The 72,089-nt window shown below is 36.7% G+C and overlaps 1 protein-coding gene across 1 annotated transcript; it reads left to right on the forward strand.

The window, feature by feature from the left end:
- The first annotated feature begins 12,934 nt into the window (after positions 1–12,934).
- Positions 12,935–44,603, forward strand: LOC130216270 (histamine H3 receptor). The gene is made up of 3 exons (XM_056448169.1): positions 12,935–13,295; positions 19,703–19,869; positions 43,665–44,603. Exons 1-3 carry the CDS (start codon positions 12,974–12,976, stop codon positions 44,541–44,543), a joined length of 1,368 nt encoding a protein of 455 aa, XP_056304144.1. The 5' UTR covers positions 12,935–12,973; the 3' UTR covers positions 44,544–44,603.
- Positions 44,604–72,089: the final 27,486 nt, after the last annotated feature.

Consider the following 72,089-nt stretch of genomic DNA (forward strand, 5'->3'; position numbering starts at 1 on the left):
ATCCGCACTAAATCAGACAATCCCACGCTGTTCTTCGCCATTTTTTTTAAATTGCCAAAACTCAGTTTGTGACTTGCTAATTGCCAATTTAATGGAGGAAAGTTTTGTTGTGACATGCAGGGATTACAAAGACTTTGTACTAAGAAATTCATCAAATCTCTGGTACATATACTTGGATGTATGTTTTTAAATGCCGTGCTGTTTTTTATCTCCAATGTGCTAAACTTTGGCTTAATCGCGATTCTGTTTTACACCTCTACACCCACATCATCCCCTTGACCCTTGAAAAAAGTGTGATGAAATGACATGCCATCACTATATCTGTATCATCACATGTCATCACAAGCTCATATGTCACAAGCGATGTCATCTGTCGTCTTCCTTTCTAACTCACCAGTAACGCTGTGGCAAAAAAAAAAAAACAGCACCATCTGCTGTTAAAAACTAACCTAGAGCTCCATCGGCTGTTAAAAACTAACCTAGAGCTCCATCTGCTGTTAAAAACTAACCTAGAGCTCCATCTGCTGTTAAAAGCTAGCCTAGAGCACCATCTGCTGTTAAAAACTAGCCTAGAGCACCATCAGCTGTTAAACACTAGCCTAGAGCGCCATCTGCTGTTAAACACTACCCTAGAGCGCAATCTGCTGTTAAACACTAGCCTAAAGTGCCATCTGCTGTAAAAAACTAACCTAGAGCACCATCTGCTGTTAAATACTAGCCTAGAGCGCCATCTGCTTTTAAAAACTAACCTAGAGATGCCATCTGCTTTTAAAAACTAACCTAGAGCTCCATCTGCTGTTAAACACTAGCCTAGAGCGCCATCTGCTGTTAAAAACTAACCTAGAGATGCCATCTGCTTTTAAAAACTAACCTAGAGCTCCATCTGCTGTTAAACACTAGCCTAGAGCGCCATCTGCTGTTAAAAACTAGCCTAGAGCGCCATCTGCTGTTAAACACTAGCCTAGAGTACCATCTGCGGTTAAACACTAGCCTAGAGTGCTGTCTGCTGCTAAAAACTAGCCTAGAACGCCATCTGCTGCTAAAAACTAGCCTAGAACACCATCTGCTTTTTGAAAACTAGCCTAGAGCGCCATCTGCTTTTAAAAACTAGCCTAGAGCGCCATCTGCTGTTAAATACTAGCCTAGAGCCCCGTCTGATATTAACAACTAGCCTTGAGTGCCATCTGCTGTTAAAAATAAACGTTAGCACAACATCTGCTGGTAGAAATTAGCCTAGAGTGCCATCTGCTGTTAAACACTAGCCTAAGAGCACCATTTGCTGTTAAAAACTAGCCTAGAGCATCGTCTGTTGTTAAAAACTAGCCTAGAGCATCGCCTAAGATTAAAAACTAGCCTAGAACTAGTACTAATTTCAAGAATCCAAGCTAATCTGGACTACCAAAGACCTTTAAAATACAAAAGTACCATGCTTTTATTTTGGTACTTAACAAGTAGCCTAAGCCAGATGCTAATAATCACATTTATTGCACCCGTCTGTGAGAACAAATACAATATTGAACTTTCTCAACTCGACTTGACCACATAATATCCCCCCAAACACGGCCGCCAAGAGAGAGCGAGCGCCATTAGCATAGCATGAAAGTGGCTAATTTACATGGCGGATAAGAAACACTTCCCCTCTTGTACATTGGCCGACAACAGTTTCAATGAATAATATTAATCGCGGGAGAAATCAAATCAGCACATTAGCCGTCCTCCGTGGAGGCCTTGAGGAACAAGACGACCAGAGCGGAATGGTAATTCATGTTGTTTTATGGTCTGAAGTGGCTTTGGGAGACGGCCGCTGTTGTTGTTTGCTCAAATAAGGGTCAGAGCTCTTCATCTCTGGAGATCAAACATCAGAAGGGTGCAGCCCGAAAGCTTGTTTCGTAAGAGTCTCTGCTACTTCTGTGCAAGGTGAGAGAGAGAGAGAGAGACAGCAGATCCCCGTGGAAAGGAGTTGTAGCTTTTGCTCTGGGCCTTTTTGCGCAATAGCTCTTCCGCAGCAAGAATAATACAACAAAAGAAGTTGACTGCTAAAAAAGCCACTTAGCTGCTTTCCTGCGTTATCTTCTTCTGGCACCTGCCTCCACTCTGTAAATCCAAACGCTTTAATGTTTGAAATCCTTGCTCATTAGTGACATCAAACTGAAACAAGACCATCAAGGCTTTAACGCTTTCAATACAGCAACACACACTGACACAAGAGAAAGCTTGTGGGTTAATCAATGATATCTGGACCAAAAAAAACTGCTTTTTTATACACAGTTGAAGTCCGAATTAGTAGCCTACGTGTATATTTTTCCACTATTTCTGAGAAAAGAACATTTCTAAACATAATAGATTTGATAACTCATACTAGATATTCTTCAACTAGGCAAGTATATCTAGGCAAGGTATAACAACTAACACCTCAGACACTTCACAACATCCTGACAGAAAGACAAGCATGCTTAGTAGTATGGCAAGCAGTTTGACATTTAATCTATAACCCAAAGTAGTATCTATTTTCATGCTACAACTGCCTATTCTTTAGATAAATATACTAGTGGTTACTTATTAGACACTGTGCCTATTAAATAGATACTAGCACGTAAGTAGATACTGGTACCAATTTATTAGATACTAGTATCTTTTATAATTTATTACTATGAATAAGCCCTAGTATCTAATGAATAAGCGCTAATATCTAACAATTAAGCGCTAGTATCTAACAAATACGCGCTAGTCTCTAACAAATAAGCGCTAGTCTCTAACAAATAAGCGCTAGTCTCTAACGAATAAGGGCTAGTCTCTAACGAATAAGCGCTAGTATCTAACAAATACGCGCTAGTCTCTAACGAATAAGCGCTAGTCTCTAACGAATAAGGGCTAGTCTCTAACGAATAAGCGCTAGTAGCTAACAAATACGCGCTAGCATCTAACGAATAAGTGCTGGCATCTAACGAAGAAGCGCTAGTCTCTAACGAATAAGGGCTAGTCTCTAACGAATAAGCGCTAGTATCTAACAAATACGCGCTAGTCTCTAACGAATAAGCGCTAGTCTCTAACGAATAAGGGCTAGTCTCTAACGAATAAGCGCTAGTAGCTAACAAATACGCGCTAGCATCTAACGAATAAGTGCTGGCATCTAACGAAGAAGCGCTAGTCTCTAACGAATAAGGGCTAGTCTCTAACGAATAAGCGCTAGTAGCTAACAAATACGCGCTAGCATCTAACGAATAAGTGCTGGCATCTAACGAATAAGTGCTGGCATCTAACGAAGAAGCGCTAGTCTCTAACGAATAAGCGCTAGTCTCTAACGTATAAGCGCTAGTCTCTAACGAATAAGCGCAAGTATCTAATAAATAAGCGATAGTTTCGACCGAATACACTTTAGTATCTAACGAATACACGCTAGCATCAAACGAATAAGCGCTAGTACCTAAAGAATAAGCGCTAGCATCTAACGAATAAGCGTAAGTCTCTAATGACTAAGCGATAGTATCGACCGAATACACGCTACTATCTAATGAATACTCCCTAGTATCTAACGAATAAGCGTAAGTCTCTAATGAATAACCGATAGTATCGACTGAATACATGCTAGTATCTAACGAATACGCGCTAGCATTAAACAAATAAGCGCTAGTACCTAACAAATAAGCGCTAGCATCTAACGAATAAGCACTAGTACCTAGCGATTAAACGCTAGCATCTAACGAATAAGCGCTAGCATCTAACGAATAAGCGCTAGCATCTAACGAATAAGCTTTAGCATCTAACAAGTAAGCACTAGCATCTAACGAAAAAACACTAGCATCTAACAAATAAGCGCTAGCATCTAACGAATAAGCAATAGCATCTAACGAATATGCGTTAGTATCTAACGAATAAGCGCTAGTACCTAACAATTAAACGCTAGCATCTAACGAATAAGCGCTAGCATCTAACGAATAAGCACTAGCATCTAACGAATAAGCACTAGCATCTAACGAATAAGCAATAGCATCTAACGAATAAGCACTAGCATCTAACGAATAAGCGCTAGCATCCAACAAATAAGTGCTAGTATCTAATAAGTACTTGTACCTTAAGAATAAGCGCTAGTAACATAAAAATAGATACTAGTATGGATTATATAATAAATGTCAAAATGGTTTGTCATATGTTTATTTCATTTGTTGACCAATAAACACACAAATAGCCCTTCCACACATGGTGAAACGAGAAAAATACCAATGCTATAGGTGGTATTTTGCAATGGAGGGAAGGTTTGTGGAGCTATGGCAACAATACTTGTGTTTGTTTCCTCGCTGTTGTTTGTTTCTGGAAGTGTCATCATGCATGTCATGAAGTGATGTGTACATGTTCTTTGGCGTGTTTCTAGACCACAGCATGACAAGAATTTATCAATCACTATCTGACACAGTCACTTCTTACTGTCATTACAGACAACAAATATTGTGTGGTGTAAGCCGTCTGTAAGTCAGACGTCCCTTTAATGAGGTTAGTAGTGTTTAATAGCACAAACAAGTGGTTGTCTCCATCAGATTTGGCATTGAGTTCTTGCAGGCATGACATTGATTTGTATGACTTGCACATTTGGTTCACATTTTAACTGTTGTTTATTTGTGATTCTTGAACATTTTGTGATGAACCTTGAGTTGTTTTGTTAAAAGCTTAAAAACTTTCTTAAAACATTTTGAAATGACACAAATTATATGATTTTATCTGTAAAAATAATGTTTGTATGTGCACTTTTGTGCATTTTGTCTTGTAAATATGACTTAAAACTCCCACTATCCCTATTTCTGACTCTCTTCACATCCTGAATCATACATTCATCTTCAGTTATCATAAAAAAATTACGTTTAATTTTCCTCTTTTTGTGTGTTTACTAAATTAAATGAAATAAACATTTGTTTGAAACATCTATTTTCTGAATTATCTGTAATTTCTGATATGAACAGTCAAATCATTTCTGTGTCTGTTTCTACATCCTTGTCAACTGTTACATCCTTTATAAAAGATACGACAATCAGTAAAAAACTGATAGAAAAAGCATGTGACTTGCTCTAATTGATGTCACATCCTGTGGCCGGTGGGAGGCTTGTCTTTATTCTTCTCGCATTAATTCGTTAAAAATCTTTATGATACACCAATATTAGGTTAGTTATGTGTCAACTTTGTTACTGTGATATTTCAATCAATTTCTTATTTACTTTTAAAACAATAATATGATGCAAATGCATAAATTTGTGTTATAGATGTGCCATTTGGTGTCTGGTTTGAGGTTAGCATCTTAAGCTAAACTATAACTGTCAAATCTGTTACTGTCAGCTGTTACCAACAACTCTGTTACCATCAGATCTGTTACCGTCGAATCTGTTACCATCAACTCTGTTACCTTCAACTGTTATCGTCAACTCTGTTACCTTTAACTGTTATCGTCAACTGTTACTTTCAACTGTTATCGTCAACTCTGGTACTGTCAACTATTATCGTCAACTCTGTTACCTTCAACTGTTATCGTCAACTCTGTTACTGTCAACTGTTATCGCCAACTCTGTTACCGTCAACTGTTATCGTCAACTCTGTTACTGTCAACTGTTATCGTCAACTCTGGTACTGTCAACTGTTATCATCAACTCTGTTACCTTCAACTGTTATCGTCAACTCTGTTACCTTCAACTGTTATCGTCAACTCTGATACCTTCAACTGTTATCGTCAACTCTGTTACCTTCAACTGTTATCGTCAACTCTGTTACCTTCAATTGTTATCGTCAACTCTGATACCTTCAACTGTTATCGTCAACTCTGTTACCTTCAACTGTATTGTCAACTCTGGTACTGTCAACTGTTATCGTCAACTCTGTTACTTTCAACTGTTATCGTCAACTCTGTTACTTTCAACTGTTATCGTCAACTCTGTTACCTTCAACTGTTATTGTCAACTCTGGTACTGTCAACTGTTATCGTCAACTCTGTTACCTTCAACTGTTATCGTCAACTCTGTTACCTTCAACTGTTATTGTCAACTCTGGTACTGTCAACTGTTATCGTCAACTCTGTTACCTTCAACTGTTATCATCAACTCTGTTACCTTCAACTGTTATCGTCAACTCTGTTACCTTCAACTGTTATTGTCAACTCTGTTACCTTCAACTGTTATCGTCAACTCTGATACCTTCAACTGTTATTGTCAACTCTGTTACCTTCAACTGTATTGTCAACTCTGGTACTGTCAACTGTTATCGTCAACTCTGTTACTTTCAACTGTTATCGTCAACTCTGTTACTTTCAACTGTTATCGTCAACTCTGTTACCTTCAACTGTTATTGTCAACTCTGGTACTGTCAACTGTTATCGTCAACTCTGGTACTGTCAACTCTGGTACTGTCAACTGTTATCGTCAACTCTGTTACCTTCAACTGTTATCGTCAACTCTGGTACTGTCAACTCTGGTACTGGCAACTGTTATCGTCAACTCTGTTACCTTCAACTGTTATCGTCAACTCTGTTACTTTCAACTGTTATCGCCAACTCTGTTACCGACAACTATTATCATCAACTCTGGTACTGTCAACTGTTATCGTCAACTCTGTTACCTTCAACTGTTTATCGTCAACTCTGTTACCTTCAACTGTTATCGTCAACTCTGTTACCGTCAACTGTTATCGTCAACTCTGTTACCGTCAACTGTTATCGTCATCTCTGTTACCTTCAATTGTTATCGTCAACTCTGTTACCGTCAACTGTTATCGCCAACTCTGTTACCGACAACTATTATCATCAACTCTGTTACTGTCAACTGTTATCGTCAACTCTGTTACCTTCAACTGTTATCGTCAACTCTGTTACCTTCAATTGTTATCGTCAACTCTGTTACCTCAATTGTTATCGCCAACTCTGTTACCGACAACTATTATCATCAACTCTGTTACTGTCAACTGTTATCGTCAACTCTGTTACCTTCAATTGTTATCGTCAACTCGGTTACCTTCAACTGTTATCGTCAACTCTTACTTTCAACTGTTATCGTCAACTCTTACCTTCAACTGTCATTGTCAACTCTGGTACTGTCAACTGTTATCGTAAACTCTGGTACTGTCAACTGTTATCATCAACTCTGTTACCGTCAGCTCCGGTACTGTCAACTGTTATCGTCAACTCTGTTACCTTCAACTGTTATTGTCAACTCTGGTACTGTCAACAGTTATCGTCAACTCTGTTACCTTCAACTGTTATTGTCAACTCTGGTAGTCAACAGTTATCGTCAACTCTGTTACCTTCAACTGTTATTGTCAACTCTGGTACTGTCAACAGTTATCGTCAACTCTGTTACCTTCAACTGTTACTGTCAACTCCGTTACTGTCAACTCTGTTATCGTCAAGTCTGGTACTGTCAACTGTTATCGTCAACTCTGTTACTGTCAACTGTTATCGTCAAGTCTGGCACTGTCAACTGTTAGTCAACTCTGGTACTGTCAACTGTTATCGTCAACTCTGGTACTGTCAACAGTTATCATCAACTCTGTTACTGTCAACTGTAATTGTGAACTACGTTACCGTCAAGTCTCTTACTGTCAGCTGTTATCATCAACTCTGATACTGCCAACTCTGTTACGGTCAACTCTGTCAAAGTCAGATCTTTTACTGTTAACTCTGTTACCGTCAACTGTTACTGTCAACTCTGTTAGTCAACTATCATCAACTCTTTTACTCTAAACTCTAATATCGTCAACGCAGTTACTGTTAACTCTGTTATTGTCAACTATCGTCAACTCTTTTACTGTCAACTGTTACCATCAACTCTGTTACTGTCAACTCTTTTATGTGTTTTTTTTAAAAATCAACAATTAAAATGGCTATTAGCAGCCGAATCAAATGTTACCGCTTAAGCATTTTGCATTAATTTAAATTGCATTCAGTTTACTGCCAATAACACAATTGTTGCACGTCATTCCAGTTAGTTAGAAAAAGTGCATAAGAAATGTTAGAAATGAGTTCTGCAGTGAGTATTATGCTAATCTAATTGCTCCACAGCTCCTCGTGTCACCCTCTCTGGAAGTGATTGGTATCGCCGCTGGGGCCCATACAAGAAATCCTGGGTTAAGATCCCAGGGGTTAATTAGCACTCCACAATTAAAGAAGAATGACACATTTAAGAAGGTTTTCGCTGGAAATTTAACCGCACAACTGCTGGAACTAATGGAAGCTAAAGGAGCCGCGACATGCAGCGCCGCTAAATTGGATTTCACAGATGCACCATTATTTCGGTGTCAATGTCACGCACGTGTGTGAAATGCCGGGGTAAAAAAAAAAAAAAAAAAGTGAGTGCTATCGTCTTGCTCTGGTGCGCAGCTGAGGATCGGCTGAAGTTGGTCTTTTGTGTCAGTAGGGAAATGAGTCACGCTGGAGAAGAAGACCACATCTCTCTGACAGCCAGTGTAATTAAGAATCATTTTAAGCCCAGAAACACAGAGTTTTGGTGTTTAGGAAGAGGAGGCGTACTGTAGATGGTGTGCAATTTAAAAAAAAAAAAACTTTAAAAAGTGCAATTAGGATGTTTATTTGTCATGCCTCATCATGCACGTCATTATGACAGATGCATTAGCACCATTTCTTCTCTAAATGCTTGGATTTAAAGCACTTCTGCAGCAGGAAAATGGAGGCTTAAGAAGAGCCATATAGAATGTATAAAAGTGAGACACAGCCACTGGGAAAAGGAGGAACGCTTTGAAGAAAATAACCCGAGCTTTGCCTGGAGTGGCTGCTGTCCGTGGTGCTGAAACCACTGAAGAGTGCAGGAGCACAAACACACTGGTCAAAAATATGTCAACGCTGGAAATTCGGACATTGTTCAAAGCATAGGGGAATAATTTACTCGTATGATTCTAGTTTAAATCTGATATCTTCAAGAACACACACACAGGATGGACTTTAAAGGGATAGATCACACAATAATGGACATTTATGAGACCTGTTTGAGAAAAAAAATGATCCTAAACTTTAGGTAGCCCTGGACACTGTTGACTTCCGTGGTTTTTCAATGGTGAATAATTCGATCAAAATATCTTCTTTTGTGTTTAACAGAACAAAGAAACTCATACATGTTTAGAATAATAAATAATAATTCCTTACATTTAAATAGCACTTTTCTACACAGTCAAAGCACTTTACACAATGAAGGAGGATCTCCTCATCCACCACCAGTGTGCAGCATCCACCTGGATGATGCGACGGCAGCCATATTGCGCCAGACCGCACACCACACACCAGCTGATTGGTGGAAAGGAGACAGAGTGATGAAGCCAATTATGGTTTGGAGGCCATGATGGACAGAGGCCAGTGGGCAAATTTAGCCAGGATTCCGGAGTTAAACCCCTACTCTTTTTCAAAGGACATCCTGGGATTTTTAACGACCACAGAGAGTCAGGACCTCGGTTTAACGTCTCATCCGAAAGACTGCGCTCTTTGAGCAGTATTGAGTCCCCTTCACTATACAGGGGCATTAGGACCCACACAGACCCCTTCTGGTCTCACGAACACCACTTCCGGCAGCAGCTAGAAACCTAGCTTTCCCATGTGGTCTCCCATCCAAGTACTGACCGGGTGCAGCCCAGTGGGCAACCATGTGAGAGTTGCAGAGAGCTAGCTGCCTGCAATAAATGGAGGATGAGTAAATGATGACAGAAGTTTAATTTAGGGTGATACTATAGCTGATTCTATTTTAAACGTGTAACACCTGGTTTTATTGGATTTTTTGTTTTTGCTGTTATATACTATAATTTGTTTCTGTTTGGTACAATATTATTTACAGTAAATAACTGAACAATTCTGCCTCATATGATTCATTGACAGTTTTAGTGATCACTAAGACATACCTGTCAACACCCCCCCCCCCCCCCCCCCCCCCCCAAAAAAAAAAAACAAAAAAAACTAAATATTGTAAATAAACGGCTGAAACGGTCAGTAATAAGTTTTATTCTTATTTACAAAGGACATAATACTTAGTATATTAGAAAAAGCTGCAAATAAATTAGCAAAAAGTTCAGCTCATTTAAATTATTAGCCATTATAAAGAAATTGAATCAAGTAATCACATCTGATTAATCTTTTCTTCACTGTATAATTTAAACAATCTGTATACATTAAATAACAGAGGTGTCCCTTTAAAAATGCACAGATCTATAATGAAAGCATTTGATTGATTTCTTCACTGTTTATGCTCATTTAGGACAAAATTTGTTGTGTTTAAAAGAAAACCCAACAAGATCGACATGTCTAGATGTTGGTATTATTATTATTATTATTATTATTATTATTATTATTATTATTATTATTATTATTCATTCATTCATTTTCTTTTCGGCTTAGTCCCTTTATTGATCTGGGGTCGCCACAGCGGAATGAACCGCCATTATTATTATTATTATTATTATCATTATGATGATGACATGTATATGTCTGTTCAAACACGCACCCAAAACCCAGTGTCCACTTGAGCTCCTCACCAAATCGCATACGAACAGAATCCGCTGGGAAAACAGCATCTATTCATCACTATGGAGCGCGTCAGCTGACATGCATCGTTACATGAACTGACTGTTTTGAGGATTGCATTGGGGCAGCGCCTGTAATGAAAAGGAAATGAATTGCGCCGTTTTTGTTTATTTCAAAGTGTTTTCATGTCTTAATAAAATAAAAGCACAGAACAGACTCACATTTAAGAGCAAGGGGCGGCCCCTGGTGGTTCGGCGGTATGGGTTGCATATAGGGAGGATCGACTCTTCACAGAAAGATAAAAAATACCTTTACGGGATGACAGCGGGATAGAACTGTAAAATACGGGAGAATCTTGGGAAAAACAGGAGGGTTGACAAGTATGCACTAAGATATGAATGATAATTTAAGTTGCTTCGATTTAAAAACGAAAATTGCAAAAATAGCTTAAATGTAGCTAAGATTCTTGTGCAAAGTAGCTTTTAGCTTAGCTTGCTACATTTCCCAGGGTGTAGCTTTTATTGTAGTTAATCTACATTTAAATAGAGTAGCTAATAGCTTAGCTCACTACATTTTTCAAGTAGCTTGTCCAACACTGCAATTGAAATACTGGATAAAAAGCCTCGAAGACATCATAATTGTACCATTTTACAAAAACATAAACTGTTAAGCTGGGAAAATGTCATTAAGTATTCAAACATTTGTCTGATATATAAAATCACTCATGGTCTGTCATCTCAGTCAGTTTGTAAACATCAGGAACACCACACACAGAGTAACACGAGGGGCAGCCCGAGGAGACTGTATTGTCCCACTCCGGACACTCCTTTGGTCAGGGTGCCTTTTCAGTTACAGCTACACAGAAGTGGAACTCTGTCCCCGGAAGCATCAGAGAAATAACCTCTTGTAATATGTTCAAAAAACATTTAAAAGTGTGGTTATAGAGTCTGGTTTAAATGTGTTTTAACTATTTTATCTCTGTTACATAATGTTGGCGTTTTTAGTTTAATTTGTACATATACATTTTTACATTTTAAATAAAATCTACATAGCCATGTCTATTTTAGTGCTTCTTAACTATGCTTGATTGATTGTATCATTTTTGTCCAGGGACAACTGATGAAAAATAGCTAATTTTGGTGCATTTGCAGAAATGCTAATTAATTTACACTGTCCCTGCCAAATAAACAAATCAAATAAATAAGTAGGAAAAACTAATTCTAGGCGACACTGTGGCGCAGTAGGTAGTGCTGTCGGCTCACGGCAAGAAGATCGCTAGTTCGAGCCTCAGCTCGGTCAGTTGGTGTTTCTGTGTGGAGTTAGCATGTTCTCCCTGCTTTCGCGTGTGGGTTTCCTCCGCGTGCTCCTGTTTCCCCCACAGTCCAAAGACATGTGGTATAGGGGAACTGGGTAGGCTAAATTGTCCATAGTGTATGTGTGTGAATGAGTGTGTGTGGATGTTTCCCAGAGATGGGTTGCGGCTGGAAGGGCATCCGCTGCGTAAAAACGTGCTGGATAAGTTGGCAGTTCATTCTGCCGTGGCGACCCTGGATTAATAAAGGGACTAATTCTATAATAACTAATTCTATTGAAGGTAATTGTTGCTGGTTCTCAGTCTTATGTGCTGTTAGGGATGTTTTCATCCACTCAAGGGTTATTTGAGTCTTAATTTGGCCACAACTTTCTCTGTGTTCAGCTAGCAGAATGATTTTTAGTGACAAATCTTATTTCAAGAGTTCACACTTAGATAATGCTCGACTATGATAGCAGGTTTGGCATGCAGTCCCGGGAGAGAACCCTAAGCTCAATGAGCATTCGGAGGGATATGAGATGAGGTATTTCTATATTTTCGTTTTTTTACCTATACTTTGTTTAATATAGTGGTTCTAATTCATTCGATATAAGTGCGTGTTATTACAATTCGCTTATGTACGTGTTTTTAGACTGGAGTAGGGGAGAGCGGGGCACAAAGTAACACTTTTTGGTTTTTGGCCAAAAGAAATGTTAAAAATTTAATTCAGTGAATGTTTTCATCTCGAACATAACAAAAGGGTAGTAAATGTGAACAGTGCACAAGGGTTAAAACATCTTAAATTGTTATCAACAGAACGAACAAAAGTCATCCCAGTTTTGGAGTATATATATATTGAGAACAAATGATGACAGAATTGTAATTCTGGGAATAAAAAACTAAATAATTCACCCAGATCTTCACAAAAGGAGTGGACCGCGTATGTTAACGGAGGCGGGAGCGCGCAACAGTTGACGCGCGCGCGCCACACGGGAGCGCGCTATTCAGCCTGAAAGTCTCAGAACTGTTCAGTCTCACTGAACACTGACTTGTCATCTTCATGGAGTTTCCCTCAGGAAGAAGAAGAAGTAGTCATTGTGTTTTTCGGCTTCAAAGATGCGCGGTGTTTGGAGACTCCGGCGGGGAGGTTTTTTTTCCCCGCCGCGCGCTGAAGTTAACGCTCCCCTGAAGGGATGAAAACTCTCCTGTCATCTTCGGCAGCGGGAAAAGCTTCACACGATGACTTCAGACCTGTTGCTGCTTCGCCAAATGTCCTCGATCTGACCATGGTTACCTGCTTCAACACCTCCGGCTCCAACGGCACGACCGTCAGCCCGGCGGAGGCTCCGTTTCCCGGATACACGATGGTCATTCTGGCGATACTGATGGCAACTCTGGTGGTCGTGGTGGTGGTGGGAAACGCGCTGGTTATTCTCGCTTTTGTCGTGGATAAGAGCCTCAGAAACCAGTGCAATTACTTCTTCCTTAATTTGGCCATCTCAGACTTCCTTGTTGGTATGTAGATTGATATAATAAACATATCATATCGCTTTATTAAGTGCGCGCATGCCATTGAATGAGCGTCTCTTTGTTCCACAGGATCAAACCTTACTGTAAAGTTTACTGTACATCTGTGGGAAATTTGGTCTCCGGGAGAGAAGTTTGATTGATTAGGTGATTAGATAGTAAGCAGATCGATCAAACTGGATATGCTCGATATATAGAGAGTACAATATTGCAATGAAACAGCGAAATTAAGTGTTGGTTTTGCATAATATTGACTCGGAATTTCTTATAGAATATTTTTATTGTTCATATATTCATTTTAAAATATATAATTATCAATAAATATAATCAAACATTTCCCGTATACATTAGAATGTGTGTTTTATCATACATTTTACCATGATTTACTTTAAGGACCAATAATTTGGGCCCCAAAATACTCATTAATTGTCATTTGAATAATATACACTTACTGTAATATTCTTTCTCCATTAGCCTTCACCCATTTTCCTGCAACAAGTTTTTAATTATCTATAATATAATAAAATTTAGTGTACTTGTTCTTTAATATGTTTTATGAAGTGCTGGACAAGATAAGCATGTTGTTCCAAGTTTAAATAAACATGTTAAACTCAATAACTAATAATCTGACATTATAATTTCTCAAAAATCTATTTGAAATATTTGACGTAGACACTTTATCTGCATTGAATATGCGTTCTATTTTCTGCTCATTTAATTTAATGTGATTCAGTCTCATCTTATCAGCCAAAGCGGACAGACTTCAAACAAAAAAAATCCAACATATTGGTTTGTGTGACTGTACATTTCGTTCTCGCCCCGTTTTGCAATTCAATATTCATTAGCATGGGCCGTTGTCAATTACTGAACACAAATTATTATAGCCGTGCTTACTTTTAGAGCTTATCTCCATCTGTAATGCCGATTACCAAATGGCTCAGAGTCTCACTTTATTATTTTGCAGGAAATGGATTCAGAGTGAATTATTAATTAAGCCACATTTCTCCAGTTTTGACTTCATCCCGGAAGCAAAAACACTGATTAGATCACTCTTAACACACTCAAAAAAAAAAGACAATATCCGACAAGCTGTACAAAACTAGTCGCTCAGATTTCTTAAATTCATACGAGATGCTCACTTGTTTGCATTAGTCTGATCATTGGTGTGAAGCTTTCATTCATAAATACACTAAAAAATGCTTGATTATTTGGGAAATTTGAGTGTGTTGTAGATAATTTGGCATTGAAAATCCAACTTTGGTTAACCTAAAGTAAATTAGGTTTCACAATTTACCATCTGACCATCTATTTTGACCATTTACATGAGATCTTGGACTATAAGACCACTTTTGTAGTAAATGGTCATAATTACACTGAAAAATGCTAGGTTATTTGGGAATTTTGATTGTTTTTTTACAAAATTAGGCACTTAAAACCCAACTTTCATTGATTTAAAGCAAACTTGATCACAATTGCCAATCGAACTACACATGTTTGCCATTTATATTAGACCCTGGACTAAAAGTCCTACTATCAAGGTACACGATCACAAATACACATAAAAATGTTTAATTATTTGGGATTTTTAGTTGACCTAAAGCTAACTAGATTGCAAATCCCTGTACATTGTTAGATATTTATATCTAAAATAGTGATGTATAAATGGAAAGCTTATTTATTCAGCAGATAATGTGTAAAATATTGAATCTTATAACTTGTATTGTGATCCTTGGTCACAAATACACTTAAAAATGTTTGGTTATTTGTTATTTTACACCATTTGACACTGAAAACCCAACTTTGGTTGACCTAAAGCAAACTAGGTATCACAATTTACCATCAGACCATATATTTGCCCTTTTATATGAGACCCTGGACTACAAGACCACTTTTGTGGTGCATGGTCACAAATACGCTAAAAATGCTAGGTTATTTGTGAGTTTTGATTGTATTTTACACAATTTTGCACTAAAAACCCAACTTTCGTTGATTTAAAGCAAACTTTATCACAATTGCCAATTATTTATAAAATTTTTATTATATTTTGCATCATTTGGCACTGAAAGCCCAACTTTGGTTGACCTAAAGCAAACTAAGCTTCACAATTTACCATGAGACCACATATTTTGCCCTTTTATATGAGGCCCTCTACTATAAGACCACTTTTGTAGTAAATGGTCATAAATACACTGAAAAATGCTAGGTTATTTGTGAGTTTTGATTGTATTTTACAAAATTTTGCACTAAAAACCCAACTTTCGTTGATTTAAAGCAAACTTTATCACAATTGCCAATCGAACTACACATGTTTGCTATTTATATTAGACCCTGGACTAAAAGTCCTACTTTCGAGGTACACGATCACAAATACACATAAAAATGTTTAATTATTTGGGATTTTTGGTTGACCTAAAGCTAACTAGATTGCAAATCCCTGTACATTGTTAGATATTTATATCTAAAATAGTGATGTATAAATGGAAAGCTTGTTTATTCAGCAGATAATGTGTAAAATATTGAATCGTACAACTTGTTTTGTGATCCTTGGTCACAAATACACTTAAAAATGTTTGGTTATTTGTTATTTTACACAGAAAACCCAACTTTGGTTAACCTAAAGCAAACTAGGTTTTACCATCAGACCATATATTTGCCCTTTTATATGAGACCCTGGACTACAAGACATCTTTTGTGGTGCATGGTCACAAATACGCTTAAAATGCTTGGTTATTTGGGAATTTTTATTATATTTTGCATCATTTGGCACTGAAAGCCCAACTTTGGTTGACCTAAAGCAAATTAGGCTTCACAATTTACCATCAGACCACATATTTTGCCCTTTTATATGAGGCCCTGGACTACAAGACCACTTTTGTTACACATGGTCACAAATACACATAGAAAATGCTTGGTTATTTGGGAATTTTGATTGTATTTTCATCATTTGACACTGAAAACCCAACTTTGATAGACCAAAAGCAAACTAGATCACAATTTACCATCAAACCATATATTTTGGCCATTTAAATGAGGCCCTGGACTACAAGACCACTTTTGTGGTGCATGGTCACAAATACACTCAAAAGTGCTTGGTTATTTGGAAATTTTGGTTGACCTAAAGCTAACTAGACTGCAATTTCCTATACATTTTAGACATTTCTATTTAAAAAAGCCATTTATCAATGGGAAAGCTAATTTATGTAGCAGATAATGTGTAAAAAATAGACTCTTATTACTTGTTTTGTGGTCCATAGTCACAAAAACACTCAAAAATGTTTAGTTATTTGGAAATTTTATTGTATTTTACATCATTTCGCTCTGAAAGCCCAACTTTGGTTAACCTAAAGAAAACTAAGTCACAGTTTACTATCAGACCATATATTTTAGCCATTTAAATGAGACCTGGGACTACAAGGACACCTTTATTGTACATGGTCACAAATACACTCAAAAATGTTTAGGTATTTGGGAATTTTGGTTGTATTTTACATCATCTGGCACTAAAAACCCAACTTTGGTTGACCTAAAGCTACAAGACTGCAATTTCCATACAATTTCCAAAATACATTTTGACCATTTATATGTAACCTTGGACTACAAATCAGTGTTATATTGCATTGGATATATGTTTTCAATAGAATTAAGTAAAGATCATGATCCATAAAGACATTTAGTAAATATCCTTCCATACAAATATGAAAAGTTAATGTTTGATTAGTAATGTGCATCACTGAGACTTCATTTGGACAGCTCTAAAGGCGATTTTCTCAATGTTTAGATTTTTTTGAACCCTCAGAATCCAGATATTCAAATAGTTGCATCTTGACCAAATATTGTTCAATCCCAACAAACCACACATCAATGGAAAGCTTATTTATTCAGCCGATCATGTGTTCAATTGACCCATTTGGGAGTGAAAACACAACTATGCTTGACCAAACTATAGTCCTACATTTTAGCCATTTGTACCTAAAAACCACCGTGTTTTCTTAGCATAGCAGGTTGTGAGGTTGAATAAATGGACGACCTTTCGTTTTCTGCACTGGCACCATAAATTATTGGCTTGGATTAAGAGTGCATTAAGAGACCAGATCCTATCTGCGCTTCATTTCAAGATCCGCACGGCGTCTCGGTCTATTCAGCAAACCCTCCTCTGTCTGCTTGAGTGTTTATTTGCGGCTCACAGGCATTAGCGCTCGTGGCTTTCGCTCTTTGAGAAGAAAAAAAAACTTGGTTATATCTCTATTGGCGAGAGAGGAGGGTGGCGCTCCACCTGAAAACATGCCCACGTAGTTCAGATAAAGAGCCCAAACCGAGCGCCTTTTTTCTTCTCAAATGCCAAGCAGCTCAGAAGCTCTAAATAACAGAGCCACGGCTGCGTATTTGACAGTGTGATAGATGTGAAATCTCGCCGTCCTTCAAAGACTCGCCGGTGATGAGATTGCTGTTTTGTGTGCTTTTGTGCAAAAAGCTTCCAGGAACAGAACGGCAAGAGAAAGAGGTGTGGAGCGCAGAGAGGAGTCAGCGTTCCCTTTGCTCTCGATGGCTTTTTGATAATGGCTCTGGGTTTGGAGGTCATATTGTGAAGCGACTCCTCCGTGACATGATCCCCTATTGTATGCAGGCCTTGTGAAGCGCATGGCCATTGATTCAACACACGATCATTGGAGATACATGCTTCGGGCTACATTTTTTTTCACCAAAATATACTTCAATGTATGTTTGACTTCAGTTGAACACTAGGGGGCAGTATGACGACATCACTTTTCATTAATTTTTCTTCAGCTTAGTCCCTTATTTATCAGGGGTCACCACAGCGGAATGAACCGCCAACTATTCCGGAATATTTTTTCCCAGCGGATACCCTTCCAGCTGCAACCCAGTAATGGGAAACACCCATACACACTCACATTCACACGCACTCATGCACTACGGCCAATGTAGTTCATCCAATTGACCTATAACGCATGTGTTCGTACTAGTGTTGTCACGATACTAAAATTTGGTACCATTCGATATTGAGATTTTAAAAATGTCCATTTCCCGTGAATATCTGAGCGCTGTTGAGCGAGTTCTTAAACAGCGCTGATTTGATATTGCTATACAGGGACACTGGAGCATTTTAAAGTCACGTCAATTAGCTGATGAATCCTGACTTTAGAACGCTCCAGTGGGCCTGTATCTGTGGTTAGACTCAGTAAAAAGTGGTGAGTTCGGTGAACTGATGACCTTCACAGCCAATCACTGTTGAGCTTGTAAACACAATGGCAAATCAGCGCTTTTTAAGAATGCTGTCAACAGCGCTCAAATGTTTGCGGGAAATTGACGCCACCTCATTTGCATCTATTGCGTCTTTGCATTGACTTAACATGTAAATCACCCAACCTTGATGTGTTTCCTTTTGACATAAGATTATTTTGCTTACTCCATTGGCAGATTATTTTGCTTGTCTAGAAAAGTCTTCTTGATTTAGGAATTTTTAGATATTTGGACTAGAAAAAAGACAAAAAAAAATCTAAGAAAAGCATTTTTTGCAGTGTAGACAGCGGAAACCCTTACCCTTACAACCCAACACTGGGAAACACCCATACACTCCTATTCATACTCATACACTATGGACTATTTAGTTAACCAAGTTCACCTATAGTGCATGTGTTTGGACTGTGGGGGAAATCGGAGCACCTGGAGGAACCCACACCAACACGAGGAGAACATGCAAACTCCACATAGAAATGTCAACTGGCCCAGCTGGGACTCAAATCAGCTATCTTCTTGCCGTGAGGTGACAGTGACAGCGCTACCCACTGCGCCACAGCGCTGCAGAGAATTGCACAGTATTTTCTAAAAAGTCAAGAGTGCATATAAGTAGCCATAACATATTTTGAAATGTGCAAATATGTAGACAGTGTCTGGTGCATACGGAGAGGAGCGAGCGAGGCTCCTATTATTGATTTGTCAAGCCCACTCATCTATGTGGAGCACACTTAAAATTGCACAATTTTTCCCAAAATGTATAGAGTGCTTATAAGTAGCAATAACGTATTTTGAGATTCGCAAAAACGTAGATAGTGAAGGTGTCCGGTGCATACGGAGAGAGTGAGTCTCCTGTAATTGATTTGTTAAACCCACTGATCAATGTAGAGCACACTAAGAATTGCACAATATTTTCCAAGAAGTATAGAGTGCAGTAACGTATTTTGAGATTCGCAAAACTGTAGACATCGCCCTCTAGTGGATTTGTCATCAGAAGCTGCACGGCAACATAACCTAAGCATCGTATTTGACGTTTTTACGAAAATAGAGCCCACAGTATGCATTTCTACTGTTTCTGGGTTGCATTGATTATTATGTCCATCATCCATTCGCTTAACGCAGTGAAATGTGTCTCTTTCCAGGAGCTTTCTGCATCCCGCTCTATATGCCCTACATTTTGACGGGCAGATGGATGCTGGGTCGGGGACTCTGCAAGCTGTGGCTGGTGATGGACTACTTGTTGTGCACGGCGTCTGTCTTCAATATTGTCTTAATCAGCTATGATCGATTCCTGTCTGTAACCAGAGCTGTAAGTATCAACACCCAACCAGCCGACTATATTTATACTTATATATTTAGCAGCTTCGTTTGACTAAAAAAGCACATCAAATCATCGGAGAACAGCAGTATTTAGATGTGACAAGTGTTAGTTCAATTTCTCTCTATCCCACGATTCCCTACATTAGTCCACTAATATAGGCCACTTAAAAGAGTGAATGAAACAAGTCAGTGAATTGGAGCACTGAAGGGACGCCATTTTGTTTGTCTCAGACGCACTACGTTTTAATCATTTGGTGAGACTCGATGGTAGTTATTTAACACTTAGCAAGCTTTCTATTAGTAACGAAACAAAGTATTTTGACTTCTATCATGTATATAAACGTAACTTTAGGTAATATTTTATTTCGAAACGATAGGATACCGATGTGGACGCCATCTTGTGGTCAGATATGGAAATTCACTTGCCGCACAAACTGTCACAGTGCATTATGTATTATGAGTGTACATAGGTTGTTCAGTTGTTAATGTGGTGCATTATGGGATTGATTGAGTTGACTTCAGAACATCCACTAAGGTTTCAGTCACCACTACAAATAGCTGCTCCCTCAAATAGTGCACTATTTTAGGGTAAAGGGGAGGATTTTGGATACATACAATGTTTTCCAAGAAGTATAGGGTTCTTATAAGGTGTCTGGTGCATACGGAGAGGAGAAAGTGTGTCTACTATAGATGGTTTATTGATCCCACTCATCCGTGTGAAGCACATTCAGAATTGCACAATATTTTCCAGTACATTTCAGGTGCTTATAAGGTGTCTGGTGCATATGGAGAGGAAAAAAGTGTTTCCTAGAGGAAATTAACTTGACTAACACCCGTAAAAAAAACATTCATAGAAGTCTAAATCTGTAGTATGCACTATAATATATGCAATATAACAGTGTGTTCAATTCAGAAGTGGTCTTTCCTAATCCCTTCTAAGGAGTGACATCTCTGAAGGGATTCTGTCAGTCTTTGTTAATTGTATTCTTGTAATCTTCGTGCACTTGTTGCAGTTATTAAAAACATAATAACTCCTTTATTGAATTCTTGTCTGCTAGGGGTTTTGGGGTGCTGGAGTCTTGAATGTTAAAATTTGGGCTAATAGGTGTCATGAAAGTGCATGCAATGTTTTGGGAACTTTTGAGTTTAAGATTATAAATACACCAAGACTGTTCACTAATATTACTCTGTTTGTCATAACACTGCAACATTGTGGAATAGTCCTACCTTAATTATAAATGAGCCAATCGCCAGCTGCAGCTGCCATCAGAAGCTCCAGTTCCCGATGAAACCATAGGAATGCACTGGCAGGAGCGACCTGAAATATAAGCTTATTTTAGAAACCATTTCAGTTTAAGGACATATATCAGTATATCGGGCTATTTGCGAGTTTGTCAAAGCTTCAGCTTACATTTTCTTTAAATGTTTTGCTCTGGGTACAATTTTGGCTGTCTACACTTCTCCTGTCTACATTTCTCCAAATTTAAAATATGTTACATACATTTCAAATGACACATCTATTAAAAGGTGCTGTCTAAATTTTTGAGAATGTAAATTACATTACTTGCATACGTTTCAGATGACGAATGCACTAGAAAGCGCTGTCTACGTTTTTTTAACAAATTATAAATACGTTACATACATTTCAGATGACAAATTGACTAGAGGAGGCTGTCTACATTTTTGTGAATCTATAATAAGCTATGTACATTTCAGATGACAAATCCCCTAGAGAGCGCTCTCTACATTATTGCAAATTAAAATTTATTACTTGTGTATGTTTCAGATGAAAAATCCACTAGAGGGCGCTGTCTACATTTTTGCGAATCTAAAATAAGAAGTTGCGTACATTTCAGATGACAAATCCACTAGAGAGCCCTGTCTACATTTTCGCGAATCTAAAATATGTAGTGTATGTTTTAGATGACAAAATAACTAGAGGGTGCTGTCTACATTTTTGCGAATCTAAAATATGTTCCATACGCTTACCATGACAAATGTTTTGCAAATCTACAATATGGTACATACATTTCAGATGACACATCCATTAGAGGGGAATGTCTAAATTTTTGAAAATATAAATTACATTACTTGCGTACGTTTCAGATGACGAATCCACTAGAGGGCGCTGTATACATTTTTGCAAATCTAAAATACGTTATATACGTTTCAAATGAAAAATCCACTAAACAGCACCGTCTACACTTTTGTGAATCTAAAATGTATTACATACGTTTCAGATAACATCCACTAGAGAGCACTGTCTTCCTTTTTGCGAATCTACATATGTTACATACATTTCAAATGACAAATCCACTAGAGAGCGCTGCCTACACTTTTGTGAATCTAAATTACATTACTTGCGTATGTTTCAGATGATGAATCCACTAGAGGGCGTTGTCTACATTTTTGCGAATGTAAATTACTTGCGTATGTTTCAGATGATGAATCCACTAGAGGGCGATGTCTACATTTTTGCGAAAATAAATTACTTGCGTATGTTTCAGATGATGAATCCACTAGAGGGCGATGTCTACATTTTTGCGAATATAAATTACTTGCGTATGTTTCAGATGATGAATCCACTAGAGGGCGATGTCTACATTTTTGCGAATATAAATTACTTGCGTATGTTTCAGATGATGAATCCACTAGAGGGCGTTGTCTACATTTTTGCGAATATAAATTACTTGCGTATGTTTCAGATGATGAATCCACTAGAGGGCGTTGTCTACATTTTTGCGATTATAAATTACTTGCGTATGTTTCAGATGATGAATCCACTAGAGGGCGTTGTCTACATTTTTGCGAATATAAATTACTTGCGTATGTTTCAGATGATGAATCCACTAGAGGGCGTTGTCTACATTTTTGCGAATATAAATTACTTGTGTATGTTTCAGATGATGAATCCACTAGAGGGTGATGCTTACATTTTTTATTTTGCGAATTTGAAATGCATCACTTAGGGAACGTTTTGTTGTTCGTTTCAGGCAGAAGCTATTTACACCACGTATTGTACTATTGTAACTATAAGCACAAGTAATGTTCAATAATAGACGTGATTTGTAGCACGAGCACGAGAAATATATTTAAATTGTGTGTTCAACTAGTTTTGAACATCAGAACTTTTATTGTCATCATACAAAGTATAACGGAAGTGTAAGCAGACCCAATTTTGTGCAAAAACATACTACTAAATACGAACAATAAAAAGAAGACTCATAAATAGATAAATAAAAAATCTAATATAGATATAAACGTGTAGAACAATCATGTTGTGACCTGTCTTTTTAAAAAAAAGTCCTTTCACGAGTTTTATAAACAACTTAAATGTCTCAAAGAGAAATTTGCCGTGCATTTTCCGAAACATCAAGCAAAACTCATATGAGTAATCTCAATATTAGACATATTTACATCTCATCTGTTCCCATTTAGATGTTTTGTGTTCGTCATTCAACACACAAATCACACGCTATTTTTGCCGCCGCCTCAGATGATGCACCGCAACTTTGCTTTTTGTCTGAAACAAATGAGTTGTTCAGCAAAACCCACAAGAAGACGCTGAAGACGGTATTATTGCCATCAGATGAATAATAAGCCGATGAGCTGGATAAAAGCTGATGAAGCTGCGGATCCAGCCATCAGTCCTTCTGGGCTCATGAATTTTTCAGTGCAATTTACTGCAAATATCCACTATGTTAGTCATCAATTTATATTCAGAACTCATAGAGACTCAACCCTAAGACCAGCAGGTTACCTAAAATAAAATAAAAAAAACTTGCTGTTTGCTGTTTACATATCATATAAATCATGCTAATGATCCATTAGGAGTGTTTTACCATATTTACCGGCATTTCCGTGACAGTTTTCATAGTGGAATATAATTACGCAGCTCTGCAAATCCGCTAAAAGTCTGGTCAAAAGTTTGAGGAGTTTGATTTTTAATGTATGTTTTTATTTCTGTCCTGCTCCCCAAGCAATCCTGCGCTTTTTTCATTTAAAGTACAGCAAAAACAGCTTTTTATCTCATTTAATGTAGATGTTTCTATTTTAATATATTTAAAAAATATACAAGTATGCAATGTTTTATAACTTACTTTAAGGGCCCTATCATACACCCGGCGCAATAAGGCACAAGACACGTTTGGCGTGATTTGTTGCTATTTTGAGCCCAGCGCAACCGTAATTTTCACATTTTGCATAACGTTTGAATAGCAAATGCATTTTCACCACTTTGTGTAGTCGTGTGTGTGCTGGCATGAAAAGGAGGTGTGTTAAGTCGCATTGTTTGGCACGTTGCTTTTTTGAGTAACTGAAATAGACCGCATCATTGACCAACTAAAAGCTGCTCTAAAGTCCAGCACAGAGCACGTTAGTTATGCACCTATGCATGTCCAAAAACTTACACATTGATTAATACACACAGGATGTAGAGCAATACACAAATATCTTTATAGAAGAAAACAATTAAAGGATTAAAATGTTAAATAAAGATTATTTTCTACATAAATATAAACACCACTGCCTCCATGCCTCATCTCAGGGGCTTTTTCAGTTTATTCATGACAATGTGCATTAGCATAATGTTATTATTGTTAGCAGTATTATTTATTATCTGCATATTTATATTTGTTTTAATAAAAACCAGTTTAGATTTGTCCACCTGTGGAGATATCTGCATCACCATATGGGGCATAAAAACAGGACGTGTGTTTGAATATAACTCAGTTTTGACCACACTTGTTATTATTGTTCATTTATTCCTTTGCTAAATATTAGAACTGAATTTAGAAATAGTTTTGAGACAAATCTTTTTGCTTAAGAAAAGAAATTAAATATGTAGGCTAATGGATTGTTTTCTTACTCCACCAAAGTAAAGGAGTAAAGAGTAAAAGTAAGGTAAATAGAAAGGAAAGAGGCTGAACGAAGGACGCTCGTTCTTTATCCTTGTGCTGCAGATGCTCTTTAACTGTTTTCTCGCTAGTGAAGTGTTCGGTTTTTACACTTACAAAGTCCGTCATGTAAATAGCAAATGCGCCATGGTGCGACACAACTGACTCTTAAAGGCAATGTGAGATGAGACACACCCAGAACTCATTAGGAGAATAAGCACAACCCTGTTAGACCATGCGCCGGGGCGCAGAGCGTATTTGTCCATCCTTAAAATAGCAAAAGTGGATGCGGACACGCTCTTAATGCTTAATTGCTCCATGTGCTTTAGACTTTGTGCTTAGATCATTAAAATAGAGCCCTAGTGTGTGTTTGATTTATTTATTTAGGCATCCATTTTTGACTGATTTATGATTGGAAAATCAATGAAGGATCATGTTATTTCTGTATAGGGGAAATTAAAACCTTACCTTTGGACCTAATTTAGCAAGAGCTTCAGGGATTTTGACTGTGTTGATATAAACAAATTGGCTGAAGGTAATCTTAAAGACGTTGGGAGGTACTGAATCGTATCTACAAATGTGAGATTGGTCTCAGTCGGATAACCTGGTTAAATCCGTAAGGAACTGAATTATTTAGTCTTGATAGGATTGGAAAATGTGATTTTTGACTCCTGCATGATGAAAAACAGACATAAAGAGAAAAGAGTGTGTTTGTGTTGCTTTTATAATGATGTTCAATAGAAAATGAAAGAAAAACACATTAAATTATTGTACAGTCCTTTCAACACATCTCCATTTCAGGAATTTTAAAGGAATAGTACTCGCTCTGTTAAACACAGGGTTTCACACAATTCCTCCATGTTGTCCCAGCACAAATCAATTGAGTTAACTCAATTGTTTTGTCAATTTGAAGTAGATTAAATATAAAGCAATTGAGTTGTTCCTCAAAATCTCTGGAATAATTATTGAATCTACTATAGAAAAATAATTTAAAAGGAATAATCGTCCCCAAAAAATAGCAAAAGTGGATTCAGACATGCCTCTGATGCTTTTGTGCCATTTTATTTGATTTAACTATTATTATCTTGTAATTTTTAATTGTAAATATTTACTTTCACCCTCAACAATATATCAGAAGATTTGATTGTGATTGTTGAATGACTAGTTGATTGTAATTTTATGTACTCTTATTACTGTTGTTTTCATTTTTATTTTTCTTTACTATTTTTTTATTATTTTTTTCCTTTTTCGTTTTATTACTTTTTTCTTCTCTTTTGCAAAAAAAACAAAAAACAAACAAAAAACAACAACAACAAAGATAACGATATGTAACAATTTGTATGGTAATGGTGTTTGGGTTTTTTGCAATCACTAATCATAATAGTTTTAATAACTCATTTCTAATAACTGATTTCTTTTATCTTCGCCATGATCACAGCACATAATATTTGACTAGATATTTTTTTTTTGTAATTCAGTTTTTATTTCCAAAAATGAAAATATAAATTTTTACAATCAGATAGAACAATACTTTTAACAGCTATTAACCCATATATATCCCCCATCCCCCACCCCATTATATGCACATCAGGAAACACAGAATAACTGTAGTTCAGACCAAGCTATTACATAAATGACATTTAAATTTGACATCCGTAGTGTCATATGAGGATAAAGTGTCCAAGATTTCTTTTACGTCGCATATATAGATTTTCCACACCGTCAGAATGTCCAGTTTAGCATGGTTGAGCCGTGCTGATGACAGTTCCAGATACAGTATTTCCAACAGGGAATGTAACTAGTGCTTAACAATTAGATCATGAGCGGGGTTCCACCTCTGTACCAACATTTTCTTCGTAGCAGTTGAAGCAGCAAACCAAAATTTACAGACCTTTGCATTTAGGGGAAATTGAGAGTTATCATTCAATAATAACAATACAGGATCTTTGGGGAAACAAATTTATGTAATTGATTAGACATTCTTCAAGATACTATTCAGCTTAAAGTGACATTTAAAGGCTTCACTAGGTTAACTAGGGTAAAGTTAGGGTAATTAGGCAAGTCATTGTGTAAAAGTGGTTTGTTCTTGAGACAATCCAAAACAAATATAGCTTAAGGGGGCTAATAATATTGACCTTAAAATGGGTTTGAAACAATTAAAAACTGCTTTTATTCTAGCTGAAATAAAACAAATAAGACTTTCTCCAGAAGAAAAAATATCATAGGAAATACTGTGAAAAATTCCTGAATGTGTTAAACATCATTTGGGAAATAGACAAAAAAACAAATATTCACAGGAGGGTGAATAATTCTGACTGTATATAGCCCATGATGAATTCCATTATAATGTTAGTATTCAGTAAATAATGTCTTTTCTATTCGGGCCACTTGAATTTATTTCAGGCTAAGAGTGCCTGCCTGAGCCTACAAGGGATTTTGTAATTCGTGCGAGCCCTAAATTTCTTGTGTTTATTTTTTTCTGGATGATACAACACATTTACACTCTCCAAATGTGTGTTTTTGTTGGGAATGTGAGCAAAAACAGGCTCTTTCTGACACCTGTTTTTGGCATCTGCACCTCAAAAATGAGCATGAAGCAACTTCTGGTCTTCATTCAGCACACATGACGCGGGCGGCGTTACGCAATGCAGCTTTTGTGTCAAAAATGGCCCATAAAATGCTTCCTCACTCGAAGATGGCTGTGTTTTTTGTGAGGAGTATAAAAAGTGCAGGAAGCACTCGTCAGTCTTGTGTTGTAATTGTTGCGTGAGTGTTTTTAGCTCTTTTTGTTTATTCTTCAAATGCAAAATTGCTCTTTTTTGTATACAAGATGTGTTTTTTAATGCTTTTTGTAGTGCACAAAGTATTGTAGATATGTGTGCTAGTAATAAGAGGTACAGAAGTTAAAAAGTATAAACATTTTACATTCATTACAGATTGCCCAATTTAAAATTTACATGCATATAATATTATAATATCATCATGCAATAATATTATTATTGTTATCATTATAATATTAACAATATTAATATCATTGCATGATAATATTAAACAATAACAATAATAATATTTTATTATTGGAATATCATCATGCAATAATATTATTATCGTTATTATTATCATGCAATAATATCATTATTATTATAATAATATCATCATGCAATGATATTAATATCGCTATTATTATAATATCATGCAATTATAGTATTATCATGATTATTATTATTATATCATCATGTAATATTATTATTATTATATATTATCATGCAATAATATTATTATCAATATTATTAGAATATTATCATGCAATAATATTAATATCATTATTATTATAAAATTATCATGCAAAAATATTATTATTATCATTATAATATCATCATGCAATAATATTATTATTGTTATTATTAGAGTACTGTCATGCAACAATATTAATATCGCTATTATTATAATGTCATTCCATAATATTATTATCGTTATTATATCATCATGCAATAATATTATTATTGTTATAATTAGAATACTGTCATGCAATAATATTAATATCGCTATTATTATAATGTCATTCTATAATATTATTATCGTTGTTATTATATCATCATGCAATAATATTAATATCGTTATTATTAGAATATCGTCATGCAATAATATTAATATCGCTATTATTATAATGTCTTTCTATAATATTATTATCGTTATTATTATATCATCATGCAATAATATTAATATCGTTATTATTAGAATATCGTCATGCAATAATATTAATATCGCTATTATTATAATGTCATTCTATAATATTATTATCGTTATTATTATATCATCATGCAATAATATTAATATCGTTATTATTACAATATTGTCCTGTAATAATATTATTATCGTTATTATTAGAATACGTCATGAAATAATATTATTATCGTTATTATTAGAATACGTCATGAAATAATATTATTATCGTTATTATTAGAATACGTCATGAAATAATATTATTATCGTTATTATTAGAATACGTCATGAAATAATATTATTATCGTTATTATAATATCATCATGCAATAATATTAATATCGTTATTATTAGAATATCGTCATGAAATAATATTATCGTTATTATTAGAAAACGTCATGAAATAATAATATTATCGTCATTATTATAATATTATCATGCAATCATATCATTGTTATTATTATATCATCATGCAATAATATTAATATCGTTATTATAAGAATATCGTCATGTAAAAAAAATATTATCGTTATTATTAGAATACTGTCATGCAATAATATTATCGTCATTATTATAATATTATCATGCAATCATATCATTGTTGTTATTATATCATCATGCAATATTATTATTACTGATATTATTATAATATCATCATGCAATAATATTATTATCATTATTATTATTATATATTGTCATGCAATAATATTATTATCGTTATTAGTATAATATCATCATGCAATAATATTAGTATCGGTATTATTATACTATTATTATGCAATAAAATAATCATCGTTATTATTATAATATTGTCATGGAAATGCAGAGTTTCTATTGCACAGTATTTATAGTTAGTGTGCTAGTTTAGAAGTAGTACACTAGTATATATATTTTTTTAACAAATTTTTTTGCAGATCTGTAGTGGATGGACTGAATCGGGGTCTACGACTGCTGTTTTTCTATAATGATTCACAGCGAGTGACGGTAATAACACTGGCCCCACTGCTGAACTTTAACACCCTGAGAGAGGTGATGGAAAACACACCGATAAAAAGTCACGACTAAAAACATCTGCCTGCTGTAAGAAAACAGAATGCATGCGGCTTTGTGTTTACATGGTGATCATCTTAAAAGGACAATTCAGCAAGGAATCATCATTTATTCTCCCCCATGTGGTTTCTTTCTAAACATAAAACACGCAACAAATAAAATCTTTCCAGGAAGCCCTTGGAGTTTGGTCCGTAAATTTATACCTTTTAATAAACCTATTTATTTATTCTTTTACCACAAAGTAATGTGCAGGCAATATCCCGGACGAGCCCCCACTTTATGTTTCGACCCTAGTCTAGGGCTTCCTAAAGTGAAGTTTATTTATAAACTAATTTCGAGATGGTCACGTGCTTATGATTAATCACGGCTGGTCCCACATTAGCCAATTCAGGACTCACCAATCAGACGATTCCTACGTCACCATAAATAACCAAATAAGTTTCATACCACAATCATCTTCATTTTGAAGAATCCCGCCTTCCACCCCTACTCCTCCTCCTTTCTTAGATGTGCGTAACTGGTTCTTAGTCTTTACCAGGTCAGTCAACATTTCTGTTTACACGTTCTCCCCGTGCTTATGTAGGTTTCCCCAGGGTCCTCCAGTTTCCTCCTACCATCCAAAAACATGCAACCTAAGTTAATTGACTAATCCAAATCGGCACCATAGACATGCTCCAAGTAAGTTATCTCTTCATAACAATCCCTAATTGATTATTAGCTACAAACAGCAGGGGAGTTCTTGAGATTTACCCTCTCGCCCTGCAAACAGTTGGGAGCCCCGGGAGGGAGCTTCTCAACTCAGGGCTCTCTCCTGGGACAGCATGCCAAACATGCTTTATAATCAATCATCAGCTAAGTGTGAACTCTGTGTGAGCTGAGTTGCTGGTCATTGGCTTCAATATTTGGAAAAATATTAATATGATAGTCAGTAGTAGGGCTGACATAAATCGATATAAAAATCGCAGGACAACCTGTGATTGTCTTGCACATCATGTGAGGAAAGTATGATGATGTGATTAGGAGTAAATCTCCTCCTGAAGGCCAGAGGGCACTCTTGAGTCACACAAAACAATCCAACACAGGCTCATTGTGAAAATGTACCCCGTATACATTTCTGGAGAGTGTAAATTATGTAGCCAGTTGGCGTCTTTTAAACGAATGCTACGTGGCGGTATTATGACGCCGACGGCTTCTGTTCCTTTTAGCGCTACCAGCTGACCACGTACCTCCATACGATGGCTTTTCCGCTATTACCAGTTTGCTGGTAGCTCACCATGTACGTCAGCGGACTTGACATGCAGAGAGGAATTGATCGCAATCATAGGGTTCGAGTCCGTCGAAGAACGGTTCCAGAAAGCAGGTAAAACGAAAACAAAAGGCAGAAAATAATATAAAGACGTTAATTACAGGGGGACAACATCTAATATCTGAAAACGTGGTTAAAATTAGGCAGCCACTTTTCTTTTTCTGTTAGTCGGGTTTAAGGAAGGGGGTGGGGCATCGGTTGGTTGGTCAGTCAGTCAGTCAGAGGCCTCTGGTGGATTTAAATGAGAACAGCAGGCACGAAGGGCACTCGTGAGAGAAATTTGAGATCTGACAAAGCATGTACCTCTGGTGGATTTACGAAAACAAAAACTGCAACAAAAAAAAAAAACGTACCTCCTGGGACATATTTCGTGCTCTCCAGAAATGTATATAGGGGTACGTATCAATAATGAGCCTGGGTTATAACAATCAAATGTAGCCTGAAGAAATGCAAGAAATACCAGTCTATGGGAAATCCTTATAGTGCTTGTAGGATAAACAGAAGATTAAACTGCTTTCATTTGAGTCGACATGAATAAATAATATATGAGCACAATAATAATGGCATTTCTGATTTATCGTTCAGCCCTAGACAGAAGCTGTGTTTCCATCCAAAGTTGTGAATTAGATTTAGGTGCAAAACTGGAATATGGCATTAAATATTTGCAAATAAAGCAGCGTTTCCAATCCAATGAGTCTAAGGGAACAAAATAGTCACTTCCTGATAAACGTCGACCCAACATCTTAAGCCAACATTATATTGACGTCAAATACTGTTATTTTTTGTCAGGTATGGCAACCCAAATCCAATGTGTGAAAGACATCATAGTGGTAGCGTCCACACAACATCAAGCTGCAACATCATTAGATATTAATATTTGGTTGTTTTTAGGTTGCATTGGTAACTGACCAAAATCCAACGTCGAGCCAACATCATATTGACGTCAAATTTTGTTATTTGTTGTCAGGTATGGCAACCAAAATCCAATGTCTGATTGACATAATATTGGTAACGTCCACACAACGTCAAGCTGTAACATCATTAGATGTTGATATTTGGTTGTTTTTAGGTTGTGTTGGTAAGTGACCAAAATCCAACGTTAAGCCAACATCTTAAGCCAACATCATATTGACATCAAATATTGTTATTTTTTTGTCTGGTATGGCAACCAAAATCCAATGTCTGATAGACATCATATGGGTAACGCCCACACAACGTCAAGCTGTAACATCATTAAATGTTGATATTTGGTTGTTTTTAGGTTGTGTTGGTAAGTGACCAAAATCCAACGTCAAGCCAACTTCATATTGACGTCAAATATTGTTATTTTTTGTCAGGTATGGCAACCAAAATCCAATGTCTGATAGACATCATATTGGTAACGTCCACACAACGTCAAGCTGTAACATCATTAGATGTTGATATTTGGTTGTTTTTAGGTTGTGTTGGAAAGTGACCAAATCCAACGTCAAGCCAACATCATATTGACGTCAAATTTTGATATTTTTTGTCAGGTATGGCAACCAAAATCCACTGTCTGATTGACATCATATTGGTAACGTCCACACAACGTCAAGCTGTAACATCATTAGATGTTGATATTTGGTTGTTTTTAGGTTGCATTTGGAAGTAACCAAAATGCAACATTTCTCTGAGGTCTGACTGATTTCCATTTCTACCCAAAATGCAATGTCTCACAACGTTGAAGTACCACATCAATCTGACATCATGTTGATGCCCTGTGCCTGCTGGGTCATGCCAGTTACTGTAAGGAGCTGGTTTGAGGGTTGTAGTGGATGTAGACATTAATACAACACAACAGGTTGCTATAAGGGGTAGGGGTAGGTTTAGGATTATGAATTGAAAACCACTGTCTTGCAAAAGCCAGCCTTTTTAGAGTGGATGTGCCCATCGATGAACTATTTTAGCTCCACCGCTAGTAGTTTTAAAGCAGCTGTAAGAGGCTTTGATACATGTGGCTGAACAGCAGCTCATGAAAAGAAGCAAGAGGAAGTATATAATTTTTTTTTTCCATTCAGTGCGTGCGTTTATCTCCATCGCACACAGCAAAGCCATGTTGAGATCCTTAAATAACCTCCATTCACACTTACAGAAAACACTGTGCCCTACTTTGAAAGCAGATAAAAAATAAGTAAATGTGGTTATTAAAGCCTACTAAAGCTCATTTACATTCCCGAGCAGCATTATGAAAAGCAAATATTGATTTCCTGCACTGAATATAGCATCGGGATTGTTAAGAAACATTAAAAGCGCAGATACGAGCTACAATAACAAATTTGCGAGGTAATTTGGCGGCTTGTGACTGAATGAACAGTCAACTTTTAATATATCAACGCCGTCTCTGGAGTTTATTCATGAATAATGCATTGGAATCTGAATGTTTAGCACATAAATTTGTTGTGAAGTAACAGTCATGTCACTACTTCCTGTTGACTCCAGGGGTTTATATGTAAAGGCTTTTTCTGTCATGTAAATATAGTGCTTTTCAGATCGCACATGACATTTCTAAAGGATCTGTCAGGAGCTGAATGCAGAGGGTGATGCGATCCTATCAGGTTGGCATTTGACAGGCATGTCTGACTTCATTTGCCTTTAATTATTATCCCATCCTTTCCTGAAAGTGTTTTTTTTCTTTAATTAGCGTGGCTGTGGTATGGTTTTTAATGTGGATGTTATGGGGATGAATGTAACATCAGTTGTTTGTTGTGTTTTTAGAGTGTAATGTAGCTTTAAATGTAGTTGTACAATAGAATATGTCCTGATTGTGTTTTATTTCTGAGCAAATATATTCTTACCTTGATTTATATATATATATATATATACACACCATCAGAATTAGTCATTATACTTGTCATGGTCACCAGTGATCCAGCCTATGCAGATCTCTGAAGAACTACAAATCTGCCACTTTAAAGAACTACATATCTAATCATGCGCTGTTCACACGCACCTGTTCCTCATTCAGTTGATTAGACACACAGTTGCTCATGAACTGATCAGATGGACTTTATAAACAGCACACACAAAACAGTGTAGAGTCTTGTTTAAAGTGACATTAAAACCCATTTCCTTTGCCTTGCCTTTCCGTGTTGACCCTTGCCTTGTTTTGTTGGTTTATTTATGTTGTCTGCTGCCTGCCTTTTGACCATTCACCTGTTTCATGACCATGACTCTGGATTTGCCTGTATACATCTGTTTGCCCCTGTGTTGACCGTTGCTTGCCTGACCATTCTATGTTGAATAAACCCTGCATTTGGATCTGCACTTCCTTTTTCAGCGTCCCCGTCACATTACAATACTACTCACATTTCTCATTCTATGAATTTTTAATGACTTTTGTATATTTTTATTTTGTTATTACTAACATTTGACCTAAACATGCCATATATTATTCGACTGACATATTTTACATTTGACCCAAAAATGTCTTCAGTTTGACCCACGTATCTTACATTTGACACCTGGTCAAGTGTTATTATAAAACAAACTATTTATATGCTTTTTTTCAACTCAGCAATAAAAAAAAATCATAAGATCAGCTGTAGGGAATGTGTTCAAATGAACAAAGTCACACACACACAAAGATTATAATGTAATGTTCAACTAGCATCATTTCTTATATGTGACACTGAACCACAAAACCACTCTTAAGCATCCACTTGATGGAAATTGAGTTTCGTATATCACCTAAATAAAGATAAACAGGATAAATAATTGGACAATATTTGAAAATATGGATTTTGAGCGTTCAGAAACATCTAAATATCTAAAAATCTCCTTTATAGTAAATTCTCAGCATTGCAAATCACTAATAAAAAAATTACGTTTTTAATATTTACACTGAAACTGACATGAAAAATAGATCACTTTGACTCATACGATGTATAATTGGTTATTTCCATGCAGTGTAATGACTTATTATTTTAAAGTAAAATATAACGTGGAAAAATTTAATCCTTTAAAGGGCACCTATGGTAAAAAATATGTGCATGTATGGTGTATAGAGCGTCATATTGGGGTGATATAAACACACCCAGTGCTTTTTTTTCAAATTAACAACATAAAAAACGGTGGACCAATAGGAGCGGTTTTCAAACCGACCGCAACTTGACGTAGGAGAGCGGTCCCCCCGCCCACCAATATTGATTGACAGGCGCGTCATCATATCCTCAGTTTGTTAATTCATGTCCGCCATTTTCAGCGGGAGTCGAAGCGTTATCACTAAAGGAACACGCTAGCTCTATTTTTAGATGCAAGGCTCATTGGGCTCAACACAAGATCAATATTCTCCACATTATCGCTCTAATCAGAATTATCGGTTGTATCTTTAGGTAGGTTTGCAAACATGTGTACTTTTCATTGCATTTCTCGCGATCCCAGAAGCTCCCTGTGATCTTAACTAGCATGCATTTTAGAATTCTAAACATCGGTTTCTATCAGGGTACACTCAAGTCGACGGCTGGGCGCTGCGGACCGCTGCAGAAACCTATGTTTAGAATTCAAAAATGCGTGGCGCGACGATTCGGGACACTTCATGTTTCTGCCGCACCACAGAGAGTGTCTGGTGTGCCGTGTCGCGGCTTCGAGCGGCGCATCCCGTGCCTCAGTCAAAGTTAATTCAGTCTGCGTAGTTATTAGTTTCTGTGTACAAGCTCGGCACTTGAAACTAGCACACAGTTGGCTGTAAAACTGTACAAAGACACAAATGATTTTGTACTGTCTGCTTGGTCTGTGTCAGAGTAGTACATGTACGACTGAATGCTGATCCTCTCACTCCTGCTCCTTCTCCGTCTGCCTGTCAGACTCTGTTGCAAACACAGAGCGGGTGAGCTCATGGCCCCGCCCCCTTGTTACGTTGGCGGGAAGCCGAAACTAATCTACATGTGAAGCAACACACCCATAAATCAGCAAACTGTGGACACGCCCCCAACATGACACTTTTTAACACATTATAATAAAACAATCTAATTGTGTTTTAAACTGAACCTAAACTGGCACACTCAGAAGAGCCATAATATTAATATTAAATCAGAAAAAAAGAGGTAAACTATGTGCCCTTTAAAGTAGAGCTGCACAATATATTGTTTCAGCATTGATATCGCGATTTCTTGTCATGTTCTCTGTAAAAAGGAAATTGTTTTGTACTGTCTTAGAATTAGATGTAAAAAAGCAGTGATAAGTAGACCCACACAGAATCTGAGTGCGCAGAATTCAGCAGATTTTTAGCCCATCATTAATTCTGTTTATTCACTTGAGTAAATGTGTGTAAATCTATATTTATTCAGTTTTTAAATTATTTACAGTAATATTATTGACTAATATGAAAACGTTTACCAGAGATGGGTTGCGGCTGGAAGGGCATCCGCTGCGTAAAACAAATGCTGGATAAGTTAGCGGTTCATTCCGCTGTGGTGACCCCAGATTAATAAAGGGACTACGCCGACAAGAAAATTAATGAATGAATGATTATGAAAATGTTCATCTGATTTATGTAGAATGCAGTTTGTACAGTCATATTTTCTGTCTTTTAGTAGAGATATTATATGAGAGACTTGCTTTGTTTACCAAATAAAGTGAATCTAATTGGATTTGCATTTTAAACATTAAATACAAGTTAAAAAGAGATTATTATTTATTTCATATATTAAGGTTTTATACTCCCAAAATAATTCAGCAGATTTTTAGCAAAATTCTCCTCAGAAATAGCTAAAAACGTCTGCAGATTCCATCTGGCCCTAGTAATAAGGTATAGCAAAGAGTGGTCCAGACCAACTGTACTAAAGTATAATACCTAACTAAGAAAGCTTCAGTGAAAACATGCTAAGGTACAGCTTAAGGTATGCGTAAGAGTGACGTAGCCTTAGGAAGGTTTTGAGAAACGCAGCCCTGAACATTACATATAAAAAACTCATTTATAGCAGCGCCGGTGGCCCAGAATCCAGTTCAGGATGTCAGAAGGTGTGAAATGCTGTGATGTCTTGCCATGTGTTTTTGTTTCCGACACGTTCCCTAAAGACAACTATTATTTGCAGTAATTTCAGAGGCGAGACGGCATTAGTTTCTAACAAGAGGACACCCTCGAGGGCTCCTGTCTTTTACGACTAGATGATTCCCTTTCTCTGCTTGTCATCTTTTTTTCCAGTTGTCATTTTTAAGTGACTGAAATGAAAAGTGTTTTGGCGCCGGACTCTGGAGATGGAGGTATGGAGACAGACGTATTGTCACACCGTCTCAAATTAATGCTTGTCAATTATACATCGTCAAAAAGATTAGAAAGACTGCTGAATCCGATTTGGCATGCAATTGATATGCGCATTTTAAAAAACGCACAGTCACTGTGTTTGACTGAGTGAGTTTTATGGCATTAAAATATCTTTGTGTAATTGCATTCACATTTTTATTTGTGTGTGAAATGTGTACAACTTTTATGTAGTAAACTAAGCTCTGGATTTACATGACTGAATTAACATTTATTTATTTATTTATTTTAAATCATAAACAATAAATTGGAATGCATTGATAGGATTTTTATGTATTTTTCTGGCTGATGTCCATTTCAGCAAAATAAATTTTCAGCCGATATTGATACCGATATTGGTTGATTTCAGCGAAAAAGAAAATGTTACAATTATTTTTCCAATATCAATTTCAGCAAGAAAAAAAATCTTTCAGCCAATATTGATACCAATATTTGGTCAATTTCAACTTTTTTTGGGTCAATATCGATTTCAGAAAAAAAAAAAAAAACTTTCAGCCGATATTGATTCTGATGTTGGTTGATTTCAGTGAAAAATCTTTTTCCAATTTTTTTTTTGCCGGTTTCAATTTCAATTAAAAACCTTTTCAATTTCAGCAAAAATAAACCCTTTTAAAAATCTTTTTGCCCGATATCGATTTCAGCAAAACCTTTTCAGCCGAAATCGATACCAATATTGGTCGATTTCAGTGAAAAACCTTTTTGAAATGTTTTTTTGGCCGATATTGAATTTAGCAAAAAAAATCCCTTTCAGCCGATATTGATACTGATATTGGTCAATTTCAGCTGAAATTATTTTTGGCCATAGCAATTTCAGCAAAAAAAACTTTTAGCTGATTTTGATACTGATATTGGTCAATATAACCAAAAAAAAAAAAAAACATAATTTTTTTGGCCGATATCGATTTCAGCAAAATAAAACCTTTCAGCCGATATCAATACTGATATTAATCAATTTCAGCAAAAAACTTTTTAAAATTTTTTTGGCCAATATCAATTTCAGCAAAAAAAAACGTTCAGCCAATATCGATACCGATATTGGTCAATTTCAGCAAAAAAGTCTTTTTGGGCTGATAATTGATTTCAAAATAAAATTAATGCAAAATAATTTTTCAGCTGATATCAATACCAACATTTGTCGATTTCAGCAAAAAACTTGTAGACAACACTAATACAGATATTTTTACAAAAACCTTTGGCTTATATTGATTTCAGCAACAAGTTTGGGCCGATATTGATTTCAGCTAATTAAACTTTCAGCTGATATCGACGCCGATGTTGGTCGATTTTAGTGAAAAACCTTTTTTACATTGTTTTTGGCCGATATCAATTTCAGAAAAAAACCTTTCAGCCAATATCAATAGCATTATTGGTCATTTGCATACAATGATGTGTGTAAATTTGCAGTTTTTTTCTGTTTATTTGTGCTTTTGAATTGCATTATGGGATCATGATCCTCCAACAACCTTTCATGTTGAAATGTTTGAAAAGTCATATTTATTGATTTTTTTTTTTATATGTAAAATAAATAATCGAATGCTAAAATGAAATGTTTTAAGATTTAAAGGTCGCTAGAGAATTTTCACAGCTTTTGGTGCACATTAGAGGAAAATCACTAAATAATTGTAATACTTCACAAATCAGTCAAAATTGAAAATTTAATTCCTCATAAAATATTTTCCATTTTCTGTTAAATGGAGATAAGATTTTCAACACATTACTAAACAAAATAGTTTTAATAACTAATGACAGTATTTGACAATATTTGACTATATATTTTTAAGATACTAGTGTTCAGATTAAAGTGACATTTATGTGACAGTGGTATGTGGTATAATCAAAAAAAGACATTTTAAGCTAATAATATTGGGGGCTAATAACATTTTATTAACTTAAAATGGTATTTAAAAAATGTAAAATGCTTTTATTCTAGCCGAAATAAAACAAATAAGACTTTCTCCAGAAGAAAAAAATATTATTGGAAATGAGGTGAAAAAATTGCTTGCTCTGTTAAACATCATTTGGGAAATATAAAAAAAGAATAAAAAATTCACAGGAGGGCGAATAATTATACTAACTGTACTCTCTCTCACAAAAAAATAAATAAATAAATTAAATAAAATAAAATTTACTAATGCTTTGCTTCTTAGACTTTACACACCTGAAACTGGTCTATAGCACTTGTTCACTGCTGCTCTTATAGTTGTGTAAATTGCTTCCTTGTCCTCATTTGTAAGTCGCTTTGGATAAAAGCGTCTGCTAAATGACTAAATGTAAATATAAATGTAAATGTAGTTTTGACCTCAACTGTATATGCAGGTTCAATAAATTTGTATTTATTTGTAAAACTGAACATTTCAGACTATATGTCAGGCTTTACAGAGTTAAAAAAAAAAACGTCTGAGACAACACATTTTGCAAATGAATCTATTTTGCATTCTCTTTCAGGGCTTTGAAAAAAACAAGCCATTGATATATTTTTCAAATCATATTTGGGTCAAAGCTGAAGCTGATCCAGTTTTAGTAGTGCACTTATTTATACTTCAAATTATTAAAAGCTCATCTTGAGGACAAAAGGGTATAAATCCAGCGTTTTGAAGGATGGAGAAAAGTATAAATATCACAAAGGATGATATTCACTCCAAAATCTACATTTTCTCATTAGTTTGTAAACCTTCTGCCGAACACAAAATAAGATGCCAGTTAAAACTGCACTGTGCCAAAAGGAAGCCCTATGTTAACAATGTCCAGAAGCGCCATCGACTTCTCAGGTCTCAGAGGCATCTGGGATGAACCATCACACAGTGGAAACGTGTACTGTGGTCAGATGAGGAGGGCTTTGAAAAAAAACAAGCCTTTGATATATTTGTCAAATTATATTTAGGTCAAAGCTGATCCTGTTTTAGTACTGTTCTAATTGATATTTTAAATAGTTAAATCTCGTCTCAAAGACAAAAGGGTATAAATCCAGCGTTTTGAAGAATGGAGAAAAGTATAAATAACCCAAATGATGACTATGAGGTGTCTTTAAAGAGATAGTTCACTCAAAAATCAGCATTTTCTCATTAGTTTGTAAACCTTCTGCTGAACACAAACTAAGATGCCAGTTAAAACTGCACTGTGCCGAAAGGAAGCCCTATGTTAACAATATCCAGAAGCGCGGTTGACATCTCAGGGCCCAGAGGCATCTGGGATGAACCATCACACAGTGGAACAAGTACTGTGGTCAGATGAGCAGGGCTTTGAAAAAAAAATAAGCCATTGATGTATTTGTCAAATCAAATTTGGGTCAAAGTTGAAGCTGATCTCGTTTAAGTACTGAACTCATTTATATTTCAAATAATTAAAAGCTTGTCTTGAAGACAAAAGACTAGAAATATCCAGCATTTTGAAGAATGGAGAAAAGTATAAATATCACAAATGATGACTATGAGGTGTCTTTTAAAGAGATAGTTCACTCCAAAATCTACATTTTTGCCGAACACAAAATAAGATGCCAGTTAAAACTGCACTGTGCCAAAAGGAAGCCCTATGTTAACAATGTCCAGAAGCGCCATCGACTTCTATGGTCTCAGAGGCATCTGGGATGAACGTCACACAGTGGAAACTTGTACTGTGGTCAGATGAGGAGGGCTTTGAAAAAAATAAGCCATTGATATATGTCAAATCATATTAGGGTCAAAGCTGAAGAATGTTCCGCCATTGACCTCCATATAGTCCTATAATACTAATATTTTTTCCAGCATTCGTCAGCATATTTACATTTGTGTTTAAAATAAGAAACCGAGTTTTTGTATACATTTTTGTGTGAACTATCCCTTTAATATGTCGTCAAATGACTCTTAATTTAAATATGCCTAACAAGACTTTTCCACTTTTTGTTTTGTTTTTTGCTCAAAACGAATGAAGATTAAACAAGGCACATTGTATTATATGATCTAATACAGTAACACATAACAATAAGATCATATTAGTTAAAATTAGATAATGTATTTATTAACACAAACAAATAATGAACAATACATTTATTCATCTTTGGTAATGTTAGATAATGGAAATAAAGTAATTCGTTGTTAGTTTTTGTTCATACCAATGTTAACAAGCGTGAATTTGAATGTTTAAAAGCGCATTAGTAAATGTTCAACTATGATAAATTAATATTAATTTGTATTATTGTTCATTATTAGTTCATGTTAGCAAATTCAGGAGCTAATGAAAATGTAAACTGCGACCCAAAAAAAAAACCCTGGTATTGTCGCTTGAAAAGCCCTTTGTGTATGCAGCAATGTAAAGTGATTCAGCCGCTCGCAAAACGATCTTTCATGGGCTGTAAATTGTCATTTGACTTGATCAGATTAATCGGACGCGCTGATTATCTTCTAACAGCTACATTAGTTGAATTGGTTCAGATAATTAGCTCTCAGTGTAAAAGCGAGATGAGCTAGATTGGTGCTCAGACTGGGCTGTGAATTGAATAAATCATGAAGAAGAAGAGCACGAAGACTGTGTGTGTGTGCGTGTGTGAGAGAGCTGCCAGCCTTCGCTCCCATCCCCATTTGTGCTTCTCTACTATGGCTATTTTATGTGCTTTTAATCTATCATCTCCATTACAGCTGAAAACTAAGGCTGCGTCTGAAATGTCATACTTCCATACTATATTGTATGCTAAAAACAGTGTGCGAGCAGAGTAGTATGTCTGAATTGATAGTATTGGAAAAACAGTATGGGCACGGTGCCTGAGTCACCTGGTGTTTTTGTGTAGAGTTTGCATGTTCTCCTCGTGTTGGCACAGGTTTCGTAAACACATTTTTAGATATAATAGTTTTAATTTCTAATAACTAATTTCCAACACAGGCTCATTGGGCATATGTCAACAGGGCTACATAATACAGGAATCCACAAATAAATGCCCTGGCATGCGTCCAGCTGCATTTTGTGTGTAAAACAAATGATACAAGGTGGTATGACGGTGCCGGCAACATCTGTTCTTCCATATAGACGGCTTTTCCAGGGTGGTCAGTTTGCTCGGTAGCTCACCTTGTACACCACAATCGTCAAACTGAGTTCCTGGAGGGCCGCATATCTGCACAGTTTAGCTTTGACCTTAATATACTTCTGTATAGACGGCTTTCCTAGAGCGATCAGTTTGCTTGGTAGCTCACCTTGTACGACGTCGGACTTGGTACGAGGAGTGAGGTTTGTGTTCAGCAAAGGACAGTTCCAGAAACAAGGTGAAACAAAACCAAAAAAGTAGTTTGACATTGCGGTAAAAGCATGCAGTCACAATGCACTTTTCTCTTCTAGTTTGCTTTTGAAAAACACTATAAACAAAAACTATGAGGCAGAATGACGCCGCTGACCAATTCTGTTCTCTTTTGTGCTGCCACTGACTGCTTACTTCTGTATGGATGGCTTTTCCAGAGTGGTCAGTTTGCTCGGTAGCTCACCTTGTACAGCACAGCTGTCAAATGGAGTTCCTGGGGCGGCACAAATCTGCACAGTTTAGCTTTAACCCTAATATACTTCGGTAAAGACGGCTTTCCTGAAGCAATCAGTTTGCTTGGTAGCTCACCTTCTACAACGTCGGACTTGGTACCAGGAGTGAGGTTTGTTTTCGGTAAAGTACAGTTCCAGAAAAAAAAAGCAGTGTGAAATCGCAGTAAAAGCATGCAATCTTTTGGCGCCAATAGCCTAGTGGTTAGTGCGTCGACATATAGCACCTAGGTGCTCGCAGCGACCCGAGTTCGATTCCCAGCTCAAGGTCCTTTGCCAATCCTTCCCATCTCTCTGCTCCTTACAATTTCCTTTCTGTTAATCTCCACTGGCCTGTCATTAAAAGGTAAAAACCGCTAAAAAAAGCATGCAGTCACAATGCACTTTTCTCTTCTAGTTTGCTTTTGAAAAACACTATAAACAAAAACTACGAGGCAGAATAAGGGTCTGTATGTGTTCATATATGTTGCATTTATTTATTTATTTTATATCATTTCAGACGTTACAGTAGGCTATTTCGCACTGTCATTGATCTGCAGTTATAATCAACTCATGTTCATAGAAAAGTTAGTAATAAACATTTATAAACAAGTATTTATGTGTATAAAGCATCTGTTTTGTGAGAAGTGCTTCTCATATGATGTGAACAACCTGTACGGCTTTACTGTAAACATGGATTCGAGCGAGAATGACATTGACTGAAACTCTGTCATACACCACGCCCACCAAAACAGTACCCTTGGTAGTGGAAACACAAGCCTGATAAAGGTGACCCGTACTGACACGAACCGTACCGTACCAGTCAGTGGAAACGAGCCATTATAGGCTACCGCTGACTCCTTACTTCTGTATGGATGGTCAATTTGCTTGGTAGCTCACCTTGTACAGCCTCAGACTTGGAATGCAAAATGAGTAAAGAAAAAATAAGGGGGATAATAATGGTGCAGTTTTTACGTTATTGATGTTTATTTTAATTAGATAAAATTTTATATATAATCGAAAAATTGTATAATTAAAATAATTTTGGTGTGTGATTCGCAGGTGCGGTACCGAGCCCAGCAGGGCGTCACACGTCTGGCAGTCCTCAAGATGTTGGCAGTCTGGGTTTCGGCATTCCTCCTCTATGGCCCGGCGATAATCTTCTGGGAGCTGCTGGTGGGAGAAAGTATCGTTCCCGAGGATGAGTGTTTTGCTGAGTTTTACTGCACGTGGTACTTTCTGCTCTCGGCGTCCACCTTCGAGTTCTTCTCTCCATTCATCTCTGTGGCCTTCTTCAACTTCAGCATCTATCTCAACATCCAGCGCAGAAACCGCAGTCGGATGGCGCATGTGGAAGCGGAAAAAGAGGACGGATGGAGGGTTATCGACGGACAAACTTCGTCAGTGTTTTTCGTTAAAACACGTAAAGTGTCGTCGAGTGAACCGGCGGCGGTTTCAGCCGTAATCGAAGACGATGAAGAAGTTTCGCCATCATCTAGTGGTGATCCCAGCAGCACACATTCAGTTTCTTTAACAATGAAGGCTACGATTAAAAAACGAGGGATGTTCGGGGGATGGGTTCGGACACGGATTATTCGAGCGCAGGAAGTGGCGAATCCTTGCGCGCCTTGCCGAAGCGGCGGACACGCGCGTCTTTCTAGAGATAAGAAGATTGCAAAGTCTTTGGCGGTCATCGTGTGTGTTTTTGGGGTGTGTTGGGCGCCGTACACACTGCTGATGATCATACGGGCAGCCTGCAGTGGTAGCTGTGTGGAGCATCATTGGTACGAAGTCACATTTTGGCTTCTTTGGCTTAATTCGGCCATCAATCCCTTCCTCTATCCACTGTGCCACAGCAGCTTCCGGCGAGCGTTTGCTAAGATTTTGTGCCCGAAGCGACAGTCTGTTCGACCACACGAGGAAAGCCCTTCATGCCCATGACAATCTGACAGGGATTTCAATGCTGGATGTTGAAGGAAAATGCGAAACGTTGACGCACAAGCGAATGAAAAACCTGTGTCATTATTTTGATGGTGTAGCATGTTTTGTTCTTCCTGACATAACTCATGGTTGATCTTTTATTCCAGTTCAGCACATCAAAAGATGTTGTTAAACATTCGCCTTTTGTCTTGACGAAAACGTAGGGATTAGGGCTGGGCAATTCGACAACATACAGTAGTCAACATTTAAAGACGAGAATGGGTGTCGTTCGATAGTTTTATGACGTTGATGGTTCACTTTTAATGTTGACTACTATATATATATCATATTGACCTTATTCTTGTCGTATGAGCAGACCTTGCCATTACAATCTTTTTGGCTCGAGACTTCCGTTCTTATTCACTTCCATGATTTGTACACATTAAAGTCAGCTTATTTAGCTGCTTGATGTTGCAAACTGATTTTCTTCTTATATTATTTTACTTTTTATGTATAGTCATGAACATGCTTGTTTGTAGAGCAAATAGTTTGTTTATTATTACAGGTGATTATTATTTGTAGTGATTTCTTCCATAGGAAACTGAATCGGAGGTTCTAAAACTAACAGGCTCATTCTGGAAACGTAGCCCTATATATATATTTCTGGAGATTGCGAATTATGTAGTCAGAGCTATGTATGGCTGCATTTCATCTTTAAAATGGACGGTATGGGGCGGTATGACGCAGTTTCTTTACTGGCTTACTTCCATATTGTAACCAGTTTGTCTGGTAGCTCGACATGTACATCGGCGGACCTGAGACACGGAGCGGTGTTGACCGTGACAACAGGGTTCGAGTCTGGTGAGGAACAGTTCCAGAAAGCAGGCAAGACAAAAACAAAAGCCAAAAAACAATATAAACAAGTAAATAACAGGGTGAGAATGTGGGGAAAATCAGTGGGCTTTTCTTTTTCTGGATTGCTTTTGTAAACCCTGTCGGTTGGGTTTATGGAAGCGAGTGGGCGGGTCAATCTGTGCTTTTTAAAACGCTCTTGGTTCGGTTGAGGGAAAGGGGCGGGGAAGGGCATCAATTGGTTGGTCAGTCAGTAAGTCAGTCAGTCGACAGCGGTGGTGGACAGCAGGCGCGAATGGCACTCGCGAGAGAAATTTAAGATCTAAAAAGCATACACAGCGGATTCGTGAAAACAAAAACTGCAAAAAAAAACATAGCTCCTGGGACTTATTTGGCGCTCTCCAGAAATGTATATAGGGGTACATAATCAGAACAAGCCTGAATCGTCTAAAACAATCACAAAAACGACTTCCACATCGCAGAATAAGGTCAATAAACACAATATAAAATACATCGTTTCGTATAATCCCATCATTGTCATCCAGCTGCACACTTGAGGAGATTATGTCAAGAAAAGTGCTATATAAACAATTCGTTTATATTAAGAACTATTATTATGCTGATTTATTTTGTGTTGTCGCAAAATACATTGTTTACGATAATACACTTTCGTTATTAGGATTATTCACAATCTTACATGAGGATGCAGGCGGAAACGTGAATCAAGTTGTCGAAAAAAGCTGTTTACATTTTGCATTTTTATAGTAATAGTTTACGTTGGGCCTGTTTTCATTCATAGTTATGCTATATATCGACATTCGTAATCAAACATTTGCCCTGAAGGTCAAAATAAAGTGAAAAATATCTCTTTTAATGAGCACATTGTAAAATAAATAGTCTTTTCCATGCGGTGAAACTGTATTTAAACTAAACCATTGATTGAATTGACAGAAAATGTCCTCAATTGTCATATATACCTTTATAATGATACGAGATGAGATTTCTCAAATCGCCCAGCCCTAATAGGAGTTTCCTTCTTGTTAGCTGATGTAAAGTTGCATGTTTTGGGACATCTGTGGTGAAATGTGATGCAGCTTCAGTGTTCAGTCGACACTTTTAACCAAAATCAGCGTTATTTATTGACTGGATTGTATATTTCACTCCATTGACTCAACATTGAGTGGTTGGGTGGAGAAGAGCTGGTTTATTTGAGATGTTAATGCAACTCAAATGAGCTTGGAAAATCTGTATCAGCTGCGATGGACAAAATGGACATGTTTGTTTGTTTGTTTGTTTGTTTTTTGGTGAATTAAGTTATTGATATTAAGTTATGTTGTTTATACAGTTTACAATAATGACATTGAACAATAGTGACCTATTACACCGCTGTTTACAAGATGTAAAGTAAGTCACTGACATCCCTAGAGTGTGTATGTGGAATTTCAGCTCAAAATACCACACAAATAATGCTTTATAACTCTGAAACTGTCCATTTTAGGCTTTAATCCTAATTGTGGAGTTTTGGTGACTGTCGCTTTAAATTCAAATGAGATTGTGCTCTTTTCAAAAGAAGGCGGAGCTACAGATGCCTGTGTGTCAGCATAGTGGCAGATTCAAAACTATAATGGTGGACGGCTGCTTCTAACTCAGGGCTGTTTATGCTAATGAGGGAGAGATGGCCACTGGTGGGCGGGGCTTTCCCCCTCTGATGACGCGTACAAAAGGAGAAAGTGTTTCTGCAGACTGTTTTCATCAAGTCTGATTATAACAAATACAATTGATTAATGTTTACCATTAGGAGCTGCTTCTATTCACACACAAGGCACGGTATGTAATGTTTGCCACTAGAGGGTGCTAATTCTTTACTATTAATTCTGTTACTTATTCTTCCGTTTCCCTATTTTAACTACAAATGGTGCGTGTGTGACGTCATTAGCATGAACACACAAGCACATGCTCAAAATACTAGTTAAAATTGATTATCTTTGGATTTGACCACTCTTTCGAAAATTTGGGATAATGTATGTACAGTCAACAAAATATATAACACTCTAGTGGATATTTTAATTTAAAAATCTTACATATTGTGCCTTTAATACATATTAAAAGAGTTTTAATTCCCTCAAATTGAAATTGATATTTTAAGACATATTGCAGATTAGAATGTAGCACCAGTGTCATTATATATACACACACACACACACACACACACACACACACACACACACTCATGTATGGGTGTTTCCCAGTGATGGGTTGCAGCTGGAAGGGCATCCGCTGCGTAAAACATATGCTAGATAAGTTGGCAGTTCATTCCGCTGTGGCAACCCCAGATTAATAAAGGGACTAAGCCGAAAATAAAATAAATGAATGAATGAATATACACTCACCGGCCACTTTATTAGGTACTTCTGTCCAACTGCTTGGCTTCTAATCAGCCAATCACATGGCAGCAACTCGATCCATTTAGGCATGTAGACATGGTCAAGACGATCTGCACGATCAGCTGATAGAAAGGCAACAGTAACTCAAATAAGCACTCGTTACAACCGAGGTCTGCAGAAGAGCATCTCTGAACACACAACACGTCCAACCTTGAGGCGGATGGGCTACAGCAGCAGAAGACCACACCGGGTGCCGCTCCTGTCAGCTAAGAACAGGAAACTGAGGCTACAATTCACACAGGCTCACCAAAACTGGACAATAGAAGATTGGAGAAACTTTGCCTGGTCTGATGAGTCTCCATTTCTGCTGCCACATTTAGATGGTCGGGTCAGAATTTGGCATCAACAACATGAAAGCATGGATCCATCCTGCCTTGTAACAACGGTTCAGGCTGCTGGTGGTGGTGTAATAGTGTGGGGGATATTTTCTTGGCACACTTTGGGCCCATTAGTACCAATTGAGCATCGTGTCACCGCCACAGCCTACCTGAGTATTGTTGCTGACCATGTCCATCCCTTTATGACCACAGTGTCTCCATCTTCTGATGGCTACTTCCAGCAGGATAACACACCATGTCATAAAGCCCCAATCATCTCAGACTGGTTTCTTGAACATGACGATGAGTTCACTGTACTCAAATGGCCTCCACAGAGCACCCTTGGGATGTGGTGGAATGGGAGAGCAGCAACTGTGTGATGCTATCATGTCAATATGGAGCAAAATCTCTGAGGAATATTTCCAGTAGCTTGTTGAATCTATGCAACGAAGGATTAAGGCAGTTCTGAAGGCAAAAGAGGGTCTAACCCAGTACTAGTAAGATGTGCCTTATTAAGTGGCCAGTGAGTGTGTGTATATATATATATATATATATATATATATATATATATATATATATATATATATATATATATATAGTCATTTAATAAAGGGATAGTTCACTTTTCAATTCTGTCATCATTTACTCAGCTTTTACTTGTTCCAGATCTGTTTGACTTTCTTGCTTATGTTGAACACTAAAGAAGATATTTTGAAGAATGATGAAAACCTGTAACCATTGACGTCCATGTTATTTGTTTTTCCTTTTGTGGAAGATGATAGTTACAGGTTTTCAGCATTCTTCAAAATATCTTCTTCAGTGTTCAACAGTAGATAGAAACTCATAAAGGTTTAAAACCACTTGAGGAAGTCAATTTTCATTTATGGGTGAACTAAGCCTCGATTCTGTTATGAAAAAAAAGAGCGCTCTGGACATTCTGCAATAGTTTTTTTCTGTGTGTGTGTGTGTGTGTGTGTGTGTGTGTGTGTGTGGTATGTAAAAACAAAGTCATACAGCTTTGGAGCTACAAAAAAGATGTGGTGAAATGACATTTTTTGGGAGTACTACTCCTTTAAAATGATTTTTTTCATGAGATGATTCAATAATAAACTTAATTGCTTTATGTTCAATCTACTTCAAATTGACAAAACAATTACGTTAACTCAATTGATTTGTGTTGGGACAACATGGAGGAATTGTGTGAAACCCTGTGTTTTACAGAGCGAGTACCTTTCCTTTAAAATGTTTCTTTCTTTCCTTCTCATGAGCAGATTCACGGTTACAATGTAATTGTCAGTTATGAATGAATCTTTTAAAAGTTTTTCCCCCTGAAATGGAGATGTGTTGAAAGGACTGTACAATAATTTAATGTGTTTTTCTTTCATTTTGTATTGAACATCATTATAAAAGCAACACAAACACACTCTTTTCTCTTTATGTCTGTTTTTCATCATGAAGGAGTCAAAAATCACATTTTCCAATCCTATCAAGACTAAATAATTCAGTTCCTTACGGATTTAACCAGGTTATCCGACTGAGACCAATCTCACATTTGTAGATACGATTCAGTACCTCCCAGCGTCTTTAAGATTACCTTCAGCCAATTTGTTTATATCAACACAGTCAAAATCCCTGAAGCTCTTGCTAAATTAGGTCCAAAGGTTTTAATTTCCCCTATACAGAAATAACATGATCGTTCATTGATTTTCCAATCATAAATCAGTCAAAAGTGATGCCTAAATAAATAAATCAAACACACACTAGGGCTCTATTTTAATGATCTAAGCACAAAGTCTAAAGCACATGGAGCAATTAAGCATTAAGAGTGTGTCCGAATCCACTTTTGCTATTTTAAGGATGGACAAATACATTCTGTGCCGCAGCGCATGGTCTAACAGGGTTGTGCTTATTCTCTGAATGAGTTCTGGGTGTGTTTTGAGCATAACGTGCATTAAACCAATCAGAGTCTCATCTCACATTCCCTTTAAGAGTCAGTTGAGTAACGCAGTGGCGCATTTGCTATTTATATAATGTACTTTTTTGTAAGTGTAAAAACTGAATGCTTCTCTAGCGAGAAAACCGTTAAACATCTGCATCTGCAGCGGAAGGATAAAGAACGAGCCTCCTCCATTCAGCCTCTTTACTTTCTCTTTACTTTTACTCTTTACTCCTTTACTTTGGTGGAGTAAGGAAACGGTCGAAACTCCATTTAGCTTACACATTTAATTTCTTTTTTTAAGCACACAGATTTGTCTCAAAACTATTTCTAAATGCATTTCTAATTTCCAGCAAACAAATAAATGAACAATAATAACAAAGTGTGGTCAAAACACTGAGTTATATCCAAACACACGTCTTGTTCTTATGCCCCATATGGGGATGCAGACGTCTCCAAAACCAGCCTGATCTCACGAGAAAACGTAAGTATTTTACGTTTTGTCAGTTTAGTAGCTAATTCGTACGAGTTCAGTCGTACGAAATTGTATGATTTTAAAAATGAGGCGTGGCACCTAACCCCACCCCTAAACCCAACCGTCATTGGAGGATGAGCAAATCATACTAAATTGTACGATATAGCTTGTACGAATTCGCCACTAAGTCAAAAAGTTACGAATTGCCGTGAGATTGTGTTGCCAAAACCTGACAGGTGGACAAATCTAAACTGTTTTTTATTAAAACAAATATAATTTTGCAGATAATAAATAATACTGCTAATAATAATAGCATTATGCTAATGCAAATTGTCATGAATAAACTGAACCTCTGCGCTGGACTTTAGAGCAGCTTTTAGTTGGTCAATTTCAGTTCCTCAAAATAGCAACACGCCAACAATGCGCCTTAACACACCTCCTTTGTAGACCAGCACACCCATGAGTCCACAAAGTGGTGTAAATGGATTTGCTATATAAACAAAGTGACGCCAAATGTGAAAATGATATCTGCGCTGGTCTGAAAATAGCAACAAATCACGCCAAACATTGTTTGCGTCTCATTGCACCTGGTGTATGATAGGGCCCTAGACTCTAAAAACAATATTTTTGCTGCTTGTTTGAACTTCTTATTAAAAATGAGCTGAAATAACACAATTCTGGAAATTTTGGCAAGACAACTTAATTATTTTATGTTCAATCCAATTAAAATTCTTATGTTAACTTAATCGATTTGTGTCGAGACAACATGAATGCACTGTAAAAAATGCAGGGCTCCATACAATTCCATCATGTTGTTGACCCAACACAAATGAATTAAACTGACAAATATTTTTTTACAAATTTAAGTTGATTGAACATAAAACTATTTTTTTGTCTCCTCAAAAACTCAAGAATTGTGCTGATATACTGCACACTGTTGAACCCTGCATTTTATCCAGTGTAGTAATCAATTAAACTAATAAAACACATCTAGTAATCAATTTTGCATAGAGCTAACCCAACTCAGGTTGTATCCCCGGAGCGATCGCTATGCTAGTCTGCTTTATTACCTCAGTGAATTAGTAAATGTCTTTTTTTTTCTTCTCCAGATGGCGTTAAGAGCACTCTGTTTGAAGCTGAAGTTAATTAAACCCCCACGACAAGCATCCTCATCCCACTCTTGAATCGGAGCATCTAGTGTCTCTTAACCAGGTGATGCTATGGGGAGCATATATGTGTAGAGATCAATGAGGAGGTCCACGCACGGTTATTTACATCATCAATGGGTAGCGTTTGACTTTCTCAATACTTTTATACTCGACACTTCACGAAATGAAGCGTGTTCTTGCTTTTGTAGATGTGTGGTAAATTGTGTATGACGGTCGGGGAGCGGGAGTGTTGGTTTTAGATTATTAGGCTTTGCGCACGCGCGCTCGCAACTCGAAAAAACTATCAAAGGGAACAGTTGATGCCACCATCGAGTCAGATCAGCGTGAATCTTCCCTGTGAGTGCACGGATGATGATAATTCTCCCACGCGAATGCGCGGATGACAGACCGTCCTGCATTTACGCTGATAGAAAGCGACGCACAGACATGATTCTCCTTTGAAGACGTTCCGCTGGATCGCTGAAGTCTGGCTGAATCAAGCTGTAGGGCTCCGGGTTTAATGTAGTGTGTGACGTTTGATTTTGGGGCTTATGTCATTTTTTGTTTGATTAAAACACGATGATAAGTGTACGACAGTAATATGTTCCACTTAAAAGATTGGTAAATGGCGGAGCAATGCTGGTGGACATATTAGAACTTTGCTTTCTGAAGTATTAGATTCTGATTGGTCAATCACAACATTTCAAGGTATATTACTTCCAAAATAACAACCAATTAAACTAATAACATATTTTATATCTAAATATAAATAAAAAAAACTGAAATATATGCATGTGTGTGTATTTATATATACATAATACACACGGAACACACTTAAATTGAAACAAACAACAAAACAAAATAAAATCACTTTTTAATGAGATTAATCGCGATTGATACACACACACACATATACACATGTGTATATGTGTGTATGTATGTATGTATGTATGTATGTATGTATGTATGTATATATATATATATATATATATATATATATATATATATATATATATATATATATATATATATATATATATATATATATATATATCACACACACACACACACACACACTATTTTCAAGCTCAGCTAGGCTAGGCTAGGAACTATACTCTCATTTTGGGGTAATAATAAAAGAACTTCGCTGTTGTAACATGGCTGTATTAGATGTAATGGTGATTATTGTGATTTTTGCGCCGTATAGTTATAAAATAGTGACTTTTCATTTTTGATGCTAACGGTCCAATCTGATTCAATATATTATGCTAAGCTATGCTAAATGAGGTCCCGCCTGACCCGGAGATCAACTGAATGGATTAAAAAAAAGCTAAAACTCTAAAATTGTATAACTCTTTGGGAAGAAACAAAAACAAGGTTAAGTTCAGAAAATGACAAAAATAATTATTTTCTTAAGACGAATCCTACTATTTACACAATGTTTGATGTCAAATCTTACACAACATGAAAGATTAAAAAATTAAAAGCAAAATTTAAAAGAAAACTAAAAATTTGCACAATTTTGTTGAAATTTTGCAGTTTGTCATTTTCTTTGCCCAAAATTTAAATGTATTTTTAAAGATGTTCGGTGACTAAAATATATATATATCCCCCTCTGAATTTTCTGTTCTTTTTTTAAATATTTACCAAATGATGTTGAACAGAGCAAGGAAATTTTCACAGTATGTCTGATAATATTTTTTCTTCTGGAGAAAGTCTTATTTGTTTTATTTAGAATAAAAGCAGTTTTTAATTTTTTTTTTAAACCATTTTAAGGTCAATATTATTAGCCCCTTTAAGCTATATATTTTTTCGATAGTCTACAGAACAAACCATCATTATACAATAACTTACCTAATTACCCTAACCTGCCTAATTAACCTAATTAACCTAGTTAAGCCTTTAAATGTCACTTGTATTTAAATGACACTGTATAGAAGTGTCTTGAAGAATATCTAGTCTAATATTATTTGCTGTCATCATGGCAAAGATAAAATAAATCAGTTATTAGAAATGAGTTATTAAAACTATTATATTTAGAAATGTGTTGAATAAATCTTTCCGTTTAACAGAAATTAAGTAAAAAAATAAACAGGGGGGCTAATAAATCAAGGGGGCTAATAATTCCGACTTCAACTGTGCATGTATATATATATATATTTATATATATATATATATATATATATATATATATATATATATATATATATACACACACATACGCTTCAGTCACTCTGCTGTTCTTGACTGTTTGGCGCCATCTTGTGACTGAATAATATTATCAATAATAATAATAATAATCATAACTTTTTTTATTTCTGCAAGCTTTACGTTTACTTATATAAAATGATAACAGCTCAGATATTATTTTTTTCTATCTAAGAGTTTAGTTTTGAGGCAAATAACCATGTAATAAGCGAGATCATGTACATCCAGGCAGTTGTGATCGCAGATTATTACACGACTCTATGATACTTGATTTTGATTGATCAATTGCGGCATTCCATCTCATGTTATTCCAAGATAATATCAGCGGAAACTAATAACATTTGAGAATTTAGAATAATCTTGACTGTAATGCAGTAATTAGCATATTTATAGGTTTATCTTGTTTACATTTACATTTAGTCATTTAGCAGACGCTTTTATCCAAAGCGACTTACAAATGAGGACAAGGAAGCGATTTACACAACTATAAGAGCAACAGTGAACAAGTGCTATAGACAAGTTTTAGGTGTGGTCTTAACTGTTTGGCGCCATCTAGTGACTGAATAATATGTAAGGTAGATTGATGACTGCAAGCTTTATGTTTAATGAAAACTAGTACATTTTTAAAGTGTCGATCAATGTTTTGTGTCTAATACTTTAGTTTTGTGGCAATTGGTCGTATAATAAGCGAGATTGCATACATCGAGCCATATATATCTATTTTTTTAAATTGCAAAATTGAAAAGTCATTCAGTCGTAAAACTCATGCACAGCAGGACAGTTTTCGCTCACTCTTATCAGCACTTTTCGTGGTGTTTTTCAGGATTCACAATCAAACCATTTTCATTGGAGATAAGCAGATAGATGGCACCTAATGAAAAACAAGAAAATGTAATCAAATAAACTCACCGGTGATTCTTATTTGAGCTGTAATTTCTCTCCGTAACATCTCTCGTTTGACGAAATGTTGATGCAGCCGTCGTGTTTATCGTACGGCTCTTTGTGTTCAGACACTAATGCGAAAAAAACAGCTCCACATTCACATTCCCTCTTCTTTGCTGTTAAAGAGGTGTTCTCGGCAAGACCGTTTAGCACTTGAGCGCCATCAAGTGGTGTTTTATTTTAAATTCCGCATCTACAGGTGCATGAACAAAAGTTCGAGTTTTATTGGTTAGCCAGTTTTTAACATGGCACATCAAACTAAAAAAAATAAGCCTAAGGCATTTAAAAAAAATGTATTTTATGAATGGCGTTTTTTTTTTTCTTCTTCGTATTAGTGTGTACGCTCAAATTGGCGCTATTTGTTTAGCCACAAGGCAATTAATTTTGATGATAAAATTGTTCAAGTGTGTTCAAGCCTTTATAAAGCAGCTAAATGTATGTCATGTATGTAATTCATCTAGCTACACATAACTGTTTTACGTATTTTTAGAAAAGTGGCTAATTTGTACGAATTCATACAATTTAATGCGTATGACATTTTTTAAAAGAGGCGTGCCCCTAATCCCCACCCCTTACCCTCCCTACCTCTCATTGGTGGATGAACAGACTAAAATACACAAATGAGATCGTACAAATTAACACGAATTCGCTAAATCAAAAAGTTACGAATTAAAGTGAGATTGCATTGGTTTTTCTGATTGAACTCTTGCTCATATTGCCAGAGACTTAATTTAGAGAAATACAATTGTATGAAGTCGACAGGCAAATGCAGGGTGTTTAAAATGACCCCGTTTGGTTTGATCTACCTGGACACACTTGATTATGAATGAGTTCAAATGTGTTCATTCTCATCTTCAAATCCCACACTATATGCAAATTTAGCCAGCTAAGATCGACTAAAATGTCAAACACAGCAATTTATTTAGTAGTTATTATTTTGGACTTAACCCAGTGGGCACCTTGGTGTCAAAACGACATCAAATAAACACGTCAAAAATGGTAATTGTTTTGATGTATCACGATTTAAATTAATTAAAGCACTGTTGTGTTTCTTGACACCAATTTTAGATGTCTATTTGATGTCATTTTGACATCAAGGTAGCTTACATTCATTGTAAGGATACAAAATCCAGTGTTAATTTGGCATTTAGAATTGAAGCTTTCAGATAAATAAAACTTTCTTATATTATAATTCTTTTTGTGTCGTTATTTTGGTGATCAAAAGGGCATCAATGTGTGGATGTCACAAAAAAAGTTGATTTTATGCATGACGTTTTTTTTCGCATTGGTGTGTACGCTCACATTAACTCCATTTGTTTAGTCATAAGATTAAATTCAACAATAAAATTATCCCAGTGTGCTCAAACCTTTATAAAGTATCTAAATGTATGTTATCCCTTACGACCACTAAAATAACGACACAAAAACTACATTAATACAACTGAAAGCTTCAATTCGAAATGGTAAATTGACACTGGATTTTGTATCCTTACAATGCATGTAAGCTACCTTGATGTCAAAATGACATCAAATAGACATCTAAAATTGGCGTCAAAAACACGACAGTCCTTTTATTGATATTTATCATATTTAACATTTTGACGTGTTTGTTTGATGTTGTTTTGACATCAAGGTGCCCGCTGGGTTACGTTTCTGTCTAAAATTATAATTACTAAATAAATAAATTGTTGTTTCTGACATTTTAGTCAATCTTAGCTAGCTAAATTTGCATATAGTGTGGGATTTAAAGATGAGAATGAACACATATGAATGAATCAGCAAATTCAATTTGAATGAATCAGAAAAACCAACACAATCTCACTTCAATTCGAAACTTTGTGATTTAGTAGCGAATTTGTGTTAATTTGTACGATCTCATTTGTATATATTAGTCTGATCTGCTCATCCACCAATGAGAAGTAGGGTTAGGGGTGGGGATTAGAGGCATGCCTCATTTTAAAAACTGTCATACGCATTAAATTGTATGAATTCGTACAAATTAGCCACTTTTATGAAAATACGTTAAATAGTTACGTGTAGCGACGTTTTTTTTCCGCATTGGTGAATATGCTCACATTGGTGCTATTTGTATAGTCATGAAGTGATTAATTTTAATGATAAAATATGTAATTCATTTTGATAACCAGCAAAACTCATCTAGCTACACGTCACTATTTAACAAATTTTCAGAAAAGTGGCTAATTTGTACGAATTAATACAATTTTATGCGTATGACCATTTTTGAAAGAGGCATGGCCCCAATCCCCACCCCTTACCCTACCTCTCATTGGTGGATGAGCAGACTAAAATATACAAATGCGATCGTACAAATTAACACGAATTCGCTAAATCAAAAAGTTACGAATTGAAGTGAGATTGCGTTGGTTTTTCTGATTGAACTCTTGCTCATATTGCCAGAGACTTTATTTAGAGAAATACAATTGTATGAAGTCGACAGGCAAAAGCAGGGTGTTTAAAATGACCCCGTTTGGTTTGATCTACCTGGACACACTTGATTATGCGTCGTGTTTGGCTAGGATTATTATATTTTTGAGCGTGTCTTCAACATTAGTGGTCTGGAGCAGACGTGAGGCCAGTTTGATTCTCTTTCGTCATGCGCCGTTTGCTTTGTTTTCTTCATGATGGATGAGGTCTTGCTGGATATACTAGTTAAGGATCTGGGAGGCAAAGTTTTGTGGATGCCTTTGGAGAGGAATACAAATGAAGATAGTCATCAGGCAGAGATGGATTATTTATAATGAATCGGTTTGGTGTTTGGATGTGCTTGATTACGCATTGTATTTGTCGAGATTAATGTTCTCAAAAGTTTTTTTTTGCAGTAAATGTGCAGAAATGAATATTAATTTGGTGCCAGTTCAGCCGCTTAGGGTTAGCTAATAAACCCTTAGATAATAAAACTCTGCTAATATCATAGAGGTCATCTTGGTGGTTAATGTGTGTGGATAAATACCAACAATATTTCATGCTAATTTGTATTTTTTTAATTCAGTAGCTAATTCGTATGAATTTGTACGATCTCATTTGTACATTTTAGTACAATTTGCTCATCCACCAATGACGGTTGGGTTTAGAGGTGGGGTTTGGTGCCACACCTCCTTTTACAAACAGTACATTTTTGTACGACTGAATTCATCGACTGAGTTAGCCGCTGAACTGACCAAAACGTAAAATAGTTACATTTTCTCATAGGATAGCGCTGGTAAATACAGATAAAATATAAACAAATGAAAACAGAAGAAGAGCAGTTCAGCTGAATCTGAAGTCACATTTGGAAAATTAAAGAAATATCAATCCCATCTTCAAATCCCACACTTTAATGTAAATTTAGCCAGCTAACATTGACTAAAGTGTCAGAAACACCGCAATTTATTTAGTAACTATTATTTTAGACAGAAACATAACCCAGCAGGCACCTTGATGTCAGAACAACCAATCAAAAAAGCTAATCGTTTTCATGTAACATGACAAAAATCAAGGACTGTTGTGTTTTTTGACGCCAATTTTAGACGTCTATTTGATGTCATTTTGACATCAAGACAGCTTCTGTGCATTGTAGGCATACAACATCCAGTGTTACTTTGCAATTTGGAACTGAAGCTTTCAGATGAATAAAACTTTCCATTCATTCATTCATTCATTTTCCTTCGACTTAGTCCCTATTTCAGAGGCCGCCACAGAGGAATGAACCACCAACTATTCCGGCATATGTTTTAAACAGCGGATGCTTTTCCAGCCGCGATCCTAATAAAACTTTTCTTATATTATAATAATTTTTGTGTCATTATTTTGGTGGTCTAAAAGGCATCAGTGTGTGGATGTCAAATAGACATCATGTTGACATCAAATCGATTAGCATTTTGCCGGTGCCTGCTGGGAGGCTATTTATAATATTTATCATACAAATGATTTTCATACAAGTGCTCAAGGCTCCATAATTACTGTTATTGCATGCTAAATTAAACTAATTTCATACGCTAAATAAACGTTGTACAGATATGATCGACATCATTCAAAACTGTATGAATATTTAATTTATAACTCCCATGCAAAAACAAAATGTAAATGAACGAAATGGTATATTTTTCTACACCTTTTTCCTCTGCATTCACAGAGATAGACTACTACAGGTTAATGACGGATCAAAAAATAGAATAAAAACAACAATAATATGAAAAAAAAAACACTGTAGTGTTGCGTGTAGCAAACTTTACATATGCACTGTAAGGATCTGATAGTAAACAGTTTGCATGTTTAGTGGACACAAGTTTTTTCCATTTATTTCTGGTTGTGAATTGCATTATGGGATGTTGATCTCTGCTCTGTCGACTTTTGATGTTGAAAATTCAACTCTACAATTTAACAAGGTGACTTTCACATTTTAGTCTGTTAATTAATATAATGTATAAGAACTAATATATAGTGTGTAAAATAACAGAAAATGTGCTGGCAGTTCATTACAAGGTGTTTGCAGCATAAAATATGATACAATCCAGACAATATAGCACTGCAAACTATTAAAAATGTTCAGAAAAGTCACTTTTTCAAACTTTTAAAGGTTAAAAATTGTTGGAAGAACGATCAAAATCCTTTAATCAGTGGTGGAAGGAGTCCTGAAAATCATACTCAAGTAAAAGTAACATTACTTGCCTAAAAATATAGTGCAGGTAGAGTAAAAAGTATCTGTTGTGGATATTACTCAAAGTTTGAGTAAAAAGTAGCCCTTTCAAAAGTACTCAAGAGTGGTGAATAGTGAGTATTACACTGTGAAAAGCCATTTACATGGAATTTGTGGATGTGTGTAAACGTAACATTCTGTAGTGCATTTAGTTATTACCCAGCAGGCACACAACGTCATAAGGCGTTAATATTAGGTTGTGATGTCATGTGACCAAAATCCAATGTCTAGCCAGCGTCTAAGGACAACGTTAATTTGATGTCAAATGACGTTGATATTTGGTTGATTTTAGGTTTCATTAGAAAGTGATCAAAGCCCAACATCTTAAACCAACGTCATACTGACGTCAAATACTGACACTTATTCGTCAGGTATGCCAACAAAAATCTAATGTCTGATAGACGCCATATTAGTAATGTCCACACAACGTCAAGCTGTAACGTGATTAGACGTTGATATTTGGTTGATTTTAGGTTTCATTAGAAAGTGATCAAAACCCAACATCTTAAACCAACGTCATATTGACGTCAAATACTGACACTTATTCGTCAGGTATGCCAACCAAAATCTAATGTCTGATAGACGCCATATTAGTAATGTCCACACAACGTCAAGCTGTAACATGACTAGACGTTGATATTTGGTTGATTTTAGCTTTCATTAGAAAGTGATTAAAACCCAACATCTTAAACCAACGTCATACTGACGTCAAATACTGACACTTATTCATAAGGTATGGCAACCAAAATCCAACATCTGATAGACGCCATATTAGTAACGCCCACACAACGTCAAGCTGTAACGTGATTAGACGTTGATATTTGGTTGATTTTAGGTTGGATGTTAAACATTGACGTCAGGTTCAGATTTTCATTTCCAAACAAAATGCAACGTCTGCATGATGAGATACAACGTCAATCTGACGTCATGTTAACGTCTTGTGCCTGATTGGGTCTTTAAGGCCATTTCGGTCAGCATACAGTAAACATCCGTCATCTTCTCATCAGTGACATGCATCTAAACAGTCTCTGGGTCAATGCGTGTAAAGATTTTGAACACCGTATTGGACTTTGTTTATACTTCCAAACAGTTTGCTGCAATTATAAATCACCCATGTCTTGAGGTAGTTCATTATGATGCGATTTATCGTCTATGTGTGATTTGATTGGACAGGAGTCACATGACTGATTTTTTTAATCCCCTTAGACGAGATAAATTAAAGCAGTGACTGCAGGTTGAAGGAAAGTAATGGAGAAAAAGTACAGACACTGCACTAAAAATGTACACAAGCGAAAATAAAAGTACACATTAATGAAACTACTTAGTAAATGACAATTCCTGAGGAAAAACTTCTCAATTACAGTCATTTGAGTATTGGTAACGTGTTACTTTACACCACTGCCCATAATGCAATTTTAGAGCATAAATAAAAATAAAAACATGAATCACAAAATACAAGAAACTGCTCATTTCCGTCAATAACCTGATGCTTTACGACCGCTCCAGTTTCATTTGAAGACCATCTCAACCCAGCTCCTGAAGGGATTTGATTTATATCCATCTTGAATGCATTGTAAAGGGGTTTTCACAGTCATGTATTGTTATTATCATTCTTTTATAACACATTAGATCTGTTTTTATGCTTTATTTTATTATTATTAGTTTTTATTCCTCTTATACTTCTCTCTTTTATTCCTGTTTATGTAAAGCACTTTGAATTACCACCGTGTGTGAAATGTGCTCTATAAATAAACTTGCCTTAGCGATCAAAAAATACACGAATAAACACGCACAAAGTGACCAGCTGTAAACATCCCCACAGAAACTAGCAGGGAGCACATACGGAAACTCTCGCTGTCCACAACCCCACAGATTCTGACACCTAATTACCAGCAGCACCTGCAGCTCCAGGATTATGACCCAGATTTTTGCGAGACCTTTTGCGGTGAATGTCACAGGCGTTCACCCCATTGTTCCCCATCCGGCACAGCGGGCTCCACAACAAGTCATTAAGGCTAACAGACAGCGGCGTGATAAAGTCAGAGACATGATAGGCCAGTAAAGGACACACTTTGTGCCAATTTAAAAATCACACAAGCGCGACAAGCTAGCAAGCAACGTGCTATGCTAAATGTGCTACGTGTTCTGTTGATTCCACTGCATTATGCATTCAATTGTTGGCAAGATTAATGTATTTGTGATTAGAGTTTATTTGTCTTTTGTCACGCAGGCTGCCTTTTCTAGAGTAAAACATCAGCTTGATTAGATTCATGGTGCGCGATTGATTTTTGCACGTCCACGTTTTTCAATTTTACCCCCTGAAAAATCCATCTAAGCTGTGTGGATGTTGTCCGTGTAGTCAGATTCCCCATTGTGAGAGCTTTGTTTTCTCTCTTAAAGAAACACTCCACTTATTTTTGCAAATAGTCTCATTTTATATCTCCAATACAGTTAAACTGTCGAGCTGTGGCATAGAATCAAGAAGGTGCTGGAAATATTCCTCAGAGATTTTGCTCTATATTGACATGATGGTATCACACAGTTGCTGCAGATTTGCCGGCTGCACATCCATAATGCGAATCTCCCTTTCTACCACATCCCAAATGTGCTCTATTGGATTGAGTTCTGGTGACTGTGGAGGCCATTTGAGTACAGTGAACTCATTGTCATGTTCAAGAAACCAGTCTGAGATGATTCAGGCTTTATGACATGGTGCGTTATCCTGCTGGAAGTAGCCATCAGAAGATGAGTACACTGTGGTCATAAAGGGATGGACATGGTCAGCAACAATACTCAGGTAGGCTGTGGTGTTGACACGATGCTCAATTGGTACTAATGGACCCAAAGTGTGCCAAGAAAATATCCCCCACACCATTACACCACCACCAGCAGCCTGAACCATTGATACAAGGCAGGATGGATCCATGCTTTCATGTTGTTCACGCCAAATTCTGACCCGACCATCTAAATGTGCAGCATAAATGGAGACTCATCAGTCCAGGCGACGTTTCTCCAATCTTCTATTGTCCAGTTTTGGTGAGCCTGTGTGAATTGTAGTCTCAGTTTCCTGTTCTTAGCTGACAGGAGTGGCACCCGGTGTGGTCTTCTGCTGCTGTAGCTCATCCGCCTCAAGGTTGGACGTGTTGTGTGTTCAGAGATGCTCTTCTGCAGACCTCGGTTGTAACGAGTGGTTATTTGAGTTACTGTTGCCTTTCTATCAGCTGGAACCAGTCTGGCCATTCTCCTCTGACATCAACAAGGCATTTGCGCCCACAGAACTGCCGCTCACTGGATATTTCCTCTTTATCAGACCATTCTCTGTAAACCCTAGAGATGGTTATGCGTGAAAATCCCAGTAGATCAGCAGTTTCTGAAATACTCAGACCACTAACAACCATGCCACGTTCCAAGTCACTTAAATCCCCTTTATTCTCCATTCTGTTGCTCACTTTGAACTGCAGCAGATCGTCTTGACCATGTCTACATGCCTTAATGCATTGAGTTGCTGCCATGCGATTGGCTGATTAGAAATTTGCGTTAACATACATACATATATAAATATATACATATATACATATACACATTTACACACACATACATATATTTATACATATATTTTTATACACACACACATATATATATATATATATATATATTTCAACCGTCAAAGAGGTTATTTATACTTTTTATTTGTTTATGAATGATGATAACTTATTACAAATGCACCAGATCATCTGCGTATCCAACAAGCCTCCCACACACACACACTGCTGTCACAAATAAATAAATAACTGAAAAACAGACAGATGGACAGTTTGTTTCTTCCACGGCTCTTTTGTTCTCCATTATGTGCAAACTGAGGTTAGTCTTTGACTGTCTGTTAAAAGAGAAGATTATTTTAGCGCTGTTGTCTTATTCAGTGCTTGTCAGGTCTTTTGGGGTAAAAGTATCACCTTTGATCAAATCACTTTCATTTTACTTCACCAGACTGAAATGTCTTCTGAACGCAAGCTGAAGTAATTTCTCAGTGTTGAAACACTTTTATATAAGCTAGTTAATATGCAGAGACGGCTGGAAGTCATAAGTCAGCAGATTCCCTCTGAAGCATTGAAAAGGTGGTTTGTCCAACCGGTGGAAACAGAAAGAAGAAATCGCTTATTATTTATGCATTAAATCTTCACGAATTAATAATAATGATGATGATGATGATGATGATGATGATATAGTCATACAATATAGTCTTACATTGTAAAGTATTTTTATGAAGGACCAAACACCAAACTTGATTGAAGGCTGTGGGCCAAAGGTAAATGCAAACTGGATTACATTTTATTTAATTTATTCTCCTAATATTTAAAAAAAACTAGAAAATATTGCTTTATATGAACTAATGCAATATAATAAAAAATAATATATACTTTAATTTTCCTTCAGCGTAGTCCATTAGTCAGTGCATTTTTATTCAATGTTTGATGTGATCTCAGCCAAAAAAAACAAAGAGGGCGGGGCAAGTGTAGCTCCTCCCCTTTTTAAGAACCAGCCAATAGCTTTTGTTTAATCACCGCTCTGCCAGTGAGAGTGGCTGAGCTCAAGTGCACCAAATGAAAAGCAATAAGAAGAAGGGGGCGGGGCTTGTCAGACACTAGAGAGCATTTGATTGGTCAGAAGACTTGCTGAGAAACTGAAGTATGAGGTGACGTGAATACAATCTTTAATCTATTTAGGCGAAAGTGACAAACTACCAGCGTCACATGTTTATATCAGCTTTATATATTCTAAATGCAAATTTTGTCATAGTTTGAGCACACTAGATTATAAACATCTTAAAAGCTAACAATTACTAATGCTAATATCTAAAAAACATTATTTAATTTTTTATGGGACCTTTGATAATATTAATCTTCATGCTAGTAGACTGACAAATTGAACTAGATTTTATACTGTGATGTTTTTAGCTATCTCAAAGTCAGTAATGCCTAAACGGCAACAAGTATATCAATTTTCAACTACTTTTACATTCATCAAGATGATTGATCACGTTTAATAAACACAGAATTGAGTAAAAAATTAGTGATAATACAGTTAGGTCCATAAATATTTGGACATCGACACAATTTACCTTTTTTGGCTCTATACACCAACACAATGTGCTTGAACTGCAGACTGGCAGCTTTCATTTGAGGGTTTTTACATCCAAATCAGGTGAACGGTGTAGGAATTACAACAGTTTGCACTTGTGCCTCCCACCTGTTAAGGGTCCAAAAGTAATTGGACAATTGGCTTCTAAGCTGTTCCATGGCCAGGTGTGTGTTATTCCCTCATTATCCCAATTACAATGAACAGAGAAAATGTCCAGCGTTCATTTCAAGCTATTTGCATTTGGTATCTGTTACTGTCAACTCTCATGATGAGATCCAAAGAGCTCTCACAATCAGTCAAGCAAGCCATCATTAGGCCAAAAAAATAAAACAAACCCATCAGAGAGATAACAAAAACTTCAGGCGTGGTCAAAACAACTCTCTAGGACATTCTTGAGCTCAGCATCACCAAAAGAATTCTTTCCCAAGTGAAGTAAACACCCTTCACAATAGCTGGCCAGATCAAGAACACTCTCCAGGAGGTAGGTGCATGTGTGTCAGAGTCAACAATCAAGAGCAGACTACACCAGAGCGAATACAGAGGGTTCACCACAAGATGTAAACTATTGGTGAGTCTTAAAAACAGGAAGGCAAGATTAGAGTTCTAAAAAGAGCCTTCACAGTGCTGGAACAACATCCTATGGACAGATGAGATCAAGATTAACTTGTACCAGAGTGATGGGAAGAAAAGAGCATGGAGAAGGAAAGGAACTGCTCATGATCATAAGCATTGAAGCATGGTGGTAGTGGTGACATGGCATGGCCATGTATGGCTGTCAATGGATCTGGTTCTCGGACAAAAGCAGCAGCGTGAATTCTGAAGTGTTCCAGGCAATATTTTCTGCTCATATTCAGCCAAATACTTCAGAACTTATTGGACGGCGCTTCACAGTGCAGATGGAGAATGACCCAAACCATACTGCAAAAGTAACCAAGGAGGTTTTAAAGGGAAAGAGTGGAATGTTGTGAAATGGCCAAGTCAATCACCTGACCTAAATCTGATTGAGCTTGCTTTTCACTTTCTCGAGACAAAACTGAAGGGAAAATTCCCCAAGATCAAGCAGGAACTGAAGACAGAGGCCTGGCAGAGCACCACCAGGGATGAAACCCAGCGTCTGCTGATGTCTATGTGTTCCAGACTTAAGGCTGTAATTGACTGCAAAGGATTTGCAACCAAGTATTAAAAAGTGAAAGTTTGATTTATGATTATTATTCTGTCCAATTACTTTTGGACCCTTAACAAGTGGGAGGCACATATGCAAACTGTTGTAATTCCTGATTTGGATGTAAATACCCTTAAAGTAAAACAGACAGTCTGCAGTTAAAGCACATCCTGACTGTTTCAAATCCAATGTGTTGGTGTATAGAGCCAAAAATGCTAGAATTGTGTCGATGTCCAAATATTAAGGACCTAACTGTATATGGTGTGTAATGATGAAATTTGGAGTCATTATTTTTAAACGTTTCAGGATTTTATATATTTGTTAAATTTTGATGTATTATTAAAAAGGATTTCTTTGACTCGCATTTAAATTTCTATTTGTCTCTGTTAAAATGTATATAGTGTTTAATATGGTCAAGTAACTAAAATAGTTATACAGACAAATGGTCTGAAAAAGCCTGGCTTCTCTCGAGGTTTTTCCCTTCATTTTCGTCAATTGGGGAAGTTTGTCTTCACTGGCTTACTTGGAACTTGTGGAGCTGCGCATCGATACATTAGCTCTTCAGTGTTTGGACTTTCAGCAGTGAATATTAAACCACACTGAACTGAACTAAACTGAACTTCACCTCTGAAAACTGGACTGACGCAGCTTCAGTTCACTAAAACTTCTATATTAAGCTGCTTCGACACAATCTACATTGCAAAAGCGCTACAGAAATAAAGATGAATCGAACAAAGTAATTTAAATACAATTTGAATCATGTAGTAAGTAATCAGTGACTTCTTTTTTAACCCTCTCATGTGTGAAAACGTTTTATAAAAATAGACTGCAGCTGTTTTTACAGTGTACCCACCAGCTGAAACACAAATCACACTTGGTTTACTTCATCGTTAACTCATGGCCTGTCGTGAGGCACGTAACTCTGAGTGTCGTACGGGTTTTCTGTCTCAACGGGGTTTACATCTGAAGCAGTTTCTCTTTAAAGGTTGAAATCTTGAGTTTTGACTCAGAAGGCCGTGATCAAAACACGAGAAACGAATGAATGATTTAAGATATAGTCTAGAAACAACTCAAATGATCAGCAAAATTTCTGGAAATAAGAAAACGTAGGCTTTAGTAGAGAAAAATGAGTATTATAACTAGTACTGGGTAACTATTAATAACTATTAATTACATAATAGTTTTGACATAAGATTATATGTATTTATCATGTATATACATAATAAATATACACAGTAACAACACATACATATATATATATATATATATATATATATATATATATATATATATATATATATATATATATGTCACAACAAACTTTTATTTTGGATGCGATTGTTACCCAGCACTAGTTATTAGATCAGATTTAACTTTAATGTCATTACACATGCACAACGCAACGAAATGCAGTTTAGGTCTAACCAGGAGTGCGATAGCAGCAAGTGCAGGATACAGGTATAAGTTATAAAGTGCAGTTATAGAAAAACCATGTTGATATTTGCAGATGGATGTACAATCAACATTATATACAGGTGAACAGAGATTTACAATATGTGAAGTTTCATAAACTAATTTGGAGAGGAGCTCGTGATATGATTGAGCACGTCTGGCCACTCATCTGTAATCAGTAATAATCCAATCAGAGTGATCCTAGTTTACTATAAATGGATCTTTTTCTTCCTACTGCTCTATCTTCGTTTGGAAGAATCCCCCCTTCCACCCCATCTCCTCCTTTTCCTCCCTTTTCTAAAGGGGGAGCTCTCGAGACCTACCTGATCTCGGATCTCCTGATATGCTTATCGACCGGGCGGGAGCCCTGGGCTCAAATATCTTCGAGCTCAGGGTTCTCTCCTGGGACAGCATGCCAAACCTGCTTTATACGCCAAGCATATCTAAGTGGGAACTCTTGAAATATGTACAGGTTGCTATTAATAACCAGAGGTATGGAGATAGATATGGACAATTACAAATGAATATGTGCAGAGGGTATGGACAATTCAAGAAGAATTAGTGCAACAAAGTGCGATGAATATGAACAAATATGAAATAGTGCAGTGATTATGGGGAGTACAAGTTATTATAACATTTTCTCCAAGCATCGTCTTAAAACTAGAGTGTTTATTGCTTTTTAGACGGTTTGCTTTTCTTATTTTGTGCAAAACGTTGTTAGTCACTAAACTGGATAATTCCTCTTAATTTGAGAATTGTCATTATATATATCGTCTTAAATGAGCCAAAGGATTTCAACTTAAAATGAAATTATTGTGTGAATTAAATCAGGATCACACACACAGACACACACTCACACTAATTGTCTGCAATGTTTTATTCCAATTAAAACTTGACAGTAGCTACAGCGCAAAATTATTAAAGTAAAATATTACCTAAATTAAAACATACTGCAACAAAACAGAGATGAATATTTAGTGCGATTATTGAATTTCTTTTTAAAAATGCGCAAACTTAAAATAAGTTACTGTGGTTAAAGTCGTAAAAATACAAGGGTAGTCTTAAAATTATGTCTCTGATTGTAACTCAAAGTTTACCAAGACAAAAACGGTGCTGTCAAATGATTAAATCACATCCAAAATAAAACTGTGTGTGCACTCACTGTGTGTAAGTATTGTGTATAATGAATATCGCGTCTGACTCCATCATGAGCTTGGAGGACTGCATCCATACATCTCTGCAATGACTCAAATCACTGATTAATAAAGTCATCTGGAATGGCAAAGGAAGCGTTCTTGCAGGACTCCCAGAGTTCATCAAGATTATGTGGATTCATCTTCAATGCCTCCTCCATCTTTCCCCAGAAATGCTCAATAATGTTCATGTCTGGTGACTGGGCTGGCCAATCCTGGAGCACCTTGACCTTCTTTGCTTTCAGGAACTTTGATGTGGAGGCTGAAGTATGAGAAGGAGCGCTATCCTGCTGGAGAATTCACCCTCTCCTGTGGTTTGTAATGTAATGGGCAGCACAAAAGTCTTGATACCTCAGGCTGTTGATGTTGATCATCCACTCTGCAGATCTCTCGCACACCCCCATACTGAATGCCACCCCAAACCATGTTTTCTCCTTCACCAAACTTGACTGATTTCTCTGAGAATCTTGGGTCCGTGCAGGTTCCAGTAGGTCTTCTGCAGTATTAGTGATGATTGGGATTGATCTAAGAAATCAACCTTCTGACACTTTTTCAGATCAGCTAGAAGTTATTATCTGTTGCTCTTCCAACTGGGATCGACGACAAGACTTTTGTCAGGTAGTTTATATACATATATGCAATGCATTCCTAAAACAACAACAGATTGTTTGGGCTTGAAATAAGATTGTAACTCTTGACTTGATAAGGCGTTTCAACCACAAGGTCAGGACTTCTTGTCTTATCCAAACTCGGCGGTGGGATTTATGGTGCAATAATGCAGAAAAACAAGTAAAGTGGGGCGCTTGAAAACAAGGGAAATGACAGAGCGCTGAATGTAGGTTACAGGGATTGCTTTAAGTGTTCCGACTCCAAGGGCACACGTCTGCATGTTGAGATAGTGGGTGAAAAAGGTGAGCATGTGCTGTCGTGTTGTGAGTCCACGACCAACTTTCCCAACAGGAGCCCTGTCTAAAGTGACAACGCCACCATCGGCTCTGTGCTCAACAGAAGTGGCTATTTTTAGCACCGCGCGGCTTGCATTGAATTTCAAAACGCTTTCTGGCTGGGTGGCCATGTGCAAGTAGATGAATAGCCAGTGCATTTTGGATTCATGGTCGTAAATGAAGTGCTCTTTTGGCAAGATTACCGGGTTTCCAATTTCATATTTAGACTGAAAAGAAATGGCTCTTACTTCTTTTTTTTTTGATATGGAGCTTTCATAAGATAGCCTGAAATTGAACCTTTTGGACCCAAATGCAATCTAAGAGAAGCAATACCTGTCACCCCTTGCAGGATTCTCCCATAGTTCACCATTCACATTGTGCGCTTAAATAGTTTCCTGTACTTTTAATCCTCTTTGGGGGTTTTAAAAACAACTATTTTATATTAAACCTCATCATACAAAGGTTTACATTCCCAGATTAGCAAAACTTTAAATATATAATCAATAATATCAACTCAAAACAACTTTATAGATCCATTTTCTTTTCGGCGTAGTGTCTGATTATCAGGGGTCGCCACAGTGGAATGAATTGCCAACTATTCCAGCATATTTAACGCAGTGGATGCCTTTCCAGCTGCAACCCAGTACTGGGCAACACCCATACACACAATCATACACAGTGGACAATTTAGTTCATCCATTCCCCTATAGCGCATCCGTTTAGACTGTGGGGGAAACCGGAGCACCCAGAGGAAACCCACACCAACACAAGGAGAACATGCAAACTCCACACAGTAATGCCAACTGACCCAGCCGGGACTCGAACCAGCGACCTTCTTGCTGTGAGGCGAACACTGAGCCACTTTGCCGCCCACAACTTAAACTTTGTAAGAAAATATATGAATACAGCAATCACACATTTCGTCACCTTAGAATTATAAGGTTCTATTGGAGTGCTGAATGATTTTGAGATATTGAGCTTCAAATTTTTTGCATTCTATATACCAAACCACATGTGTGTAATAGTTCTCTTTCATACATTAATGGCCCGTTTCCACTGTCAAAAAGCGTACCGAACCGAACCGTACCACTTTTTCGGCACCCTTTCGAAAGGGTACCAAACACGAGAAAGGGTACCAAAAGGCGGAGCAACACGCGCAGCTGAACGCTATTGGTTTACAGAGATACGTCATTCGCTTACGCAACAAGCCAGAATGAAAACAAAAAACCCACCATGTTTGAAATACACAGCGAGAGATTTTAGCGGAATTATAAATACATATAATAACGAGCCATGATCAATCTGGACTCAAACAAACCTTGTCGTCGTCTTGATGAACAGCCACAAAGCCAAGAAGAAGAGCAGATTTACCCTGTGCCCCGTAGTTTTTTACGAGCCAGTCTGAGGCGCGAGCGGTTTCGCTTTCTTGCTAGCGCTCGCGCGCGTCTAACATTATATCTGAAATAACAAACTTCTTGAGCTGATGATAATAACCTGAGCTTGATTATTGACGTGCTTTTGAAACCCGATCCTGTCAGACACTGACAAACGCGAGAGTAAAGCGTGAAGAAACAAAGGAGAAGCCGGAAAAAAAGGAGCACATTAAATACGGGCGAAATGTCTGCTTTATGTAGTTCTTCTGTAGTTGGGAACATATCGGAGACTGTAAGGGGCTGTATGTGTTTATATATGTTCATTTATTTAGTTATTTAATATAATTACAGACGTTACAGTAGGCTGTTTCGCACTGTCATTGATCTGCAGTTATAATCAACTCATGTTCATAGAAAAGTTAGTAATAAACATTTCTACACAAGTATTTATGTGTATGAAGCATCTGTTTTATGAGAAGTGCTTCTCATATGATATGTAAGTGACCCGCACAGTTTTATTGTAGACATTTCCTCGAGCGAGAATGACGTAGACTGAAACTTTGTCATACACCACACCCACCAAAAGGGTACCCTTGTTAGTGGAACGCAAGCCTGATAAAGGTGACCCGTACCAAACAGTACCGTACCAGTCAGTGGAAACGAGCCATAACATGACTGAGACCCTAAGAGTTCTCTAAATGTAAATTATCAAAGTTCTCTTACATTTGCAAAAAACACGGTAAATGCAGATAGAACCTTCTTCTGAGAAGTAATTTTGCACTTGGAATAACAAGGTTTATCTGGCGGATCATTCACTGAAGCATTACTTTCAAGAAATACAATCAAAAATAGAAGTTGGTGTTGTAACAATATGTTGATGCTGGAGAAAATCACATTTTTGCTTTATTTCATGTTTTAGGATGAATATTTTTTCTTGTTCACATGAAGCATTTAAGGCTGTGCTAAATATTTTTTTGGACATCCTATAATGTAAACAAAAACATAAATAAATGGGGCAAAATTAATTAAAGCATCACAATATCCCAACACGACATGCAAAAATCTGCTAATTTGTGAATATTAATAATAATCATCCAATGAATCATTGTTTCTCAGTGTGGCTTAAAGCTGTTTCCAGGACATTGGAGTGCATCCTGAATGTGTGAAAATGTCTATTAGACGACCTTTTATTGACGAAATGCGTAATTACCAGCGGCTCATCAATAGCACTGAAGGTTAGAGAGCAGCGGATCAAACGGTGGAGGCCAGAAAAGCAAATTCACGGT

The sequence above is a fragment of the Danio aesculapii genome, chromosome 22, assembly GCF_903798145.1.
Source record: "Danio aesculapii chromosome 22, fDanAes4.1, whole genome shotgun sequence".
Taxonomy (NCBI): Eukaryota; Metazoa; Chordata; class Actinopteri; order Cypriniformes; family Danionidae; genus Danio; species Danio aesculapii.

Coding starts and splice junctions, on each gene's coding strand:
- LOC130216270 (XM_056448169.1), top strand. CDS start 12,974: ATGAAAACTCTCCTGTCATCTTCGGCAGCGGGAAAAGCTTCACACGAT. Junction 13,296..19,702: donor CATCTCAGACTTCCTTGTTG/GTATGTAGATTG, acceptor GTCTCTTTCCAG/GAGCTTTCTGCATCCCGCTC. Junction 19,870..43,664: donor TCCTGTCTGTAACCAGAGCT/GTAAGTATCAAC, acceptor TGTGATTCGCAG/GTGCGGTACCGAGCCCAGCA.